The 72,089-nt window shown below is 34.6% G+C and overlaps 6 protein-coding genes across 7 annotated transcripts in view; 3 read left to right on the top strand and 3 right to left on the bottom strand.

The window, feature by feature from the left end:
* Positions 1-31,403: 31,403 nt before the first annotated feature.
* LOC126719789 (uncharacterized) lies at positions 31,404-31,883 on the top strand. Its single transcript, XM_050422305.1, has one exon. It carries the CDS (start codon positions 31,404-31,406, stop codon positions 31,881-31,883), a length of 480 nt encoding a protein of 159 aa, XP_050278262.1.
* A 3,083-nt stretch (positions 31,884-34,966) lies between these two features.
* LOC126719787 (disease resistance protein RGA2-like) lies at positions 34,967-38,415 on the top strand. The gene is made up of 3 exons (XM_050422304.1): positions 34,967-35,141; positions 35,366-37,203; positions 38,296-38,415. The coding sequence occupies exons 1-3, from the start codon at positions 34,967-34,969 to the stop codon at positions 38,413-38,415; spliced, it is 2,133 nt and encodes a 710-aa protein (XP_050278261.1).
* A 445-nt stretch (positions 38,416-38,860) lies between these two features.
* On the bottom strand, positions 38,861-39,271 carry LOC126719786 (S-protein homolog 7-like). The gene has a single exon (XM_050422303.1). The coding sequence runs from the start codon at positions 39,269-39,271 to the stop codon at positions 38,861-38,863; it is 411 nt and encodes a 136-aa protein (XP_050278260.1).
* A 5,872-nt stretch (positions 39,272-45,143) lies between these two features.
* LOC126719785 (S-protein homolog 7-like) lies at positions 45,144-45,554 on the bottom strand. The gene has a single exon (XM_050422302.1). It carries the CDS (start codon positions 45,552-45,554, stop codon positions 45,144-45,146), a length of 411 nt encoding a protein of 136 aa, XP_050278259.1.
* A 1,852-nt stretch (positions 45,555-47,406) lies between these two features.
* On the bottom strand, positions 47,407-55,986 carry LOC126718391 (chloroplast sensor kinase, chloroplastic). Of its 2 annotated transcripts, XM_050420541.1 has the most exons (9): positions 55,451-55,982; positions 55,185-55,355; positions 54,545-54,880; positions 51,396-51,461; positions 51,239-51,307; positions 51,048-51,140; positions 50,233-50,453; positions 49,615-49,888; positions 47,407-48,046 (listed from the first exon to the last, which is right to left on the bottom strand). In XM_050420541.1, the coding sequence occupies exons 1-9, from the start codon at positions 55,907-55,909 to the stop codon at positions 47,792-47,794; spliced, it is 1,944 nt and encodes a 647-aa protein (XP_050276498.1). In that variant the 5' UTR covers positions 55,910-55,982; the 3' UTR covers positions 47,407-47,791. The 2 variants fall into 2 exon arrangements, with proteins under 2 accessions (XP_050276498.1, XP_050276499.1); XM_050420542.1 differs by lacking the exon at positions 47,407-48,046 and having other exon boundaries at positions 49,733-49,892; positions 55,451-55,986.
* Positions 55,987-66,267: 10,281 nt separating this feature from the next.
* The window catches only part of LOC126718390 (uncharacterized), a 6,753-nt gene continuing 931 nt past the window's right edge, over positions 66,268-72,089 (top strand). The window contains exons 1-6 of the mRNA XM_050420539.1: positions 66,268-66,758; positions 67,275-67,445; positions 68,541-68,711; positions 68,800-68,979; positions 69,415-69,879; positions 71,606-72,089. The exon at positions 71,606-72,089 is cut by the window's right edge and continues 931 nt beyond it. Of these exons, the coding sequence (XP_050276496.1) occupies positions 66,459-66,758; positions 67,275-67,445; positions 68,541-68,711; positions 68,800-68,979; positions 69,415-69,879; positions 71,606-72,089 (1,771 nt within the window). The 5' untranslated portion in view covers positions 66,268-66,458. The remainder of the gene's footprint in view (positions 66,759-67,274; positions 67,446-68,540; positions 68,712-68,799; positions 68,980-69,414; positions 69,880-71,605) is intronic.

Genomic DNA, 72,089 nt, shown 5'->3' with positions numbered 1-72,089 from the left:
ATTTCTCATAAATCAAATAATAAATATTTATTGGGTTTTTGTAACATATGCCTTATGGCATTAGTAAACTACTTTAAAAAAAAAATTATGAAAAAAAGAAAGTAATTAACTATTTTGACAACTTTTTCAATTCTTCATAAAAACTTTTTCAAAATTGATGGTTAATGTCATATATTAACCGGACAGTCCAAACCTTATTTATTTATGTCAATATCTTTCCCTACTGAAAGGTCAGAACATTTAAAAGGAAACATTTTATTAGGAAATGTATTTGGTAAGAAAATATTGTTATATGCATTGAGCCATTGAGCCACTAAACGTTTATATAGTCAATAATATTTACAGTCACTCAAATGCTTATAACATTATATACAAAATAACTCACAAATTAATACAAATATAAAGATTTTAAATTTGATAAAGAGAAAACTGATTTCATCAATTCACTTAAATAAGCAAATTAATCAAATTATAATGTTTTTATAAAAAATAATCTAACATAACTTGATGTCAGAATTCCCCACTTGGAAGTGCAAAAGTGGTATGTGTGTGACATGCATGTGTGTAATAGATATTACCCAACAATTGAGATTGCAGCCAATAAAAGGCTCTTACTCCTAATTCGTTACTAAACGGGGTGTTGAGGTTCTTGATGTCTAGGTGCTTTTCTTTAATTGTATTAGCCAGAAGATAAATCAAATTATAGAATATATTTATTCCTTGACTTAATTGTTACTCATCCTGCTTGTTGTCTAGTTTGATTTTATATGATAGTGAATAGAAAGAGATGAAGTGTAAATGGTTGCGTGTTCATAATCTTCTTTCCTTATTAGGGTAATGGAGGCTAACAGTGAGGATGGCTGTGATTAAAGTCTTGGTGTTTCCTTTGTCCTTGTCTTAATGACATTTTAGTTAAAAACAAAAACTTAATTGGAAGTAATAGACTTATATTCTTAACGCGGTTTTGGTGTGTTAATCTGGCCGGCGCTCACCAACGTAGTTTGCTGTAGTCATGTTGGGTGTACCATACTTTAGTCACGAGCAAGTTTATGAAACCTGTCCATATATTGAAAGCGATGGACATAAAAACTACAAAGTTCTTTCTTTTGTTCCATGGTATTTACCCCACATGTTATCTCATTGTAAGGATAATATGTTTGTCGTTGCACTTGTAAAGATTTCCCATTCATTTCAGAAAACTACGCAATTAATAATATTTTGAAAGGATTATACACATCCTTATTAGGATTAGCCAAAATCAATGCAGCACACAAGTTACCACTTAACAGCAAAATGCAAGCTTAGACAAATGGATAATGTATACTATTCCTAATTTAAAATACTTATCGATTTTGCTATTGTTTCTTGCATCAATAGCTTTGAAGCCACATAAATTGTATAAGAAAATATGGAGAGAGAATGTGGAATTAACGTGGTTTGACGATTTTTTTTGATAATATGGTTAAAAGTAATTAAGAGTTTCTCTGTATCATAGTGAGGGCTTTACACGCCAAATCTTGATATTGTAGAATTGCTGTTCCCTTCGTGTAAGGTAGTGAGTACCTCCAGTAACACTGTTGCTGAAGGTTTTTGGGTTGTTTTTTCTGGGGTTCTTGGGAAACACTGTGTGAGTAGGGGAATACAGAGTCTAGGAGGAGTATCATGGAGAATCTGGTCACAAAATGGGGGAATTTATCCTTGGACGATAGGGAAGGTGGAGAGGTCCAACTCAACTACAATGAGAGCTCAAATAACGTAACCATTGCAGCAAAATTCTTGACAAGACGAGCTCTGAACATAGAATCTGTTGTGAGAACTTTCAATCCAATCTGGAGGCCAAAGAACGGGTTCAAGGTACGTAGGGTGGGAGATCACACGATCCTATTTATTTTTGACAATGAAGACAAGGTGGAGAAAATTATAGAAGGCGAACCTTGGAGCTTCGACAAACATCTAGTGATGTTAAAACGATATGACTATAGCATTCCAATACAGGACTTGGTTTTTGATCATGTTTCTTTGTGGGTGCAAGTTCATGACATTCCAGCAAAATATCTAAGTAGAGAAGTGGCTGAGAAACTCTGTGAAGCGGTGGGTGTAGTAAATAAGGAGTCTAGCCTAGGTGAGGTGGATCGTGGTACTATCATGCAGGTTCGAGTAAAGGTTGATGTAACCCTTCCTCTCTGTCGTGGACGAATTTTTAAACTTGGCAATGGATCGAGGGGTTGGGTAACCTTCAAGTATGAGCGGTTGCCAAATGTTTGCTATTGGTGTGGTCGACTGAATCACGTTGATAGAGATTGTGATCGTTGGATACAGAGCAGTGGCACTCTAACGAAGGAAGATCAGGAGAATGGTTCATGGTTGCGTGCATCCACTTTACCGGCACACAACAACTCCGTGCTAGTAGTCCCGGGGTTTTACGAAGAAAAAAAGAAGGAAATAGACAGGAGCAATAAACAGAGGGGGAAATTTTCCATTGGGAATCATGGTGAAGCACATGGAAAGGTAGATACGACGGAGCAAGGAAGAATTCCGGTGGAGGAGGCGTTGGGGAACAGGATGAATGCAGTAAATGCACCGATTATGGCTGAAGACGTTATGAACATTACTTATAAAAAGGGTGCAACGAGTGAAGAGGCAGAATCAATTCAGTTGGGAAAGGGTGCCGGATTTCAAGGGGATTTATTTAATGAGAAATTACGTGAGATTGATTTGGAATTAAATAAGTTTGACTTGGAGAAGGACTCAATTGCTGGCTCAGTGTTAATTGAGGAAACAGATAGTGCTATAAATGGAAAATCCAATTATTGTGCGATTATGACAGATAAATGCTATCAGGAGCAGGTGGTGTGTGGGAAATTGAAGGAAAAAGTTCAGCACGTGGCACTTATTGAAGAAAACCCTAATGGTCTTGAACCTCACATGATAGATGAAAAAAATTAAGGAGCAGGAAAGCATGTCTGGGGTGGCTATGAATGCAAACTCTACGTGGAAGAGGGTAGTGCGAAAGAAAACAAATAGCCTAGCTGTGATTCCTCCCTTGAAATCTCTGAAATGTTCAAGTACTGAATTGGTGAATCTTGAGTTAACCAAAAAGAAGAAGCAGGTTTCTCATGATGATCAAGTTACTACAATTGAATTGGCGGGGTTTGATGTTTAGCCCTGCCAGAAGCAATGAACATCTTATGTTGGAACTGTTGTGGGCTTGGGGAACCCACAGACAAATCAAGAGCTCAGTGACTTAATCCGGGCACAAGGTCCCTTAGTCGTGTTCCTAGCCAAAACATGGCTTAACAAAGCTAGGCTGGAGGAAATAAAAGTTCGATACAAATTTAAAGGGTTAATAGAAGTCTCAAGAATAAGTTGAGGAGGGGGGGTGGCTATTTTTTGGAAAGAGGGGTGTAATCTCTCCCTAGACACATACTCCCCTAATCACATTGATGTGATCATTAATAAAAGGGATGGAAGATGAATGGAAGTTTACTGGGTTTTATGGAGAGCCAGATACAAGAATTCGCAATGAGTCCTAGGAAAAATTGAGGAGATTAAAAAACAAATTCACCCTTCCATGGTTGTGTGCGGGTGACTTTAATGAAATTTTGAAGGTGGATGAAAAATTGGGAGGAAGACTTAGGCCAAATAGACAGATGGAAGCTTTTAGGGAGGTTCTTGATGAATGCGAGTTTAAGGATTTGGGTTATGTGGGAGGGAAGTACACGCGGTATAAAGGCTCTAGAGGGGGTAATACAATATGGGAAAGGCTTGATCATATGGTTGTTATCACTGATTGGATAGAGAAGTTTCCGGCAACAAAGGTTGTGCACTTAAAACGTGGCTCCTCGAATCATAAGCCATTGATCATCCTTCCAAAAGGGGTCCTGATGAAGCACAAAAAACCATGGAGGTTTGAGCACATGTGGCTGGAGGATGAGAGGTGTGGATCTTGCTTGGAGAATAGTTTGTCCAGGTAACCCGATGGTTCAAGTGGAAGGTAAAATAAAGGTGTTTCAGGCAAAGCTTAAATAATGGAGCTGGACCTCCTTTGGGAATATTACCCGTGCACTAAAAGAAAAGAAGCAGCAGCTCCGACAGGCAGAACAGAGAGCAATCAGGGAGGGTACAATGGAAACTGTGAACTGGTTGAAATGGGAGATTAATGGCTTGTTGATAAAGGAGGAAAAGATGTGGAAGCAAAGGTCAAGGGCTTTGTGGTTACAGGAGGGTGATCAAAACACAAAATTTTTTCATAATAAGGCCTCACATAGATATAAGAGAAATAGAATTGAAGAATTGAAGAATGAGGCGGGTATGTACAGATGAGGAAGAGATATCGAGGATTTTGATTGATTACTACCAAAACCTATTTACCTCGGCCTCACCATCAAATTTGGAAGAAGTACTGATGATAGTTCCCACAGTTATTACGGAGGAACAAAATGCAATGTTAGCCGCAGAATTTGTCCAGGCGGAGGTGGAGGAAGCACTTCAACAAATGTCACCACTAAAGGCACCTAAGCCAGATGGCTTACCTGCTTTGTTCTACCAAAAATTTTGGCCATCTGTTGGTGAGGATGTTTCAAAGGCAATTCTCAATTGCCTAAACTCAGGTTCAATCCCTTCTTCCATTAATCGCACTTTTATAACTTTAATCCCTAAAGTCAAAAGCCCATTTGTAGTTTTAGAATTCCACCCTATTTCTCTATGTAATGTCATTTATAAAATTGTATCTAAGGTTGCTGCAAATAGGCTCAAAAAATTCTTGCCTCTTATTATTTCTGACTCACAAAGTGCTTTCCAATCTAATAAACCTATTTCAGATAATATTCTAGTGGCTTTTGAGTTGCTCCACCATATGAAGACTCAGAAGTCTAAGAAAGCAGGTTTTATGACCCTCAAGTTAGACATGAGCAAGGCGTATGACAGGGTGGAGTGGCGTTTTCTGGTGGAAATTATGAGGAAGATGGGGTTTTGTGATAGTTGGCTGAATCTCATTCATGAGTGCATTAGCATGGTGTCCTACTCAATCTTGGTAAATGAGGAACCTAAGGGTGAAATTTTCCCTTATAGGGGAATTCGCCAAGGAGACCCATTGTCACCATACTTATTCTTATTATGCTCGGAAGGGTTGAATAGAATGATTCAGAAGGCTGCAAGGGACGACATTATTAGAGGCTTTTCATTATGCAAAAATGGGCCAAAGATTACTCACCTATTTTTTGCAGATGATAGCTTACTATTTTGCCATGCAAGGAGGGAAGATTTACAAGCCATCCAAAACATCCTAACTAGCTTTGAGCATGCATCCGGTCAGAAAATAAATCGGGAGAAGACAACTCTTTTCTTTAGTAAAGCTGTGTCCAATGATATGAAGAGAGAAATCATGGATTTTTTAGGGGTTGCAGAAATAAAGGAGTATGAGAAGTACCTTGGGCTGCCTGCTATTGTGGGGAAAAATAAAAAGGCGAGCTTAAATTAAATTAAGGAAAGGGTGTGGGCGAAACTTCAAGGCTGGAAGGAGAAACTTTTATCTCAAGCAGGGAGAGAAGTCTTACTAAAAGCAGTGGTTCAAGCGATCCCTACATTCACAATGAGTTGCTTCAAATTGCTGGTGGGTTTGTGCAAAGAGATTGAAATGCAAATAAGAAAATTTTGGTGGGGAGAGCGGGGTGGCCAAAGGAAAATCCATTGGAAAAGTTGGGAAATTCTGTGCAAAGCGAAAGCTGAGGGGGGAATGGGATTCAAAGATTTGGTTAGGTTTAATGAAGCTATGTTGGCTAAACAAATTTGGAGATTACAAACTGAAAAGTAGTCCCTACTATACAAGGTATTCAGCACCAAGTATTTCCCCTCAGGCTTGGTTTTTGAAGCAAAAAGCTCCACGGGTTCGTTTGCTTGGCAAAGCTTGCTTAAAGCTAGGCATGCTATTGAAAAAGGAATGATGTGGAGGGTTGGAGATGGCACACAGATTCGGGTGTTCCATGACAAATGGATTCCTGGATGTTTCCCGAATGGAGCTGTACCATGCATACCAGGCTTTGAGGATGATTCTATCGTTTCTTCACTCATTAATCAGACCACAATGGAATGGGATGGGGAGCTGATTGACTTCAAAATTGTACCATTTATGGCTCAGCAAATAAAAGCTATTCCTCTATGTAGAACGGAGATGAGGGACTGTTTAGTGTGGCCACGAACTAGGGACGGAAACTACTCAGTAAAGACGGGCTATCAGTTGTTGGGAGAGCTAGAAAACAGAGGAGAAGCTTTAGGGTCAAATAGCAACAATCTGAGAAGTTTTTGGAAGGGAATTTGGAATATGAGGATTCCAAATAAAATAAAAAACTTCTGTTGGCGAGCTTGTACCGAGTCCCTACCAACCTTGGTGAACCTACATCAACGCAACGTTGTAAATTCTCCTGTGTGCAACAGTTGCGGTTTGAACAAAGAAACCGTTTTGCATGCACTATGGGAATGTGACCAAATTCAGATTTGCTGGGGTCGTGGATTTAATAAAGTAAGACAAGCTCAGATGCAATTAGGCTCCTTCAATGATCTGGTGTCCGCTGTAAAACAATATGAGGAAGACATAGAACTATTCACAGTGATTGCATGGTTTGTCTGGTGCAGAAGAAATAAATGCCACTTTAAGGAGCAATGTTTACCACCTGAGAAGATAGTAGACGCGGCAGAATCTACTTTAAAAGAATTTCAAGATAGACCCAAGAACATGTCAGTGAGACTACAGCCACAGCCACAACGATGGTCACCATCGAAACTCGATATTTACAAAGTAAACTACGATGGGGCATACTTTGCAGAGGAAGAAGCAACAAGAATCGGTGTCGTAGTGCGGAATGAACTGGGACAGGTGATGGCGTCCTTAGCAGAGAAGCTCGTCATGCCTCAAACGGTGGAAATTCTTAAGGCGATGGTAGCTAGGAGGGCTATGATCTTCATGGAGGAATTGGGAATGCGTAGGGTCATTTTTGAAGAAGATTCAAAGACTGTTGTAAAGGCCCTAACAGGAGGCTGCCTAGACCGGTCTAATATTGGGCACATTGTTAAAGACTGCAAGTCTTTAATGGGTTGTTTTCAAACCTATTCTTTCTCTCATGTGAGGCGGCAGAGCAATGGAGTAGCTCATGCTTTAGCTAGGAAAGCAAGAAACTCTTCCCCTTTGTCCGTTTGGATGGAATTTGTTCCACCAGACATTTCCTATTTAGTGTATGTTGATGTTACGACTTAAATTTGCTTATTATTTTAATAAAAGTGGATTCATTCCTTTCTCAAAAAAAAAAAAAAAAAAAAAAAAAAAAATACTAATCCAAGGAAAGAGTTGTGTCCAATGCATTTAGGACAAGTTGGAATACGGACACGTGTACATATCCTAACGTTTGCAGTGCAACTGATACACTGGACACAATCCCAACCCTTAATATAAATATAAGAATTAATTCAAATAGGTTATTTGATTATTGAAATGAAACATTCTCAAAAAAAGAAAAAAAGACAAGTTCTAATTCTTCATTTTTTTTCATCTTGTAACACAATGGATTTTTTTAATTAGGAGTTACACAATTAAATGGATTAGATGAGAAGTTTCTGAAGAATAAATAGACTCAACGACTAATCCATTAAGTGGACGAATGACTCTTCATTTTCCATAATAAAAAAGGCAATTTACTGACCAATGAATATGGAAATTTATTTCGAATATATCTAGCTTAATATTTGCTCTAATACATATCAACACATTAATCACCACAACTAAAAAGAATAAAAAAGTCTCTCTCATTTTCAATGTGGGATTAAACATTCCACTAACTCCTTATCTTTTATATTAACTCCCACATTTTTACATTTATATTGTCATATAAATTCATTATAATTAATTAATATTAAAATGTTCCAACATAATCCATTTTTCTTATTTTTTTGAGATGCAAAATTCTCAGCTTTTCGTATTTAAGTTTTCCTAACATCAGCTTTTCAATTGATAATATGGCTAATCAACTTTGTAGGGTCACATTTTTCAGTCCAAGCCCAAGATGCATGGGACCTTGGACTAGTGAGCTCGGTAAAATGAATTTGTAGAGGGCGGGCCAAAGAGCTAGGTTTTAGCGTATGGACAACAGTTAACACGGTGTTTTTCACAATCAAGCTGAGATGGACTGAGTTCACCAGAGAGGATTTGTCCTCGGCACAGTCCGGGGGGCTTTTTCTGGTACTTCTGGTGTGTTGGGGGGTCTCAGCCCTGCCATTCTGTCTCCTTCCCTTCCCTTTTTATAGTTGTTTTCTTCACCCTGAATGGGGTCCCTTGAGTAGGTACTTGTCCTATCAACCCTTCCCTCCAGTTGTTGGGAGTGGTTATAAAGGCAAAAAAGCATGGCTATGTCAGGCACAAGGCATCGAATGCAATCATGACAGCTTTCCCTCTGACATTTCCATTTTTCGCTATCCTTTTCTGCTCTAGTCCTTTTACTATTCCGTGGGATGATCTAGAGTATCATTGCCAGTGATGAGTTGCCCCCTTTGTCCTCGGCTACATTAATGCCGGGAAGGGTTCTTCCCATGGTCAAGGAGGGGTTTTTCCTGGGACCCGACCCTTGGCCCAATGTGGATGTTGACATGGACTTTTTTTGATCTTTTACCCCCCCCCCCCCACAAACTTAGTTTTCATATTGTATACATAAAAAAATAAACTTAATTTTCTTATTATATAATCAATTTTAAGAAGGGTTTTATTATCGGTCTTAATTTTGAAAAAAAAAAAAAAACTCTAAACAATTGTAACAAATATTGTTAGAAAAATTCTACAAGCAATGCACGCATTTAGAATAGAATCTAGTTTTTTTTTTTTTTTTTTTTAATATTATAAAGAATTTTTATATTACATGTTTAAAGATATATGGTTATTTTATTGCTTTCTCTTGTATTATTTCATTGTCTTCTAACTCTTTTGATAAATTTTTTATTCATTTGTGAAATTTTATCTAATTTTTTATATTGCTAGTAAATAATTTATCAACAGATCTTATTTGAAATTTAATTAACTTTTCTATTCTCTTTTTCTCCCTCTTCCTTTAATAAATTTTGCTTATTCATATTGATACTTTCTAGTAGACATTTATAACTAAAGAATATATATATATATATATATATATATAAAATACACTAGCTACAATATAAATTTTCAAATGATAAGAATATATAACAACTTAAAATGTAGAAGGATACTTAACTAGTAAAGTCTTTGATGGTTAAATAAGAGATCTAGGGTTCAATCTTCGCCTACACCAAAAACCGATTGATATCTTGTTCTAATGATAAGGAGTTATCATCAGGAGTGGACGCCATAAGTTGAAACTCTCTAAAAAAAAGTGTAGAAGGATACAATTTGATTTATCAAGAGCGCTATTGCAACTTTCAGTTACAATTGGATGACTAATGTTGACAATGTATCGTGTGTGAGAGATTGGTTTTACAAAAAATTTTAGCTTACAAATGTTTAGAGAAATTGATCATCAATGATGAATTGACCCACTCATAGCTTAGGGTATCAATTTGATCATCAAGGATACAATTTGATTTATCAAGAGCGCTATTGCAACTTTCAGTTACAATTGGATGACTAACGTTGACAATGTATCGTGTGTGAGAGATTGGTTTTACCAAAAATTTTAGCTTACAAATGTTTAGAGAAATTGATCATCAATGATGAATTGACCCACTCATAGCTTAGGGTATCAATTGAGCTATTTTTTTATTGGCCTACAATTTGGTTACCTTGTTGAGGGTAGGAGAGAGAGTGCACAACACACCAATATTTAATCTTTTTTATTAAAAAAAAATCGATGAAACCAAATTTTGACCTATAAGTTTGAGAATTTAATGGAGCCTCTAGAAAATGGCCTAGGTCTAGAGGTAGCCCTAGTGGGGAAGGGCCATCTTTAGGTTTAAGATCTCAGGGAGGGAGAGGAGGGGTTTTATTTGACCGTCTTGAGGGGCAAAAATTTATGCCCAGCAATGTAGGGTTATTTGATGGGTGTTAATACCCCATTTGGTCCCCGCCCGACAAATGAGTATTGAGGTCATAAAGAATGAAGCCTAAAATACCAAAGTAGAAGGTTTACTCCATATGCAAGTGCCATGCCAAGTCAAATCTGAAAATGAGGTTTAGAAGAAGAAAACTCATCTTGCATACATTGTATGCGTGGTTGGCTTTTATTGTTGAGTAGTAATTAGTAGAATCCATCATAAATGTAAAAAAAAAAAAACTGCATCATGTCATCGCAATCCGACATTACCTTAAAATTTTTATTTTTTTGTTAACCCAATTCATCCCATAACTGATAAGTGATAACACAGGCATAAAAATCAAGATACAACCGTTACTCTCAACCACTTTGTATTTAAATGCATGAAAGGAAGGAAGCTGCGGCATGCGTGACCACAAAAAATGTAAGCAAAATGCAAATTACCAAAAATAAAATAAAGATGCTAGGGGAAAAACAATAAAAACTAGCTATGTATAAGGAAATGAAAATGACACTGTATGCGGAACCATACAAAGTCTGCAAAGCCTTTAAATAGCCTCACTCCTCATTTAAGATACATTGAAATTTCTCAGAACTTCTATGTAAACTAGAAAAACACAGTGCCATAACCTGAAGTAATAGAATCCCCATGTTTCTCAAAAAAAAAAAAAAAAAAAAAAAAATCCCCATCCTTCAACACAGGAGTAAGCCTAACAATAGACCAAAGGCCTCTTGTATAAATATTGCAAACCCCTTTTAAGAGTAATCAATACAAACATGGGCTTTGCTCCCTTCTAAAACTCAGACCCTAGCTTGACTAAGGCTTAATTTTATCCAATCCAAACAAATTGAACATGCCAATTAATGTCCGAACCAGGATAAGACAAATCCAAAATCCTAACATCCTTAAATAGTAAACCATCTTAGAATAGTTCAAATGATATATTATTGTAGGTAATTGTTATTAATCAGATGTTGCAGGGTGCCTAATATGTTTCTTATGCATAAATGAATCCTCAAATCTATTTCAATTATGTGCAAATATTTTATTACTTGATTTAGGATATGAGATACCACATGCTCCTAATCCTAGGGCAGTAATAAAATCAATTACATATATTAGGTGGTCAATCACACCTTAAAAAGATTATAATTGGTGGCGACTCTGCTCACCTTTCCAAACACAAGGCTTCATCAAGGGTCAGTCCATACTTACTCATTGGCTCCACCCTTGTCTCCTTACAAGAAGCTTGATATATAGAGTAATGATCCTATTACAAAAGTGCGTTATACAACACTCTTCTTACATGTATATAAGATTCAAACGTATAGATTTTACATGCATGTAAATTATATTGCATATACTTGTTACACTGTATAGCACCTAATTTGATCCTAAAGTTCAATCCCCTTTTGTTTATCTTTTTTGGGTTATATATATATTCAATGTTACTATTATTAACATTAACCACACGACAATACTTAGGACATTCCTAATGTCAGATGAAATATGTATATAAATATTTGTTGAAGGCTCTTGGAGCACCTGCGCAATTTAAATTTTAATAATTTTTGTTTCACGTAGATGTTACTTAGGGCTCTTGGAGCACCTAAGCACTTTCTATTTTATTGTTAAAAATATAGAATTATTGATTATCCAGTTCATTCTCTCTCTCCAATTTTTTGGGGTTTATTTACAAATTTTTAAGACTTTACTTTTTCTACGTAGAGTTGTACTTGTGCTTAACTTATTTTTAAAACTACATAAGCAATGAAAATCGTTCTTCCAAACAAACGTACACTTTGAAAATATAAATCTAAGAAACTATAAAAAGAAAACTTTTTTCCCATTGAAATAAAGAAAATATAAGGACAAAATTTGGCTTCAAATATGTTTGGAGCCTTAGGTCTCAATTTAACCTGCAATAAGAAGTTGACATATATCCATATTTTTAACCACACTTAACTCAAACAACCAAATGAGTTATGTGCAATAATAGACACATGTTCTTTTTTTTTCTTTTTTATAATTGAGACTTGAAACCTAAGATTCCAAACATATTTGAAATCAAACTTTTTCCAAAATATAATTGGCACCCGCTCATCCGTATATCTTTAAAAGATAATAACAATCTTCATCACAAGTCTTTCTTTCTTTCTTTTTTTTTGCTAATTATCATTCGCATAGGTCAGACTGACATTATACTGGCCAAACTTCATAAATGAGGCAATTATTAGTTCAATATAATTTTTCACACATCTTATTAATGTTGTTAATTGATCTGAATGTGGTATATCATTCATATCTCACAAGTGTTTCAGCAAAATAAAAATAATTACGGGAAAATATACATAGCACTAGAAAGGAAACATATAGAATACAGGAAAATTCATTTCAAATTTTTTTTTTGAGAAAACAGTAATATTTATTAGAATACATAAACACGAAAGTGATATATAGAGTTTTTTAAACAAGCTTATAATACATTATATAATCAAAGTATTACTACAAAAGCGCTTAGCCTTTGTTGTTCCTCTTTTATTTATTTAAGAAAATAAAGTATGTTTTGGGCTTTTAAATGTAACAATCAAATAAAATTTTGCTTCACGTATACAATCATCTTCATTGTCATTTTCCCCAAGCATGCATGAATTTGTATACATTGGTTTTGCGGTTGAGTACATACGCTCCATCTTCTTGTGCTTTCCAAACACAATGGTTTCCGCCACACTGTCTTTTGGTTGTTCTATCACTGACTGGGAAAACAGCACTTGTGAACCCGTGTCGCAGATCACAGTTGAAAAGCATGGTACGATTTACCATATAACTAAATTCGTACTCCTCATGAGGCAAAAGAATATGAAGGTTCAGGTCAATGTATGGGTTTTGGTTCTTGCAATTGACATTAAGCACTTTGTTGTCAAGCTGGTTGATGAAACGTACATAGTGTTTTCTCAAATGGGGTACCCCAGAAGAGGTACTTAGGCCTAAAGCCAAGGCAAGGAAGAGCAATACACAATGAATCTGGCTATGCTTCATTTTTGTGCAAATTTTTAAATCTTTGGCTGGTTTCTGAATTCTTAACACATTCAATTCCCTACATGCATTTCCTCTGACTTAAATAGTAGTAATTTTGGCTCATCATTCAGTGGCTTGTATCGATTTTAGGAGCTTAATTGAGTCATGAATCTCAACCTGGAATTCAAGGTTTTAAAGCCGTTTTGAATGTGAGGTCATGATCAAGTCATAGGGACATGGGGCCTGCCCAGAATATGAGCCTTAATTTAAGATATGCTTTTGCTTAGATGGTCCTAGGCTCACAATGTAGGGGGTAATTAATTTATTTCTAAATATGAAAACAAATCATGAGCCAAATATGCAATTGTTCCAACCCAAATTTTTTTTTTTAATAAAAAAAATCCAAATTTATGACCTTTAATTGATGAATTGATATTGAGTTTTTGATATTGCTATTTGCAATCATTCCTGGTTGATTCGTAAACTTAACTTTTTTTTTTTTCAATTATAAATTAGTTTTAAAAATGAATATACGGAATTGATACCATATGGTTTAGATAATTCAACTCTTAATTGGAACAATTTGATGAAAAAAAAAAAAAAAGGTTCGCGCATGTGAAAAGGTTAGAAAGGCAAACATGAAAGGTGCATATAATTTGCATATGAATTAGCTTATTCTTGCTTGTATCTCTAATCATATGAGGAACATGTAATAAGAAAAGAAAAAAAGAAAAAGAAAAAAAAACACCCTTACATGTTTTCATGTTTATTCTCATTAGGATGCGTGGCCTGGTATAAAGAATATCATTAGGATGCATGCCACCAATCCAGCTACAAGACAATACACAATTCTCATTAATTGATAAAACTATACAATTTATAGTAAAATGAAACATTAATCAAGAAAATGACAAAACTTAGGTATAGTACTTTAGGTGCTGTAACTTAAGTTCTCCTCTTAAGATTCAGCCATGTGTCTACTTAATTAAAAAATACACTTTCATTCTATGAGGAAAAATCAATATGACAGAATTTTAAAAAAGGAACCTAAAGAACAACATCTAAGTACTGAACTTAAGTTTTGCTCTCAATAAAATATCCTAAGAGAGAAAATAATCAGGTTAATATAAGTGGATATGGCAAGTCTAGCTATTTCACTTTGGGTAGAAAAGGCATAACATGAAAGGCATTCAAAATTTGAATCCAATAGCATGTAAGTACAGCACTTGTCACACCACTTGCTAATATTCTCCGTGATCAACTATGTTCTTTCGGGAATGCTTTGAAGGGGCACCACCGTTCAGAGGTATGACATTTACAACCTGCAGACGGAATTTAAAGACAACTTTATACAAGGCATAATAGGCATTGAATCACAAGATAATAGATGGTTAGTGATGAAATGAACAAGGATTCAAAGAAAACTTTAGTAGCATTTAAATACAAACATTCAGTGGAGATTCAATGCCCCCATCTTTCTTCAATATCCATTATTATAAAAGGTGATTTAAAAAAAAAGATAAGAAGCCATTACTGTAACTGATGGCAAGGGATCAGTTTCAAATTGATCAAATGATGCCAATTCCCTTTTCAACCATCTTCGGAAGAAACAAGTCAAGAATATTATGGAAGGTTCTAATTTCAATTAAGCAAAAGATGGTCTTCTACACGTCAGGCAAACTAAATAGTTTTGACTTCAATTGAGAAAACTCTGAAGATGTTCAATCTTACAGCTTGAGCTGTTGTGCAATGTTTAATTGCATCAGATAGAGATTAATTTACAAACTAGACAGAGAATCATCAGTTATGTGCTTTATCATGTGGCTAATGGTGACTAAGGCAATAAGTTCCATTTTGGTAAGGATTGAGCAAAAAAAAAACATACTGAATCATAAAGCACAAAGAGCTTGATTATACTAAGTGGAAAATTTTAAAATATATTTGACAACTAAATAATCAAATTATTAACTTCCCAAAATGATCTAGATATGAAGTACTATAGAGCATGTGTGCTTGTTGCTGTTAACGGGGACAAAGCAAGTAAAGCAGAAAGCAAAACTCACAGAAAGAACGTTGGAAAAATAGCCTGTAACAATATCAAATGAGAAGCAAGAGCAAACCTTAAGATCACTGAATGAGTTAGTACTTAGTAGCTAAGAACTGCACAGATATGGGAAAAAAATACAGATGACTATGCTGGGGGAACGACAAACTCCGTTGAAGAGATTTTTGGTACCTTCTTCTGATTATTATTTTAAATTGTGATTTTGAGATTCCGAATGTGACAAATTACTAGAGCTCTACAATTAGTTCTAGATATGTTTGTCTACAAAAAATACATGATAAAAGCTTTAGGTGTGGCTTGCAAGTGCAATGAAAAGTTTTACAGAGTAGTGAATGGAACTCCACCGAGTAAGAATACAAACAGTAAAATCTCAAGTCAAAATTATTTCCTAAATATATCTCAATGGGCTACGTATATACTCCTCTTTTGTCTGAATCAAGCTCTATTAGTTCAATCTATAATGAATAAAACAAATAGGACATAAGTATAGATCAAACCCATGCAGTTATAATAAGTATTATAAACCCAATTTGATTTAAAACATTATTATTATTATTTTTGTGTGTGTTTTAATAAGTATTAAGGTTTAATTAAAAAAAATGCAGTTATTTCAAGAGAATTTAGCTAAATTAACCAAATCTAACTAATACAAGCTTTAACAACATGACCCATCAGATGCTCGAGATTTTTGGTTAATTGAGTCTAATTGGGTTTTTAGTTAAATTCCAAATATTATTTAAGTTCACAATTGGGTTAATACTCATTTGACCCAAATTATAATTGAGTAGGTTTGGGTTAGAGTGGGTGAATTTGGGTTAGATAATGCACGCCAATCAATTCCATGTCGGTCTCACAGTCCATGATCTTCCTAGTTAAGCAACGCACAAAATTGGGGGATGAGCATTCCGTCTAATCAGAAAGAGCATATACGACCCGCATGACTATCACATCAATCTTGCCTGTGAAAACTGATTGAATTCCATTACCCTCCTGCCTAAGGAATGTTGCCGACATGGCCTACCACAAAACAAAACGTAAGACTGGTGCTGCAAAACCGAACTTTACTAATTATTTCTTTTAATTGGTTAGGTTAGTTAAATTGACCAAGCTCAAGAAAAGAGTGCACCTAAATTGAAAGTAAAATTTTCAACTTCAAATGAGACTAATATTTAATCTGTTATTCATTCTCTAATATGGTTGTAAGTGGTGTTCGCTTTATGTTATAAGTAATTGATGCGGTCGTCTAAGGTTTCAAGTAAACTAATATTTTTTATAAAATGAAAAACAAACAAAAAAGAAGTGAAATACTGCATCCACAACATTTTTTACAACACTTTTACAATAAATTCTAAATAGCAAGTTATTAGAAGTTGTTATTGATGGCAAAAAAAAAAAAAAAAAAAAAAATAGTGGTAAGTTCAAATTAGAATTAGTAACAACTTAATACTTAGGAATTGTTGTGAAAAATATTGTGAATGCAGTAACACTTCTATTAAAAAATAAAAATAAAAAAGCAATATACAAAAAATTCACTACATTTTTTCACGATAGTTGAATTGACAAACTTTTACTAATTCTTATCTAGGTCCATTACTAACATTATTCTTTTACTTACTACTATTAATTTGCCATATTAATTGGTGTGAAAAGTTTTGTCAAATTTTTTGTGTATATAGACTTTCTAAAAATTAAAGAAAAAAAAATTACGTGCTTCATGTTAATTAATAGTAATTTTGCATTTAAAATAAGATAATCAATCTTTACCTTAGACTCTCAATTTTATCAAGCCGCCCCTAATTATAAAAACCTTAGATGATGAAGGTTCCAGCGCATCCTCCACAACACTCTTCTTTCACGATACATATTGTTTGATAGTCAATCCCAATATATACTAGTCAACATAATTCGCCTAGGTGAAAAACGCTTAATTGTCCCACGCAATAGTATCCGTATAAGGATCAGGAAAGAAGAGTTGACCTGTGTGAATAGGAATATGAGTAATTGAGAAAGGCATGAAGTATTAAAGATCAACATAATGAAAAAAGCTTCAATAAGTAGTGTGAATTGATCAAATAATATTGTCAATCACAACATTATAATAACCAATCAAAGCAACTCAATTGGCAAACAAACTATATTATTGAAAGAAAACGAAGAAGCACCAACCGCCAAGTAGAACAATGGAGGGAAAAACAAATGGCAGAAAACTGCTTTCAATGTTTATCATACTTTCTTTAAAGAAAGTGGCTCTCATGACAGATATACAAGGAAATGTGATCCAAAAATGAAGTACTGAAATAATAACACAATCCATTAAAATAAACAGCTTCAGGCATATCAGAATGAACATCATAATGCCATCCATATATTCATCTACAATGTAGTAGAAATGAACAAGCAATTCATCCACAATGCAAACACCAGGGACATAAATTGCTTTAAGGCCTCTCTTCAGACTCCAATGTTTTACAGTTCCACATGAATTAGCTTTAAGGTATATATTATTCCATTATTTTCCCCAAAGAAAGAATGTAATATTATGTACAACATACAAGTAATAGTTGTGCTCAGGTTATATTAATGATTCAAAACCTTTTTAAATTTCTTCTTTCCACCAATTTAACACATCTATGAATCATGTTGCAAAGTAATCTCAACCCGAAACCCACAAAAATAATATGGTGTTCACAACTCATTCAATACATCAGAACTCTTCCAAGTTACTAGTTTTATTTGCAACTTTTCAAGGTCATGTTATCGCCTTTACAAGTTTAAGTTTAAAATTCACCCCAATAAATAGCTTTGGTACGTAGTATGTGATTTCATTGCCAAAAAATTTTAATTACTCGCGACTTGACAAGTACTAATTCACTTGTTTCTCCAAATTTTGAAAAAAACTTTTTTTTTTTTTGGCAACTAAATGTGCTCCCACATAATATAGCTCTCATCAATTTTCCGAAATAATAATTAGCTTATTTTAGATTTTGCTTGTATCCAAAAGTGTATGAAAGAAACTCAAAATGGATCCTTTTTTTTTTTTTTTTTTTTTTTTTTGCTGAAAAAAATGGATCCATTAATATGAAGCCCATGTGCATAGATCATAGATGGTATACGATTTTTTCACCCCATAATTTGATAGTTGAGAAATGAGATATTTAAACCCATTTGTATTGGAAATATCAAAAAATGTCACTTGAATTAAAAGACTCTTAACGCTAAAATCTGTCTTTAAGATAATATAGTTACCCTACCCAAACTGAGGCAGAGATTGCCTTTATTGCTCTCTTTAGCAATATTTCAAAGGTACAAATCCGTCCATTTTGAAGGTGATGCTAAAATTATCATTGATTCTATTAATGATTCAAGTCTAAGTCCAAAAAAAAAAAAAAAAAAAAAAAAAAGCTCTAAGTCTAGATTAGGAATTCCAATCCATAATTGCAGTCATCAAAACTTTTCAGTGATATATTATTTTTTGTTCGGCCCAAATCTTGCAATGCTCCAATTCACAACTTGGCTTGTTGGGCTTCTTTTTGTAAGACTTAAGAACCCATTCCCTTCACCAACATGGCAACATCCTTTCTAAGGCCCTTGTAGATTGGTGCTGGGCTGGTTCCTCTTACCCCATCCATCTGTCTATAAAATTATTATTATTAACCCAAAAATAAGAGTTTTAATTGAATATTATTCCATTTGATTTGATTGATTATTATTCAACTTTGACAAATGAAAAAAAAATCATAGATTTTCATTAATTGAATCAAAGTAATATTAGTGAGTTCTAGTTAACTTAATTGATAAAAAATTTGTGGTCAAATAATGATATATATATATATATATATATATACTCAAAGAAATATTTATAAATTTATGAATTAAAGAATTCTAGAATCTATTGGGATTCTATTTTCAAAAACTATTCTCAAAAACCTATTTTTGAGTATGAGAACATAAAAGAATTAGGTTGTGTTTATTACACACAAATTGTTTTACATATAGTCCAAAACACAACTAAAACTGTGAGTTGAAGTCACTATTTTTAAGTTGAAAATCATAACTTCAAGTCATGATTTTAGTTGTTTTTTGGGCTGTGTAAAATTGTGTAAAAAAGTTTGTGACAAAAAGCAGAAAACTTGTTTGGATTAAAAATAAATAAATAAATAAGCTACCGCCACTATGAAAATTATCCAAAACAAAAAGAGAAATGATATATCTACAACATTTTTACAACAAATCCTAAGTTGCAGGTTGTTACTGGTTATTATTGTTAGGGTAAAAAAGTAATTTTAGTGTTAGTTTCAAATTTGAACCAATAACAATTAACCACCTGTGATTTGTTGTAAAAATATTGTAGACATAGCATCTCTCAAACAAAAAACAAAAAAAGACTACCACACTATGACAAATCCAAGAACCCACACCCACTTCATTGCCCAAAACGTCATGTACTGTTTGGTGGAAAAATTTTATATTCAAATTACAACCCCTATAAACTTTAAAGCTTAACTAGTGAAAGGCTCGTGCGTTCCATAGTTTTATCATAAACTTATAAAATATATATTTTATCTAATAAAAAATAACGAAATAAATAATTATTATAATAATAAAAGGAATAAATTGTATTGGTATAATAACTATCAACTATAAAATGATAACACCTATTGATATTGTATGTTGTCTAGCCCCGATTCAAGTGTCAAAACAAATACCAAAAAAATCAAAAAATTTTAAAAATGTGCAAAATCATGAATTTCAAAGAAAAAAAGGGTAAAAATAAGCACAACATGTTTGAATGGAGAATCTAAAATACAAAACATTAGAAAAAATCATTTTGCAGCAATTAAGACCAAAACCCTAATCGAGTATGGTCAAAAAGTTGACTTTTTGATCCAATTGTTGTATTGTGTAAATTTTTGGCCGTCATGTAGGGCATAATTTTCCCTTCGAAAAGATAGTTTACGGGTCAAAATTGGAGTTAAAACAGATGAGATATCACAAAAATGCTGAAACCCTAATAAAATCTTCATTGTATTTTTCAAGAAAACTTGCAGTTTTTTACCTGATTTTGTGCAATAAACTGAACTGATTGGGTAAGAATTGGAACAATCGGGATGGACCACCTTGAAGAAAAAGGCCTTAGCTAATTTTCACCAAAAGAGCTTGACAATATCTACTTCGGATTAGAGGATATGAATTTTTTAAGAAAAAAATGTCAAGAATTTTTCAACTTTACGTCACTTTCATTCCAAGTGTGATATCTCAACGACTGTAGCTCCAAATCAAACAAGGCCAGGACCATTGGAAACTAGACATCAAGAGCTTTCCGTGTATATAAAATTTGATGAAAACAAAACTCAGAAAGGCCTCCAAACAGCTGCATGAAGATTGGACCAAAAATCAGGAAAAGAACAAAAAGGGCTGATGACTTGGCAAAAAGAGGAGGCTTTCAAGATACACCAATGCTAGCTGCCTCTTTGAAGGGGCTGCTAGCACTAGTGTATCCTGATACACTAATGCTAGCCCCCCATTTTCCACCTTCCCCTATAAATACCCCCATTTTTGGAAAAAAAAAAAAGAAAAAAGAAGAAGTTTTTTAATGAAGAAAAATAGTGAAAAAGTGAAGTAGAGAGAAAAATTAGAAAAAGTGAAGAAATTTTAGAAAAATAGCCTTAGAAAAAATATATAAAAATTCTCTCTCTATCTCTCTCTCTCATAAACCCAACACCAAAAAGCCTTATCCTTTTCTTTTTGTAATCTTTGTGGGTAGGGTTTTTTGGGATGGGTTAGTTTCTTAATACCTAAACTCATCCCATCCCTTTTACTATTGTAATTATCTTTTCATATATATAAAAATATTTTCTTTACTTTGTTTGTGTATATAGTTGCTTTATCTTTACTATGGTCTTGTACATATTATGTTTATAGCTAACCCTTTATTTCAACGTTTATATTATTTTTGTTAGTTATTATTATTGTGTTGGTTATCCTAAATGTGTATTAGACCATCTCCTAGGCTATGAATGGGAAGTACCCTTAGGGGGAAGAAATCACATCCCACCTAGGCATCTAGGGATTTATTTATTGTTTTTTAATTTCTTGTCATCCCATTTAATTTCTTGCACATCCCTGACGCCCCTTTATTTTATTGCACTTATATATATATATATTATCTAGACACCTAAAAAAAGATTTTCTACTATCTCTCTTAAATGGTTTTTAAACCTCCATTAGAGCACAATATGGGTATGTCTCATAAGAATGGTGATGATTTAGAATTCCCATTTTTTTATGTTAAAGGATCCATAAGGCTTGAAAGAGATTAAAATCTATTTAAGGGAGAAATATTAAAAAAAAAAAAAAAAAACCTTGTAAGGACTCAATTTGTAACAATCCCCAAGGAGTATTGGGTTCGAACGTTGAAGGCCTAAACAATAAAATTTGTAGAGAGTGGGATAAAAGGCTAGGCCTTGGTTATTAGACAGTAGTCTGTCATGGTATTCATGATAATCGCACAGGGGTGAACCGTGCTTGCCCAAGAAGACTCTCTCCACGGCACGGCCTGGGAGGCTCTGGTTCTTGGCCCTGGTCCCCGCCCCCTTTTTTTGGATTGCTTCCTTCTCCTTTTATACTAGCCTTTACCCTCCCTCCAATGTCCACGTGTAGGTTCAGCTTTCTAGGGCTGATACTTGTCCTATCAGCCCATACCCAAAGTGGTTGGGGGTGGTTGTAAAAGCTGAAAAACATTGCTCTGTCAGGCGCAGAGTACTTAATTGCAGTAATGATAGCCTTTCCCTTGTCCTTTGTCGCCACACTGTTCAGGGGTCCTTTCCCCATCAATGCGGAGGTGTTTAGCTTTTCTTTGAACCGCTCCTATACTGTACTCGCCTTTTCTTCTAGGAGCGCTTTGGGATGCCGAGGACAGAATCGTCCTCGGCTATATCTCTAGACCATTTAGACTTCCGTTGCATGTTCTCGGCAACGCCTCTCCTCGACGTGGGCCTTGGGCCTTAATGTAAAGTGGGTCGGGATCACAAATTCTCTGGCCCCACAATAGCCCCTCAAAATCCTGCTGTCCGGTCCCTCGGACGGAGAGGAGGGTTTTGGTGACGTCGGGCTTATGTCACAGCTTGCCAAGTCTTGTCCTTCATCAATGATGGAGCTTCTTCGTTTGCTTGGGACACGCTCCTGATTATGAGACATTCTTTTAGTTTTATCCACGCCGCATTCCTGCCGTTTCAGTGCACGAGGCGCGTCTTTAATAAGGTCTCTTTACAAGGCGATGCAAATCCAACGACTGAAGACGACTTTGGGAATTGAGCGGGGCTTATCTCGTTTGTAGTTTTTCTTGGAGATTTGTACAGATTAAATGCCGTCAGGCTTGCCCTCCATATAAGAAGCACGGTGGGAGGTCATTTCCTTTATGAACAGGCCCTTTAAACTTTTCAAGTCCCTAACCCTTTAGTTGTGCTCAAAGTCCCCACTACAAGTGTGACTAAGCCCTAGGGAGTGATATGGTCAAGCCCAGAATGGGGGCAAAGGGACCACACCCTCTCTAGAAGCATTGGGTTTTTTCGAGACTCAAAATGGCCTGGTCAGGGCAAGGGAGACAAAGACTCAAGACATTTCTTCCCCTTGATAAAGGCAAGAAAGGAGCCTCTTCTTCCTTCAGCCAATATCCGAAGCAGGTGGAGGTCGCATCAGATTTTTGGTGCAACAACACTAAGGTTTCTCATCGTTGGTACCATCCGCTCTCTTTCGATTGTTGCTAATATGATACTTGCTCGATTGCAGTCAGAGTTGGTACGGGAATTAGGCATCTCCGTTTCTTCCTCTCTTCCATCACTGGTGCCACCTAGGTGCCTCCGCTTCTTCTTCTCTTCCATCACTGGGGCCATCCTGACGTGCTTAGTCGCTGCTAGAGCAAAATTTGAAGGATTTATCATTCCCCTGTATCTTTTTCTTTTTGTTTCTGTAGTTAGCTTCTGGTATAGCTTGTTTAAGCCCCTTATTGTACGCTGTACTATTTCTTTGTCTAATAAAAGATGATTTTATCCCATTTTGCGTGTTCTTTCTTTTCTACAATAATTATTTTGTGAATGGATGTGCTGGTGTCCTTTTCTTTTGAACAATACTTAGGGCCGAAACCCTTGTTAATAAAGAGCTATCACTTTGAACTTATTAAAACTGACGGGCACAATAATGCTGACTTGAAGTAGGTTAACCATATAAGACTAACCGAGATAACAGCTGAATGCTTTGTATTGCATATGGGGTGATCATCCGAGGATGGGTAACCTAAAATGAACTATCCGAGAGGGTCGCTGAGCACTAGGGTGCTTTGCCACGTTCCTGACAACATTCATAGCCTTAACCTTTTTTGGCATCCGGTTCGAGGATCGAGGTATGACTGTACTGGGTCTAAACACTCGGTTGTGTTAGTTTCCTTAGAGCTAGGGATCCGAGGACAGCACGGGATTTCCATTTTGTCTAGGACTTAAGCCATTTTCTAGTGACTAGTTTTCCCATAGGTTTGAGCCCGAGGACCATGCAAGACCTTAGTTCTGTCAAAAATTTGTATTTTCTTATAGTAGTTGGTTTCCCCATAGGTTTGAGTTCGAGGACCATGAAAGACCTTGGTTCTATTCAAAACTTAGATTTTTGATGGTCCCTCGGGGATTAGCCCCTTAGCATATGTGTGGGGCATAAACTTTATGTTAGAAGCCCCTAGAACTGCCCGTGCCACTGACACTCCGAAGTGTAGCCCCAAGTAGGAGCTGCGTTAAGGTAACCACCGCGCACTGCTAGAAATGATAGAGGGGCTTTCGCATAGCTTACACTCCTACCAAAGTTATTTCTCTCGAGGGGCCCTCGTTGACAGGGGCTTGATCCTTCCATGACTAACCACCGCCTGCGCCAACGCACAAGCCTTCCCACAGACGGCGCCAATTGTAAGGACTCAATTTGTAACGATCCCCAAGGAGTATTGGGTTCGAATGTTGAAGGCCTAAACAATAAAATTTGTAGAGAGTGGGATAAAAGGTTAGGCCTTGGTTATTTGACAGTAGTCTATCATGGTGTTCATGATAATCGCACAAGGGTGAACCGTGCTTGCCCAAGAAGACTTTCTCCTCGGCACTGCCTGAGAGGCTCTGGTTCTTGGCCCTGGTCCCTGTCCCCTTTTTCTGGATTGTTTCCTTCTTCTTTTATACTAGCCTTTACCCTCCCTCCAACGTCCACGTGTAGGTTCAGCTTTCTAGGGCTGATACTTGTCCTATCAGCCCATACCCAAAGTGGTTGGGGGTGGTTATAAAAACTGAAAAGTATTGCTCTGTCAGGCGTAGAGTACTTAATTGCAGTAATTGTCAGGCGTAGAGTACTTAATTGATAGAGGGGCTTTCGCATAGCTTACACCCCTACCAAAGTTATTTCTCTCGAGGGGCCCTCGTTGACAGGGGCTTGATCCTTCCATGACTAACCACCGCCTGCACCAACGCACAAGCCTTCCCACAGACGGCGCCAATTGTAAGGACTCAATTTGTAACGATCCCCAAGGAGTATTGGGTTCGAATGTTGAAGGTCCAAACAATAAAATTTGTAGAGAGTGGGATAAAAGGCTAGGCCTTGGTTATTAGACAGTAGTCTATCATGGTGTTCATGATAATCGCACAAGGGTGAACCGTGCTTGCCCAAGAAGACTTTCTCCTCGGCACTGCCTGAGAGGCTCTGGTTCTTGGCCCTGGTCCCTGTCCCCTTTTTCTGGATTGTTTCTTTCTTCTTTTATACTAGCATTTACCCTCCCTCCAACGTCCACGTGTAGGTTCAGCTTTCTAGGGCTGATACTTGTCCTATCAGCCCATACCCAAAGTGGTTGGGGGTGGTTATAAAAGCTGAAAAGTATTGCTCTGTCAGGCGTAGAGTACTTAATTGCAGTAATGACAGCCTTTCCCTTGTCCTTTGTCGCCACACTATTTAGGGGTCCTTTCCCCATCAATGCGGAGGTGTTTAGCTTTTCCTTGAACCACTCCTATACTGTACTCGCCCTTTCTTCTAGGAGCGCTTTGGGATGCCGAGGACAGAATCGTCCTTGGCTATATCTCTAGGCCATTTGGACTTCCGTTGCATGTTCTCGGCAACGCCTCTCCTCGGCGTGGGCCTTGGGCCTTAATGTAAAGTGGGCCGGGATCACAAATTCTCTAGCCCCACAAACCTTTTAATCAATCTTTCAATATTTCAAGTTCTTTACTTTTATGTCTTTTAAATTCCAAGTCTTTTTTTTAATGTCATTTAAATTTCAAGTCTTTACATTCTTGTCATTTAAATTTTAAGCTCTTTATTTTTCTGCACTGTATTTTGTTGTTGTCCCTTTACTTTTCTTGTTAATAATGTGCCATAAAATAAATACGCTTGGGTAAAACATTTCCCCTACACCTTACTCCGGGAAAATGCTTTTTTTTTTTAAATCTCTTTTTCATTTCTTTCTCTAAAGAAAAAGTTATCTTCAAAAAAAAATGGGTCTTTTTAAAATGTCTTTTGTTTTCAAAACAAAAACCCTTTCTTTGTGTTCCTTTTTTAAAAAAGAATAAGAAAGTTTTCAAATAAAAAAATCTTTTTAAAAAAAAGGGGGAAACCCGAAATTTTTAAACAAAAAAAAAACTTTTTTTTTTTGGTATAGAACCTTTAAAAAAAAAAAAAAACTGTTTTCAAAAAAAAAAAATATTTTTTTTCATAAAAAAAAAATCTGTTTTATAAAATCTGTTTACATAAAAAAAATGTGTTTTATAAATGTGTTTAAAAAAAAAAAAAAAACTGTTTTCCAAAAACTTTTTTGAAGAATAAAAATCTGCTTTGCTAAAAAACTGTTTTGAAGAATAAAAATCTATTTTTTTTTTCCTGAAATCTATTTTTCCCAAAACTGTTTTTTAAAGAAATATAAAGCTGTTTTCAAAATAATACAAAACTGCTTTCTAAAAACTGTTTTCAAAAATCTGCTTTTCTAAAACTGTTTTAAAAATCTGTTTTTCTGAAATCTGTTTTCAAAACTTAAAAAAAAAAAAAAAATCTGTTTTTTTTTTTTTTAAATTGTTTTCCAAAAACTTTTTTTAAGAAACAACAAAAAATCTGTTTTCAAAAAAAATTATAGATCAAAATCTGTTTTTTAGGAAACCCAAAAAAAAAAAAAAAAAACAAATATTTTCAAAGTCTTTTTTTAGGAAGTGTTTTCAAAAATAAAATGATTTCAAAATGTTTTTTTTTTCTTCTCAAAACCTCACAATAAAATCTTTTTTTTAGAAAAAATGTGTGTTGGTTTTTTTTTTTTTTTTTTTTTTTTTTTTTTTTTTTTTTTTTTTTTTCTAAACTGATAAAGTTAACGTTGTAACTTTTCTTTCCAAGCTTTTCTTAGGAAGGTGTAGTTTGTGGACTTCTATTCAAGGTTCATTCTCTTGTGTTTTTGAACATCCTATAAGCTTACATTGTCCCTAACAATTCTTGGCACTAACAAATTTCTTTTTATCATCTTTTTGCATGGATAAAAGAAAAAAAAAAAAAAAGAAAAAAAAAGAAAATGGTGGATGATAACAAGGTGCTATTCTTCCAACCTTCTCTTTTATTACATTACGTTGTGTTTTTTTTCTTTTTTTGGGTATAGTTTTTAGTATTCACATGCTAGCTATGTAATAAATAGATACTCACATGCTATTGTGTAGTATACTAATATGCCCTGTCACGCCCCAAACCCGATACCCGGATTTGTGACCATGACTGACATGCTAATATCAAGCTTAAACCTGATATTAACAAGAACCAACTTAACTTTTACAAAAATTTTACAAAAGCTTCCCTTTTTCTTTTCATTCTTGTTTCTTTACCTCTTGATATAATTTTTTTCACTTGATAGTCAAAGCATCTACACTGTACTCAAAATATAACATAATCCACTAATCATTTAATTTCCACACTTTCACATAATACATCTCTTAATATTTTAAGGTACACAACTTTCATTAGATCCTAAAATACACAATACTACAAAGCTAAACATCAGATTGCTAATTTAGGATCTATACATATAAAACTAAAACCAGCTCCTTCCAAACTCGACTAAGGCTCCCTCTGCTCTAAAATAAAACCTGCTAACTGAAAGAGTGGAAGGGGTGAGCTACACAGCTCAGTAAAGGTAAGATATATGAGAATTCAATAAGGATGCATGTAAATCAGATCATTTCATTCTATGAATATTCGAATAGGAGAACATCTTTTCATGCATAGTATTTTATATTATTCATAATAATAACTTATACGCTCTTCATAGAAAATAATTGTCCTCCTTTTTCTTATCAGGTTAATATTATCAAAACCTTTCGAATTAAACTTCTTTCATTTCCTACAAAGTCACCATATGTATATTCTCATTACAAAATAATCATTTTAACTTAAATCAAATAATCGGCAACTTTGTATTAAAGTAGAAACATCTTGATTCAATAAGAAAACCTTTCTTTATAAACCTCTTCCCGAAAAATATTATAACTTTCATAGTCATAAAACTTAACATTTCATAAAGAACAGGTATCTAATAACTTTTAAACATAAACTTTTACTTTCATTATAAGCTTTATCTTTAATGAACAACTTTTCTTTTCATCAGAAACTTCTTCTTGCCATGAGAGCTTTTACTTTTCACAATGCATTTAAATAAAATAATTCTCTCATGATTAATAACATAACATAATTATTCATAACATATTGGTTAGTCCATATCTGATAAGTCTATACTTATTTGGGAGGCTTCTACCACCACGGTACTAGGCATCCAGCATTCCCTACAATGCCAGGTATTCTCGGGATCACATTATAATACATATCTTCCAACCTTGGGGCTAGGTTGGCTTCCCCCACAAGTTGGCCGTAACCAACAAGGGGCGGGTACAGCAGAGCCAGTCCCACTTATAATAGCCAATCAGATAACGTTTTCTATGGAAAGCCAGTAATTAACCCCTACTGGCAGAGTTTAGATCACCAGAGGACATAACTCGAAAACATTTCATACTTTACATTATACTGAAATTTCTTATTTTGCATAACATTTCATAATAATAGTATTTCCATTCTTTTCTTTAAACGTCATGTTCATGGAAATTAGTAATGACATCAATATGCTTAAATCATATACATAAGGTTTCGAAAGCTCATGAACATGTCTTTGTCAGAATAATGATTATATGTCATATCTCTAATAAAAAACCTTTTAATGCATAATATACTTTAAAATAATCTCATGACTTACCAAATACCCATATAACTTATCCCTTACCTGAAAGCGGAGGAATTGAGAGCCTACAGTCGATGGAGCTTAAACCTAGGGAACTGGTAACACCTAAACCAAATATCAAAACTTATTACTTACTATCAATTATTCCTTATCATAAACTTACACATTCATCTCAAAGCCTATCTCTTAAAATCAAGGAAGTCCTAATCCCACCTCAAAGAGGTTCCCAAAAATACAAAATACATTCATCAGACAACATGATGTACTAAATCATAGAGAAACCAATTCATAAAATTTATATATGATTCTAACATACCAAAGGATGAGCATATTAAACTATAGCTCAAAACATTCACCCTAACTTGAGAATTAAATCCACAAAGTCAGGTGTAGCATATGTTGTTCACTGCTCATTTCAGCAGCATATGCTCCATTTGTAAAATACAAACGGGCTGTCCAAACACATTCAATTGTCATGAAATTTTACATAACTACTCCCCTGTATGTCCAGTATAAATCATAAAAATTTCGGAGTCAAAGAATAAACCCATGATTTACTAAAAATCACACAAGACAGTATACTCAATTCTGTCCTAACAGAATTTCTTGCAACTTATAAATTAAACCATTATTTTTATGTTCATCCAAATGCTGTGAGACCACTTCCATAACAATCATGTGTGTCTTAGAATTCATAAAAAAATACTCTTAGAATCTTAATTCACAAAATATGATTAAATACATATTTTTCTTGTTGTAAACATCAAATCTGTCACAGAGACAGCTTCGGTACATATTCTTACAAAATCATCAACAAATAGCAATAGGCCTTAATTTCATTTGGGTATTTTTATACCTATAATAAACATACTAAAATATGTTATTAAAAATTAAATAAACCATAATATCATCAAACCTTCAAATCACTAAAACAGAATCATAATTCAGCCTATAAAATCAGGATAGAGGTTAAAGAAGTAGAAATAAACAAATGAAGTTTTGATTACTTGCCCCCAACAATTTGAAGCTGAAATTTTAGTGTTAACCATTTAATTTCTTCTTTAGAGAGGGATATTTTGTTTTGGTGAGAGAGGGAGGGCTGCCATGTAAGAAGGGGAGAAGAAAGAAACAAAGAACAAGGAAAAGAGTAGGGAAAAATAGAGCTGCAAAGGATACGAAGTTGGCAATTTTGTTAAAGTTGGAAACAATCTTAGAGCCGAGGCTGACAATAGCTTTAATTCCAAAAAATAATAATAATAATAATAATAATAATAATTAATTGAATAATCAATGAGGACAAAACAAAACTGCTATCCTAAATGTTTTGTTCTTCAAATTCCAAATGGAGGATTCATTGACCCCTCAAACAATGCCGGCAATATAAATCACAAAAGTGATAAGATATTTTATATTCATTCATCACACAACTAGGTATTTTTGTGATTGGAAAATGTATCAACCCCGAATTATAATGAATGAAAACTATTAACCTTTACAAAAAAGAAAAAGAAAAAAACAGATGTTTAAACTTAAGCATAACAATAACATTACAAATATAAAGATCAAAATGATAAGATATAAGCATTAATAATAAGACATTCTATAATACCATTTTATTGAAAGTAAGCATTAATGACCAAATATGAACTAATGACTGAATTTTATATTGAAATAAAGATCAAAATGAAGTTTTAAATGAAATTGAGAATGAGATAAATTAAGTGGATGCAAATTTTGTAGCAGACCATGTGAAATATATAGTATATTGGTTTTTTTTTTTTTTTTTTTTTTTTTTAACACTAATTCCATACTAAAATTTGATTCTTAAACATCCTCCTTTCTCATATGATAGATAAAAATTATAAAATGTATAGTCGAGAAAAGTTAATTTGGAGTTAAACATATACTTAAACATATGAATAGGAGTTAATGAGTTATAGATAATTTTAGGAGCAAAATTGATTACTTCTTTGACAAGAAATATTCTTTCCTTTTTTATCAAACAAATATCAATAGGAATTATAGAAAATTTCTAATAAATGTGCACCTTCACTTAAAATCTCATCAATTAAGTAATATATATATATATATATATTTTTTTTTTTTTTTGTGAGTTCCAGTTAGCTCAACTGGTAAAGTCTCTGATGAGAGATCTGGGATTCAATCCCCGTCTACACGAAAAACTGATTGGTGTCTCGGTCTGATGATAAATAGTTAATATCAGAAGCGGACGCCATAGGTTGAAACTCTCTCTTAAAAATAAAAAGTAATATTTTTTATTTTAGCAATTGCTTCACTTTAATCTAAGCAAGCTTTTCTCAAATAAATTAATCATGTTTTCCACTTAACGGCCTTTCTTTTTTTGGGAATTCCAAAAAATCGTCACGATAAATACTATATTGTGGTGGAAATTAATCGCCAAATACAGTTATATAAGTGTGACTTTCTTGTAGCAGTTTGAGCCTAATTGTGACTATATTAATAATTTGTGGTGGTGGTTTTTATTGGTTTTTAACTTGTCACAATAACTTCATTAGATTTTCGTTTAAATGTAAAAACCTGTATAAATTATGTCATTTTTTCATTCTTCTTTCTCGATAAAATTATTCTAAAATTTTCATCTTCTTTCTAATACTCCTCTCATCCTAGGGACATCAAGCCTTCCCTTTTTTATTTAATAGTTAACGTGGATTTTCGTATTAAGTACATCCCTACTCACCTCATCATTTGATCTTAACACATACTATCAGTAGCATCAAATACAATTGGCTCAAGGCCATGCCCATTAATGTCATTACACTTGGGCTTAACTTAATAAAGCCCACGCACAAAATAGTTGTAACATGGCTGATCCTCATAATTCCTTAAGTAGCTCATGTAATATTAGAACTAAAATTTCAAGTCGTATCAAGTGTGGCAATAAATTTCAAGTCATATCTTACGGAGTTCCAAGCAAAGCGCCCCAAGGTAGCCCCAAAACCACCTAAGGGTCATGTACGTTGGTGTCCTCCTATGGGTGAAAGGTTCAAGACTAATTATGATGGGGCTGTGTTCTCTGAATCGGGAGAGGTTGGTATAGGGATGGTGGTTCGGAATGCAAAGGGAGAGGTAATCGCTGCTCTTGCCGAGAAGATTCTGTATCCAGGTTCGATGGAAGTGCTGGAAACTTTGGCTGCGAGAAGGGCTGTCAAGTTCATTGTTGAGCTGGGTATTGCAGGTTCGGAATTTGAAGGAGACTCGGAAGTAGTGTGCAGAGCTTTGAAGTCTACTGAGTCAGGGCAATCATCCATCGGACAGATTGTAAAAGACATTATGTCTATTATTGTTTCACTTAGTTTTTTCTCATTCTCTCATATTAGGCGGCAGGATAATTGTGTAGCCCATGCTTTGGCTAGGAGAGCAATTGTTTCATTTCCGTTACTAGTTTGGATGGAGCATGTTCCATCTGATATTGAACCTTTTGTTGTTTCAGATATTCCAGGTAGTCAATAAAAGTGCTCGGTCTTCATTCTCAAAAAAAAAAAAGTGTGGCAATAAATCAAGCATATTATTACCATGTATATCTTTAACATTAGATATTCGAAAAAAAAAAAAAAAAAAAATATATATATATATATATATATATATGAATAAAAAGAGATTAAGATGAAATCAATAAACTGGAAAGAATTAGTCAAAAAAACAGTTTTCCAGTGACTAATTGTATTGGGAATATTCACTTTCATTCATTTTTTTCACTGGGACCAACTTTTAAGATATCAATTAATTTAACCTACATCATTCATCCTATAAAAATAATTTTTTTATAACAAAAAATACCCAAAAATTCAGCTCTTTTTTATATGTTACTTCAAGCACTAATTTTGGTTGTTTATAATCCCATACCACCTATCACAGTGTACATCTGAAATTGTTAACCCAATCTTGAATTCAATTACCTTGGGCCAGCCCAAGCTTATGAAAAGGAAAAGGGCCTCGAATCCTAATAATAGATCTGAGGAGTTTGGGAGAGGGAGGGTCACTCATTGGAAAGCCCAATTACCAAAATGATTTGATATTGGGCTTGTCCTCTAGTTCCACAAAATCTTTTGCCCTTTGCTGCTTGGGTTGGTCCTAGCGTGCCTGATCTTTGTAGCCTAATGATCTTAAATTTTTACTTTGGCATCCATTTTTAGTGGGTCCGACGATCACACAATCATTTTATTTATTTACTTTTATTTTTGAGAAGCAACAAAGCTGTACCTTGAGAGCACCGTGACTCAATGACACTATGCCATTGTCCAAATTTCTACAAGCTAAACTCATGAAACGAACCTGGGTTCAATACTCGAATTATGTTAACGGGTGTTCTTAAGATATTTGTTAATAGATTATCATAGGAAAATTTTGATACAACTTTTATGGAAAATATAAAAAAAATATTAAAAAAAATCAGTTTTTTTTCCTAAAAAGAATAATAAGAAAAGAAAAGAAAAAACAAAACAAAACACTAAACATAAATTCGGGAATAAAAAATCCGCTAATCACAAGCTAAACCCTCAAAACCAAAAGTTTACTAAAATTATAACCTTTGACCCTTTAGATGATGATAACTATTAAACATGTACAAAAAAAAATCTTTATGAACGAAATCACTTACTATCTCTACAAAATCTAGAAAAAATTGATACTGAGTTTGGCCAGAAAAAATTGATACCGAGTTTGGGTTGGAGAAGAAAATGATGGCTTGAAGAGAGAAACAGATGAGACAAAACAGTCTTTTAAAAATCCCCAAAGGTAGGGTTTTATATAGCAATAGGGTTTTGAGTCTTTTGACTTTTGAGAAAACTAGCTTTTAAAAATAAACCTAAAAAAAATTAAAGAAAATATTGTTGATGTTAAAATTGTGAAAGTTTCAAAGTTTTTGTGGTAAGTTCTTGTTAGGTTAACAAAAAGTGAAAAGTTTCAGTTTTATATTATATATAGATATATAGATAATATGATATGATTTGTTGAGAATACAATATAATCTTTTCAATCATTTTTTTTTTTTTCAAAAAACTAAAAAAGTGACCCACTCCTCCAAATCTGCCAAAAATTTTAAAAAATTAAATAAGTAAATAACCAAAATAGCCACACTTGGCCAAAAACACGATCACCCCAAAATCCAATGTTGTCAACACAAAACTGAACACAAAGTACTATGACTATTCGTCTATCCCCATTAAACCCAGCCCATCTAAGCTAACTATAAATCCTCTCTCTAATGGCCCAACAAAAACACCAAATAAACCAAGATCGCGGTCCTAAGCCACTAACCACCCACTTGAAAAGCCCAACTGCCAAATACCACCACCACCCTCAAAGCTCCAGCACACAAAAACCAAACCACCGCCACCTATGGATTGAATCCATTGCCAAATTGACCAAAATCTCCACATGAAATCCACTCTCCCATAAAAAATGATGTTAGAGAACTGGGTAGGGACATAAAATAAAATAAAACTCAATATATAATAGAGTGGTCACACTTTTTTTTTTTTGAGGGTGAATATATAATAGAGGTTCATGTATCATTTGGGTCGCGACTCTTGTATGAATAATGCTAAGAATATTATAATTTTTTTTTAATAAAACTTACAAATTGATGTGTCACCAATAAAAAAAAAAAATCAATTTTTAATTATTAGGTAGTTGAAGTCCACTAATCACATTTATTGGCTCATCAATTTGAAAATTATATTTTTAAAAATTTGTCATTGTTTTAGAATTTTCCTTTCAGTATATGTTTAGGCAGGAAGAGTGTGCTGTTTAGTTGGTGTTTTGCAGCCTGGTTTGCTGCAAGTGATTTTTATTTTGGGATAAAATTTGTTATTATTATTATTTTCAATTATGTTTTATTGCATTTCTTGCTCATTCATAAAATTTCTTTAAAAAAAAGAGGGGGGGTGGGGGGAAGGAAGACGACGTATTAGGCAGCTTAATTATTGCATGATGTGAAAGTTTTATTTATTTTTTAATTTTTTTTTTTTAGGAGAAACAAACACACCTAAAAGAGAGAAAAGAGTGTCAAAAAGATAAAAGAGAGAGAATGGACTCAATGGAGTGTCAAAAAGTTAAAGAGACTTTGACCGAAAAGAAGAAACGTTGCACTTTCCTCAGTTTAGGAACGCTCAGTTTTTTTGATAGCAATAAAATTAAATTTTACTTCATAATTTATTTTATATTTTGTAAATGAATGATTGATTTTATACATTGAAAGAGATGTAACATATAGCATTGATAATAAGACTATTATATAACGATTTTAAAATATAAAAATTTATAAAAATAATTATAAATTTTATGTATTTACATATTTTATTTATTTATTATTATTATTATTATCAATATATGAATTCCTCTTTTTATTAAATTTTATAATTATCACTTTATAAAGCACACATGAGAAAAATTCCTGAAGCGTCTAAGTTTTCCTTAGCAACAAAAGAAATATTCTCATTTCATAAGTTTAACAAAGCTGGGGTCTCTTGCTTACCAAGAGATATCCTTGGCATGGGGCATTTCCAGCGATCTAAAAAAGGCTTCAGCTCACCATGTCCACCATCCAAGCCGTGCTACTAGATGCTGAGGAGAAGCAAGTGAAAAACCGAGGTCTAAGTGTTTGGTTGAGGCAACTCAAAGATGTCTTTTATGATGCGACCGATGTGCTGGATGAGTTCGAGTGTGAAGCTCTAAAGAGACAAGTGGTGAAAACATATGGAAGTACTGGTAGAAAGGTACGTCGTTTCTTTTCATCTTCTAACCCACTTGCCTTTCAATTTAAAATGGCTCATAGAATCAAGGAGATCAGTGTGAGGTTGGAAGAGATAGCTAGCAAAGGATAGAGCTCGATTTCATCTTGAAGAGAGACTTGATGATAAGCATATTTTGCATAGAGAGCGTGATATGACTCACTCCTTTGTTCGTGATTCTGATGTTAAAACTGGCGACAGAGATCCTTAAATCTGCAGGTGGTAAAATTAGTGAGAACATGAGTATGGATGAAGTGCAAGCCAATTTACGAAACACTTTGAAGGAAAAGAGATTTTTTATTGTTTTAGATGATGTTTGGAATGAGGATCGATTTAAGTGGAATGATCTAAAGAATTTGTTAAATGAAGGTGGCCAAAGAAGTAAAAGTGTTGTGACTACACGTAGTCACAAAGTTGCCTCAGTGATAGCTCCTGGACCAATTCACAACATAAAAGGCCTTCCTGAGGATGATTGTTTGTCGTTGTTCTTAAGATGGGCATTCAATGAAGGAGAGGACAAACAATATCCCAAACTTCTGGAGATTGGAAAACAAATTGTGAAAAAATGCAAAGGTGTTCCTTTGGCTGTGAGGACTTTAGGAAGTTTACTTTATTCTAAAACCAATGATTGTGATTGGATCTCTATAAGGGATAGTGAGATATGGAGACTAAAGCAACAAGATGATCACATCTTACCTGTGTTAAGATTGAGTTACAATCACTTGCCATCACACTTAAAACAATGCTTTGCTTATTGCTCTTTGTATCCAAAGAATCATACATATAGGAGTACTGATTTGATTCTATCTTGGATGGCAAATGGACTCCTCCAAAAGTCTAGCCAAAGTATTCAAGAGTTGGAAGATATTGGACTACAATATGCAAAAGAGTTATTGTCAAGATATTTCTTTCAAGAAGTTGAGTACTATGGTGATTTGTTTACATTTAAAATTCACGATCTTCTACATGATCTTTCAATATATGTTGCACAAAATGACTATTGTTTAATTGAAAACACGAATAACACTAACAATTTTGAAACGGCTAGGCATGTGTCAATTTTGGAAAACAATTTGGGTGTTGATGAAGTGACGACATTTTTACACAAGTTAAGCAATAATGTGCGAACTGTTATTTTCCCAACTGGAGATGAACGCCCTTTTAATATTGATAAATCCTTGTTAGAAACATGCATTTCAAGGTTTAAGTATGTGCGGCTACTAGATTTAAGCTTTTCAAGGTTCGAAGTGTTGCCAAGCTCCATTAGTACTTTGAAGCATTTGAGATATCTTAGCCTAAGGGGTAATATGTTGATCGAGAAATTGCCCAACTCCATTTACAGCCTACAAAATTTGGAAACTCTGAAGCTAGCTGGCTGTGAAAGGCTTGAAGAGTTGCCTAAAGATATAAGGAATATGATCAACCTCAGATATTTGTCAATAACCACAAAACAGACATGTCTGCAAGACAATGGAATCGAGTGTCTGCGTTCTCTTCGAACTTTGATCTTTTACAAATGTTCTAGACTAGAGTGTCTACCTGAAGGGATCCAAGGCCTCACTGTCCTTCGTAAGTTGGAATTCAGAAGTTGTGGAAGCCTAATCTCTTTGCCGCATGGTATGAAAAAGCTAACTGTGTTGAAAAGCCTTTTAATCTTCTGTTGTGGAAAGCTTAATTTGATGGAAGAGAAAGACTATCCAACAAGCCTTCGATCACTCCAAATCAGTGCATTGCCACAGCTAGTGGCTCTACCACAATGGCTTGTAGGATCTGCTTGCACTTTACAATACTTATGTATTAATGGTTGTGACAACTTGGTAACATTGCCGGAGTGGCTTCAAGATCTCAATTCACTTCAAAAACTTAAGATTTGGGCCTGCCAAAAACTAACTTCTCCGCCAGAAGGGATGGATCGCCTCACAGCCTTAAGAGAACTGGAAATTATAGGTTGTCCTAAATTGAGTAGAAATTGTGAGCGAGAAGTTGGCGAGGATTGGACTAAGATAGCACATATCCGCAGGTTCATCTTGATTGATTTGGTAAGGGATAGTTCTTCTTTCTCTTCCACTTACACACTATTTTTCTCTTATTGAGTTAACAGTTTTCTCCCCTCCCCTAAGAAAATACACGCAAGCAAGATTATATGCCATTAATCATTAATGACTTTTTCTAATTTTCTCTGCTTCAGAGTTTAAGATAGAAAATAATTTTTTTAAGTTAAGAAATTAACTGAAAATATAATTATATTATTACGTTATTTATTTATTTATAAAGATAGAGTCAAGAGAAAATAAAACAACAGAGAGAAGATTAGTTTATCCAAAAATGATATAACAAAATATGCCTTGAGATTTATTTCCTTTTCTTTCCCTCCCTTTTGACAAATCAAACATGATCAAAAAAAAATTTGTAATCTTTTCATTTCTTCTCTTTGAGGGTGAACCGAACATAGTTTTAAGGAATTTACTTACTCAATGTGGATGTGACCAAAAAAGAAGAAAGAACAAATAAAGTAGAAAGAGAAATAGATTAACCTAAATTTTGCATAACTTTTGGTTATAGTAATATTATCAAAGAAGTATGAAATCTATATATTTCTGAAATTAGAATTATTGTGAATGTTTCTAAACAGACAAGAGCTCCTAATGAGATTGTTGTCTCAAAATGGGATATTCTTTTTGCTTGAAAATTCTGCTGGTGAGTTTTCGTGTCTTAAATTTCAATTTCAGTTGTTATTTGTTCAATGATTCAATCCAACTGCAAAAATTGAAAAATGTCTTCGATAACAATATTAATCCATTCTGAGTATAATGTTTTTGAAATGTTAAAATGTATGGAAACCCCAATTTCTTCACTATCTTTTCAATATAGTGTACCACACCCTCAGGTTTTAAATTGTCTATATGTTTTGTTCTGGCACAAAATCTTGATAAGCAGGCTAATCTCTTCTGTATACCAAATTCTATTAAGTGAAGAAGGAATTGTACATCATACAATCTTGTTGCGGAGTGACATATATTTTTCTTATGTTTTCAAAGTGTAATACCTAAAAAATAAAAAAGTTGAGAGCAACATTTGGATTTTCCTTCAATTTTACTCATTTAACAGTTTGGTGGCTTAAATCATTGCAGATATCAATTCAGAAACAATACGCAGCAGGGAAAGTCTCAATCCAGTTGAATCCAGAGATTTGTGTTTTTCTTATGTTGACAATAAGTCTAGACCCCAAATTCAACTTTTTTGGAGAATAGAGAAAAAAAAATGTTGAATTTGACATATTTTTTAAAAGCTATCAAGGCAGTGAGACATGTATACTACTTTGCAGTTTTTTTTTTTGGGGGGGATAATTGGATAACTGGAGCTAGAAGTGGTTGTTATTGAATCATTATTTTTCACACTTTTTTTTCTATGACTAACCAGAAGTGTAAATCTCTAAATAATAAAAATAACACAACTTCTACTTATAATTGCTTCCATCCATGCATAACAACATAGAAAATATTATAACTTAAACAAGATAAATTAAACATTTTCGTATATAAAAGAAAAGAAAACAACACACAACCAACCAACAAAAAATGTAATAAAGAGAAATCATTACTTATATTTCTCTTTTACACTTCAATTAATTTATAGAATCAATTAAGCATGGTTCGGATTCCACACCATACGTAGGTAGCAAGGAAATCCTCATCTTCACTGTCCCCATTTGTACATGAACTTGTACTGTTTGGTTCTGCGGTTAAGTAGGTAAACTCCATCATCTTGAGATTTCCAAATGCAATGGTTTCCTCCACATGCTCTTTTGGTAGCTTTGTCACCAATGGAGAAAACCGTACTTGTAAACCCATGTCTTAGATCACAGCTGAAGTTCATGGTTCGTGTTATGTCATAGTTGAACTCGTAAACCTCGCCGGGAAGAAGAATGTGAAGGTTCAGATCAATGTATGGGTTAAGGTTTTTGCAGTTGACGTTGAGAACTTTGTTACTAAGGTTGTTGATGAACTTCAAATAGTGCTTTCTCACATGGGGTACCCTTGTAGAGCTACTTAGGCCAAAGGCCAAGACAAGGAAGAGTGCAATGCAGTAAAGCTTGGCAATTCTCATGTTCTTCATTTTTTTTGTTATCAAAAATGTTGAAATGAGTGTGCACTCCTTGAGTCCTTGTGTCTTGACAAGCCAAAGAATTATTGCTCTAGGTGTGAGTACTAGCACAAGACAATAGGCATTTCTAGCTAGAACTTATATAGTAATTTTGTAGAATGAATTGGTGGCTTGTCTCTTTCTTAGGAGATTGGAATCTAAGGTCGAGATTGATCCACTCTGAGCTATTGTTCTAGTAAAGTTTTATGGTAACCTACAACACAGAAGTTATGGAATTCCTGTTTATAGTCTAGGTTAGTCTGAGGCAGCGCAGAATGAGTAATATTGGAAACAGATTATAAAACAAAAAGAGTAACTGATATACCAATTAAGAATAACTGAAATACCAAAAAAGAGTAACTGATATATCTTTGGAGTAACGGAATACAACTAAGTTATAGCTATAACAATTTTTTTTTATAATTATAGTTATTACAAATTTTACTACATAAATTTTACAAACTTATATATCAATTTTTACATCCAAAATAAAAAATGTAATTAAGAAGTTTGAAAAATCTTATTTATACCCCAATCATTTATGTAGTAGATTAATTTAATTAATTCAACAAATTATGTGTTTTTAAAACAAATATTCCAACAAGCAGTAATTCAACCATAGTAATAATCACCAAATCAAAAACAATAATAGCGAAACAATAAAGGGCGCACAAGTTTTGGTGCAAAGTAGAAAACCTACAAAGAATTTCTTCAAAGGGAAAACCGCTATGGGCATCCAATCATATTATTTAGAAAATCCACAATAAAAGAAACAATAATAAAGTCTACTTACAAAATCTAAGCACAAGTAGACACTATTATAATCTCTACAAATCATATGTTTGCTTTCTAACGTAATAGTCTTAGAACTTCTGGAATCCTTTTATATGGATTTTCTCCACAAATGAACTTTGTCTGCAACAATCGAAACTCCAGCACTCTAGGAAACTCTTGAAGATCTATAGCAATGTACTCACTAGTTACAAACTGTGTGGCTTTAAGAATAGTTTTAAAGCGCAAGACATATTTAGAACTAGATTGTTTAACCATATAGTGTCAAAACACAAGGATGGATTTTCTTTGTTTAGCATAGTTGAAAGTTTTCTAGATTGGCTAGGTATAGCTCTAAGTAAGACATTCTCTCTCTCTAGAAAATCATGTTGGGTATCTTAATATAGGTAAATGTAGATTGAGAGTGATTCCTCTTCTAATAGAACTTGAATTGCAAATCTTGATATTTTCACTCTAGTGAGAGTCGGATGAGTGTCTTGCGAAGTTCGGTTGTCTTTAATGTTTCATTCGAGCAAGTTTGAGTGAAATTCTTTGAGATGCCATAAAACCCAATCCCTAAACTTTGGAATAACATATTTAACTTACTATGTACTAAACATGTTAATAAACATATTAGTAACAATATTTGTTTAGGGTAAACCCTATTTTCAAACTAAATTTTGATTCTCAAACTACCCCATTTCCCATATGATAGATAAAAATTATAAGGAGTAGATTTGAGATAAATTAATTTAGCATATGTTTAAACATAAGCATAACAATACAATTACAAATATAATTTTAAGCACTACATTTATTGAAAGTAAGTATTAATGACCAAATTTGAAGTTATGACCTAATTTTATAGGAGTAATGCTACAGTTATAAACTATTTTACAATATTTTTTTCCAAATTATTGTTGTGGCCAACTTCTTACTGATTTTCATCTAGGCCCACCAATAACATCACTTTTTATTTACCAATAATTATTCACCACATTAGCAATTTGTAAAAGTTTTTGTAAAAAAGTTTGTATCTCTAGCATTGAGAATGAGATAAAGATCAAAAAGTTTGAAATAAAGATCAAAATGAAGTTTGAAATGAAATTGAGAATGAGATAAGTTAATTTCCATCACATCTAGTTTGTGTCTTGACAAATAAAAAGCATAGACTAACGCTCGTAATTCAATGCATACTATGGTCAGTGAATACATAATTAAAATCTTCAGAACAAAACTTCGCACTAGAAACATGGCTAGAACAAGCTATAGGATTCATGATTAGATATAAGAACGTTATAGAAAGTATGGACACCTACCCAACATCCCTGAAGAATGGAATAACATAATGTAAAAGGCAAGGCGGCTAACGTATGGAGTAAAATCAAATTTGTTAAAGTTGGAAACAACCTTAGAGCTGAGAGAAAAAAAAAAAAAAAAAAACAAAAAAACAAAAAAAAAAAAAAAAACAAAAAAAAAAAAACAAAAACAAAAACAAAAACCAAAACCAAAAAAACAAAAAACAAAACAAAACAAAACAAAAAAAAAATTGTTAATTGAACAATCAATGAGGACAAAAGTGCTATCCTAAATATTTTGTTTTTCAGATTCCAAATGGAGGATTCATTGACCCTCTCAAATAATGGCTGCAATATAAATCATAGAAGTGATAAGATATTTTATATTCATTCATCACACACTAGGTATTTTTGTGATTAGAAAATGCATCAACCCCGAATCATGATGAATGAAAACTATTAACCTTTACCAAAAATAAAAAAAAAATAAAAAAAAATAAAAAAAAAGGGAGTAGATGTTTAAACTTAAGCATAACAATAACATTACAAATATAAAGATCAAAATGATAAGATATAGGCATTAATAATAAGACATTCTATAATACCATTTTATTGAAAGTAAGCATTAATGACCAAATATGAACCAATGACTAAATTTTATATTGAAGTAAAGATCAGCATGAATTTTGAAATGAAATTGAGAATGAGATAAATTAATTGGATGCAAATTTCCTAGCAGACCATGTGAAATATATAGTACACTTTTTTTTATACTATATTTGGTGTTGCTTGGCACATTCCACAAAACAAACTACCACCCTTAATAAAATTGGATTTTAGGTGCTAAAACAAATCAATACACAAGTCTCAAATTTGAATCAAGATAATCTCTCAACAAGTCTTAATATAAGGTGTGGGGGTAAAGGCCCAAAATCATATATTGGGCTTTGGGTTTCACTCATGACAATTGACAAGTCCGAGAAGAGGAAAAAGGTTGTTAAAGGGACTCTCAATTAGAGTTTCATAAACAGGGAGTACATGAAAGATGATCCGAGGAGGAATACCTCCTCGGATGCGATGGATGTAGCTCAAATGCGTAACTCTAGCAATTAGAGGGCCCCTCCAAAAGGCCCTAGTGATAGGAATGTGCCACATAAACATACGGGAAAGAAGGAAATACAAAATATCTAAGGAAAAACTACTACCACCGCATTAAATGCATTATAGTTACTTTTCTGACCACATTTATGTGGAGTGGACCTTTAAACAGTGCTGCCTTAGCTACCACAACTCATAGAAGGCTAAAAGGGAGTGTTTGATGGGACGAACACTCAAGTGGGAACTCAGATGATCGACAAGTGTATGATCAAGATGACTCAAAGAGGACTATATAATGTGAGAGATCCCCATGAGATGAGGATCGGAAAAAGAGAGAGAGAACACTGTAGCAACCTAAGTTGTCTCAATATCCAACTGTAATCAGCATACACAAATTGTAACCTCCTCGGACTTAAAGTCCGTTGACACCAATATCTTTTATTTGTGCTTAACTGTCATTTAATTCAAGACTTGCCGCTGTACAACTCATTAGGCCCTAGTTCTTTAACTCATTCTATAAAAATTCATTGTATGGGGCCTCTTGGACCAAGACTTTATACATTTTTGGGCTTGGGCCCCAAATTGTGTCCCTACATAAGGAATTTCACATCTAGCTATTGTATTATTTCTTAAGAATTCTTCCACAAAACACGAACTCAAAATGTGATCAATTACTGCTTGCTTGACATACTAGGAGCAGGTTTGATTCCTCCGATAAGCATTTAAGAGAATATCACATTAAGCACAACTACAATCACAGATTTGGATTAGTAAAATATATATATGTAATATCGTTGTTGGTAAATCATTCTATATTAGACTTGGCTTATCTATTAACTTTCCTACTATGGTGAATCTTCGCAGTTTACTCGGTTCTCTGTACTAACACAAAACTTTACAAAAATTTTCAAATTTATTATATAAAAAGGTAAATTTGACAATGGATTCAAACATATTAACTTTGTTTTGGACATAGTCTTCTTAATGGGCTTCATTAGTGATGCATGCCGCATTTACTTCATAGTGGGCACTTTTATGTTGGGAATTATGATTCCAAATGGAAGGCTTAAAGGTTTTTTTTTTTTTTTTTTTGGTATAAAGGAAACTTCATTCAACAAACTAAGAAACTGAAACAGCTACATCATTGTCAGTACACAGCCTAACATTACCAAGACCATAGAGATCTGAAAGATAAAAATTCAAAAGCAAAGGGGGAGGGGAGTTATAAAAAAGCAAATCTAAATCCTGGTGGGTTCCTAATCTAGCCAATGCATCAGCACAATAGTTTGCTTCCCTAAAACAGTGAACCACCTTGACCTGTGGAATCTGGAAAGCAGGAGCTTGCAATCAGCCACAAGGGAGCGTTAGACAAACTGTCATTGTTAAGTAAGTCTACAACTACTTTAGCATCAAACTCAACTATTAATGCATTAATCCTAAGATCAAGACACATGCTTAGCCCATCTCTTATTGCCTATAATTCTGTTAATAGGCTAGTAATGTGGCCAATGTTTCTTGAGAAAGCTTTGATCCAAGCCTCATTATCAGCGCGCAGGATAACTCCACCTGCATTTCCAGGATTTCCTATTGAAGAGTCATCCGTGTTGATCTTGAACCAACCCCTCTCCGGCCTCACCCATCAAAAAACTTTTTCTAGACGAGGTCTAATCGCTGCCTGATTATGAGGACAGAAAAAATATTCTGCTGTTCTTATATGACTACAGAATGAATAGCTTGGTTGGGAGTTTTACTTTGGAACACCACTCAATTTCGATGCTGCCAAAGAGTCCATAAGACAAAAGAAAAAAATAAAAAATTATATTCCAGGGAATCAATAGCAAGCCAGCTTTGTACTCCTTTCTACCATATTCCCCCAACCAATCTCTGCTATCTAAGGAAAAGAAATCTGGACCAAGGTTTACTCTGAGATTCTGCCAACAAGAAGAGGTCAAGGGACAGTTTCTTAACACGTGAATGATTGTTTCAGGGGCTTGAAGGCAGATAGGGCATACGGTATTAACTTGTATACCTCTGGCAGCTAAGAACACTCGAGTAGCTAAGCAATTGTGAAAACACATCCAAATAATGGTTTGGATTCTCGGAAAAATTTTTAACTTCCAAATCCAGTTGCCATCGAAGGGTTGGAATATATGAATCCTGGGTTTGGGATGCAAGAAGATATGCACTGGCTAGATTAGAGAAAAATTGTTAAATTTTACATATTTTTTAAAAGTTATCAAGGCAGTGAGACATGTATACTCCTTTGCTTTTTTTTTTTTTTTTTTTTTGATAATTGGAGCTAGAAGTGGTTATTAGTGAATCATTATATTTCAAACTTTTTTTTTTCTATAACTAACCAGAAGTGATATCTCTAAATAATAAAAATAACACAATTTCTACTTATAAATGCTTCCAGCTGTGCATAACATAGAAGATATTATAACCTAAACAAGATATATTAAACATTTTCGTATATGCAATCAAAAAAAAAAAAAAAAATCATTTTCGTATATAAAAGAAAAGAAAACAACACACAACCAACCAACAAAAAATGTAATAAAGAGAAATCATTACTTATATTTCTCTTTTACACTTCAATTAATTTATAAAACCAATTAAGCATGGTTCGGATTCCACACCATACGTAGGTAGCAAGGAAATCTTCATCTTCACTGTCCCCATTTGTACATGAACTTGTACTGTTCGGTTCTGCGGTTAAGAAGGTAAACTCCATCATCTTGTGATTTCCAAATGCAATGGTTTCCTCCGCATGCTCTTTTGGTAGCTTTGTCACCAATGGAGAAAACCGTACTTGTAAACCCATGCCTTAGATCACAGCTGAAGTTCATGGTTCGTGTTATGTCATAGTTGAACTCGTAAACCTCGCCGGGAAGAAGAATGTGAAGGTTCAGATCAATGTATGGGTTAAGGTTTTTGCAGTTGACGTTGAGAACTTTGTTGCTAAGGTTGTTGATGAACTTCAAATAGTGCTTTCTCACATGGGGTACCCTTGTAGAGCTACTTAGGCCAAAGGCCAAGACAAGGAAGAGTGCAATGCAGTAAAGCTTGGCAATTCTCATGTTCTTCATTTTTTTGTTATCAAAAATGTTGAAATGAGTGTGCACTCCTTGAGTCCTTGTGTCTTGACAAGCCAAAGAATTATTGCTCTAGGTGTGAGTACTAGCACAAGACAATAGGCATTTCTAGCTAGAACTTATATAGTAATTTTGTAGAATGAATTGGTGGCTTGTCTCTTTTTTAGGAGATTGGAATCTAAGGTCGACCTTGATCCACTCTGAGCTATTGTTCTAGTAAAGTTTTATGGCAACCTACAACACAGGCGTTAAAGAATTCCTGTTTATGGTCAAGGTTAGTCTGAGGCAGCGTGGAATGAGTAATATTGGAAACAAATTATAAAACAAAAAGAGTAACTGATATACCAATTTAGAATAACTGGCATACCAAAAAAAAAAAAACTGATGGTCCTCCACAAGTAGAAAGTTTTTGTGTGTTTTAATTTAACTAGTTCAACAAATTGTGTATTTTTCAAAAAAAAAAAAAAAACCCAACAAGTAATTCAACCATGGTAATAATCACCAAATCAAAAACAATAATATTGAAAACAATAAAAGGCACACAAGTTTAGGTGACAGAGTAGAAAACCAACAAAGAATCTCTTCAACGGGATCCAATTATGTTATTTTGAAAATCCACAATAAAAGAAACAATAACAAATGGTTTACTTAACAAATCTAAGCACAAGTAAGACATTGTTATAACCTCTACAAACCATCTGTTTGGCTTTCAAACACAGTAGCCCCAAGGGACTACTGTTCCGGCACTCTAAGGGACTCCTAAAGATCTATAGCAATAAACTCACTAGTTATAAATTGTGTGGCTTTAAGAATAGTTTAAGGCTCAAGACATATCAAGAACACAATTGTTTAACCATTATAGTCAAAGAACAAGGGCGGATTTTCTTTGTTTAGCTTAAGTTGAAAGTCTTATAGATGGCTTGGTATAGCTCTAAGTAAGACATTCTCTCTCTTTAGAAAATTGTGCTTTAGGGTGTCTTGATATAAGTAAATGTAGAGTTAGAGCAATCCCTCTTCAAGTAGAACTCGAATTGCAGATCTTGAGATTTTTGCTCAAGTGAGAGCTGGATAAGTGCCTTGCAAAGTTCGGTTTTCTTTAATGTTTGCTTGAGCGAGTTTGAGTTATGTTTTAGTGAAATTCTATGAAATCGAAATCGTCAATCAACAGTTTGACAGAATTCTAATAATACCTCATTTATTTTGTAATAAGGAATTATTAGCCAGCATCTAAATCTTAACAAACTCTCAATTTGAGAATTCTGTGACAAGACATCACATTACAAGACTAAAGTAATACAAGTAAATCCCAAAAACAACATACCAAACTAGACCTACTTGAAACTACATGTGCAATGTCTGGATGGTAAAACCTGTCTTTCTGAAAACATGCATAAACACATTAAATGATATAAACCGAAATAACAAAAGTCCATAAAACAATCTATTTCATAAATCTTGAAGTGCAAATTTAGACTATAATATGTAAATCATCAAGTTCACACAGAATTAAAACTGAAAGAACACAAAGTTGGCAATAGCTCATTAAAGAAATAAATATAAAATAATTCAACTTCCCCTGAATCTACAATGAATCAATGATACCCCCCACCCCCCCCCCCCAAACTCAAAAAAAAAAAAAAAGGAACAGAGCTGTTGGATAGTCTCTGATGTCAGCAATAGAGTTGGAATTTGAAACAAAGTGTCAAAGACCAACAGTAGAAAAAATGTTCAGCAAATTCTGAATTTATGAAATCGTTAACTTTCTTAAATAAGCCAATTCAAAATTTACCTAAATATATTTAAAGCCAGACTTCAAATTCTAACACTGCAATTCTAATGTCATTGTCATAATGAAAACGAATTCAATTATACCTTTGATATGGTACGACTAGAGAGTATTACAAGCTTGAGTATTCTGTGATTCTGTCCTTTCTTAATGACCTTCCACATACAACTGAGAAAAATATCTAACCTCATTTTATGAATTTATGAGGTTTCCCTAAACCTTAAAACCTTTTAGCTATTTACAATTTTTTCAATGTGTAAGAGGACAACCTAATCAACTTAGAAACTATACAGCATCCCCTCAAATCACATACATTATATGCACCAATGCGGGCAAGAATTCTGAATTCTGTACCACCTAATTCTCATCAACTTAAGACGGGATTCATTCCTTCTGTTCCATGAAAGATCTCTTCCATGGACAGTTCCAATCCTTGCTATACCTCTTGAGTGTGGCCATTAAAGTCAGATAATTCCGTTAAAGATGGAAACCAGAGTTCTACACGAGTTCCACCTGCTCCAAGGGCAGCATCTGTGGTCCGGGGAGAGATAACACGGACTACACAGCCATAACTCTCAAGTATTTCACGAGCAACAGCTAACCCAGCAACAAAGTTCCATGTCATGTTATCTCCAACCATGTCTTCTGAAAAGAGATCTGCTCCAAATGGCGTGAGGGAATGCATCTGTGTCTGCAAGCCAATCCAACAATAAAACATATCTAATCAACAATATGGGCAAAAATCAGATTAGATGGGAAAGAATTGTCACTAAGGGTTATTTAATTTTCAATGGGATGAATATGATAGATGACATTGAGTAGTCCAAGTAGACCATATATACAATATAATAATAATAAATTATGGGTTTATTATTCAAGCCTATATCAATAATAATATATTATGGGTTTATTATTCAAGCCTATATCAATAATAATATATTATGGGTTTATTATTCAAGCCTATATCAAGCTTCTTAGCAAGCCCATAAATAAGCTTAAGCACGGCTTGTTTTGTATGGAGCCCTAATGTCAACCAGTCTGTTCATGACCTTTTTTTTTTCCTTGGGTTCGGCTCGTTTATCAAACAAGCCTAAAACTAAGGCTCAAACTTGGTTTTTTTTATAAACAAACAAACATGAACAAGCTTTTCTCAAGCCAAGCGCAAGCCGTTCATGAACAGCTTGGTTCATTTACAACCATTGCATGTATTTGAAAGTTATATTAGATGGATCATAACTAATTCCATTTATGTTTATAGTAATGACTAAAAACCAACCACCATTTTCAGTTTTAAAGTGTACACTCTAAATTGGTATTAGAACTCGAGAATTCTTGTTTTTTTCCCCCTTCTTTTAAATTTTTGGTACAGTAAATTAAGGGGACCTTGCCCGAGATGCCACTGAGCCAAGAGACTCTTGACCTAAAATTCAATATAACCATATACAGGGACGAATCTAGAAAATTATTAATTGGGATGGGAGAAGTGGGGGAGTGTATGACCTATTCATTAGCAAGTACATGGATAATATCTAAAAAGTAAGGAGGGGCCAAAACATAAATCTTAAAAGGGCAGCCATGGTTGTGCTCAGCCTACTGACAACCATCCTAATGTATGTGTGTTTATGCCAAGGTTTCTATCTTAAAGCAACCTCTTTTTAATGATGAGGAACCCAAGATACCTTTTATAGCCTGATAGCCACAAATCAGTTAAGTCCAGGACTCATGCACAAGATCCTGAGGTATAACACTGCTAAGGCTTCCATTCAAGCCATACCCATGTAGGCTTCTATCTTAAACCTTATGTACTTAACAAAAGCCCCCCACCCCCTTGCCCCCAAAAAAAAAAAAAAAAAAAATCATGCCATAAACTTACATAACAATACCCAGAATGAATTGGTTCATATGCTTAATTGGGTTTAGAGTTTAGAAAACTTGTTTAAGAATATACTTTTAATAAAGGTGTACAGTTATTGCTGTATTCTTTTGTAAAGACAGGTGGATTTTTTTTCCTACTGAAGTTTCTTATGAAGGCAGGAGGTTTTTGCCGCCACCATGTCAATGTATAACATTTCCAACCAAGATTTTGTCCAATAATGCGGTGATATGTATAATTTTTTTTTAGAAGTATTGACATATATGTATAGATTTTTCTAGGCATACAAATGTATGTTATTATGTATAACACAAAGAAGAGGCTTCACAATGTCTATTTTCATTGCTTGAAACAAGTCAGTAGGGTGGAGAATTCAATATTTTTACCATATAGTGCATATCAGGCCCATCATCATCAATAACTACAAGAGTACCACCTGCTGGAGCTTCAGTTGACACTATTTCAACCTTTCCCCCAACATTTGTACGCAACATTGCACCCTCAATCAAATTGCTAAGAGCCTGCCGCAAAGCAGGTTCTTCCACAGCAACTTGCAAGGGATCTGAGACTTCACTTAGTTTTACCATGCGTTGCTGCTTATGGGCAAGAGGTCTCACAGCCTCAACCAGATCTGTCAACACATCAGAAACATTGCATGGTCTTCCTGACATAAAGAAAGAACATAAGCAAAAGGAATATTTCAAATTTAAGACTAATGAATGAAATCAGATTTAAAGTATAAAAACAACCAGGTGTGTGGCTTTTATTAAGGTAATCCCTAGATGTGCCAAAAGAAGAAAAAGTAAGATACCTAATAAATTACAATTTGTCCCAAAAGCTTAAACTATTAGGAAATGATGAATTTAATCATTAAATCATTATTCTAACTATGTCTTAAAAACACACACACACACACACACTACTTTGAGTCACAATTTATTTTATACAGTTGATGGGAGAGGGTGTTGGATCCCTATTCACCCACAACATTGATCCCAACTTACCTAATTCCATGTTGTAGAGGAGCAAGAGCCAGAGGTGGGAGGGGCATCTCTAAATCCCTGGCTCCAGCATTTAGACAGAGTTGCTCACTGGACTTTTGCATCTCATTTCTGGAACCATCCCTTGAGAAGTTATTTGGTAACTGAGACCTCTCTGACTCATGGGCATCAGTCGAATTATGCATATTCTTCAATGTTTCTTCATTATAGTGCACTATATTAGCCTAGGAAACAAAAAATTCACAAAATAACAATGTCAGAAACATAGTTGCTTTATTTTACATAATAAATTATACTAACAAGATGACATTTTGGAGTGAAATTAAAACAAGAGAACTCTAAAAAATTCCAACTTTTTTCTCTTTAAAAGTTGGTGCCAAGGGGACACCTGGTAGACAAGAAGGATATAAGATAGGTTCAACTTGATCATAACTAAAATAAAAGGGAATCAATAATCTAGAAAACTAAGATGTGGAAAGAAATAGGTAGAACCAGGCATCTTATTCCAATAATTTCAAAAATCCAGCACACTTCTAAAAGCTTGAGATTCATAACACAGAGAGGGTGAATGACTGAGAATGTTACTTGAAAATGAGTGACCAGATTCTAATATAATGTGCTAGCCAGGAAATTGATAGTTGAGCAAAATGGAAATATAAAATATAAACAAATGAAAAAGAAAAGGCTAAAATTTATTTTCACATACAACTACATCTAAACAAAACAATGACACCTTAAGGAATATCATAAAAGAAGCCAAGCCAACATGACTACAGATATGTGTATTAATGCATGAGAGAGAGAGAGAGAGAGTGAACCTTTGTCAAGTAAACTGCATCTTGGAGTTGTTGAAGGGTATCTCTCATACGATCACCTTGCACCAGTATGTCCTTGACAATGTCATAAGAAATCTGCCAGATCATTTCTTTCAGGCATATATAAGTTAATAAATAATAATAATAAAAGGATTAGTAAATTCCAGGTTTCAAAATCACTGTAGCAGACAAACCTCACTCCTCTTCAACTGAATAGACAGCATTTTACTTAAAGTCCGAATGCTAGAAAGAGGACCACGAATCTGATAGAGATTTTACGAAAGGACAATCACCAATAAGTTTAATGAACAACTGTAGCCAATCAGAACAACTGTCAGCAAGACATCTTACTTGCTCAACAAGATTGCTCAGCCTGACATCATTTTGCCATGATGATTGCTGGAGTAACATTGCTTTCTGGGGATGAAGTAAGCAGGTTAGCAACAGAATTTAAAGAACAAAGGCCATCAAAACACATATAAGGTAAAGTGTCAAATACGCCAAACACTATCCAGTCTTCTTCAGGGGAAAAAAATGCAAAGTATAGAGAGTGACATGCAAGGTAATACGAACAATAAAAACTGTGGGAGTGCAATCAAGGACCATAGCCAAGGTGATTATAAACTCAAACCCAAGTGAACTCGACCTTTATCCCAACTGATAGCAAACGATTAGAAACATACAAGACAAATAACAACCACAAAACTTTGAGAGATGGATTCTCAACAAACTAATAAGGCGTTGGGCACATGTAGTCTATTTTTTTCATTATATCATTATCCAAAACCATACTCTCTGTAACCTCTTTAATTGAATTGTCCTTTTTTACTACTTCTACTAATGATATTTTAGGTCTTCCTACTTTGCTTGTTCCCTTGACCTGAAATCCTTCCTCACTAGTGCTTAATCGCTCTCCTTTGCATATAACCAAACCATCTCAAATGAATCTCCCTCATATTTTCCTTGGGCCACACCTATCTTTAAGCAAATTTCTAATTTTGAATTATATCTTCCCTTGTATTTCCACTTATCCATCTTAACATTCTCATTTTAGCCACACTCATTTCATGAACATGTTGCTTTTTAATAGTTTGACATTCAATTGCATAAAGCATAACTAGTCTTGTATTAGTCTTCTGAAATTTTCCTTTAACTTAATAGGTATTCTATGATCACACAATACTCTTGATGCAATTTCCTACTTCATTCACATGTTTTCATCCTATAATTCACATACTCTTCAATCTCTCTATATGAAATATCAATCCAAGTCACTCTTGGGTAGCTCATGACCAGTAAGTCTTAGATTTAAGAAATCGGGTTTAGGGTTAGGATAACCTTGGGGGTGTTTGGTATTGTGGTTTAAACAATAGTTTTCAATGTTTAAACAACATTACACGTATTTCTACATACTTTTTCACTTACACATATTTCCACAAAACAACAACAACATTACTAGAAATCTCTTACCAAACGGACCCCTTGCTATTTAAATGGATTCTTGGGTTAGGAAGGACAAAGTTTAGCTCCAAACTGATTTACAGCTATCTCCTCCAATCCATTACATGGTGGTTTATAAGACTATCTGTGTGTATTATTTAAACAAGTCACAAGATTCATTTAAAAAATCATTTGACTAAAACTACCCATGGATGGTCTCTTCAATTACCACATAATGGGTTCGAAGAAGATAGCTCCAAACTAGTTTGGAGCTAAACTTTTTTCCAGTTAGAAAATGTTAGTGTTTGATTTTTAGGGATTTCTACCGTTTCAATTATATAGGGTTTAAAGTGGTTCTTAATGATGGAAGTGTAAGGATTGGTGTTTGGAAAGCTTTAAGGTTTCAATTGGCTACGCTTTGTGTGGAAGAATATGAGGTAAAATTGATAAGTGACTACTTCAAGGGAGTCACAACCTCCATAAGAGAGAGAGAGAGGGACTACTTCAAGGGGATCACCATACCAATCATAAGGAACCCAATTTAGGGTTAGGATAACCTTACTATTTAAATGGGTTCTTGGGTTAGAAATGTTAGGGTTTTGTGTTTAGGGATTTCTAGTGTTTCGGTTATATGGTGTTTCAACTGGTTCTTAATGATGGAAGTGTAAGGATTGGTGTTTGGAAAGCTCTAGGGTTTCAAATTAACTAGGATTTGTGTGGAAGAATATGAGATGAAATTAATTAAGTAACTACTTCAAGGGAGTCCACCTCCATGAGAGAGAGAGAGAGAGTACTTCAAGGGAGTCACCACCTCCACGAGAAATGAGAAAGACTAGAGAGTATTAAGAAAGAGAAAGCAAGAAACAATGCAACAAACTTGATTATTCGATTATTCTTCCATATATCCCTAGTGATTATTATATTTCCCTATTTATACACTTCATGTCTCATTCCCATTGGCTACACATGCTTCATCCCTATTGGACCAAACTAATTAGGCATGTACTTGAATGAATATCCCCATGAGTTCAATATGTTACATGTGCACTTGTGCAACCAACTATAACTTCTAACTAACCATTTGGACATGTACATTGTATAAATCAATTAAAACATGAGTTATAACTCCAATGTAAGCTCATGACTGATTGTTTGGTGTTTCCCATTTGCAAGAGGGTCTTGGTCTTGGCTTGACATGATTTTGGTATTTTTACATGTCAGAGACAAAGTACTGATTGGAGCTCTTTATTTCCCAATAGGCAGTTAGACTGGCGGACTTGTTTTGGCTTCCTTTCAGGCTGGTCTGACTTTTTTTTTTACCGGGGGGGGGGGGGGGTGGGACCTAACATCACAACCCCTTTATCTTTGTAACTTGACAATAACTGCATGGCGTTTCATCCACTAAAACTATATCATCTACAAAAAGCATACATCATGGGAGTTTATTTATGAATCTATCAAGTGAGCTCATCCCTAATCAATGCAAAGAGACATATATTTAATGTCGAACCTTGATGCAAACCTATAATGATAGAAAACTTGCTTGTGATGTCTCCACTTGTTCTTACATCTATTACAATTTCATTATACATACATCCTTAATCAACTTATATACTTTAAAGAAACTCATTTCTTTTCCATAACACAATAAAAACCATATGGAGATTTTTATCAGTTTCTTCCCCTATATTTTTGTATTAGCCGTTTGAGCAAGAAAACAGCTTCCCCAAGTAAAATAAAATAGATACTGATAGATGACAAATTTTCCCAGGAAACCATTAAAGCTTTTTAAGGACTTGAAATCCTTGCTTATACAGTCAATACTATTAATTCTGAAGCTTTTGTAAATGCATTAAGCTTAAGTAGCATAGTTAGAATTATTAACACATATTCAATTAACCAGTTGCAAGTGACAAGCACCCATCAGTACCCAAAAGGAAAGGCAACTTCAATCACAAGTGTGAACAACATTGAATAAGGATCTAATCAGTAAAGCCACACTGCCACAACTCTCTGTTAAAAAAAAATAACACCATAGAAACTATGTACATGTCATCTACCTGATCCATAACATACGCCATGGCTAGAGACTGTGCAATGTTGATAGCATTTGCTTTCTGATCCGCACTAAACCTGCACATTCTCATCGGCTCGTCCTTGACACACTCAATTTTCCACGATTTCACACCTGATCCAAATCCTGAAGACAATGCATACGCTTCCTCAGGAGAAGGATAATGAACCAAACCATTCCCTTCACTCTCACTCACACTCTCCCTATTCCCAGACGTTTCGGGCTCCACCATCATTGGAAGCTCGGCAACCAAGAACCCCACCACAAATGGGTGTTTCACCATTGGAAAAACCACAGCCCCATTCTCATCCACAACTTCTACCTACAAAGTTTTAATTTAAAACCCAAAATTCAATCAATAACAATGCTACAAAGTACAAACACAACTATCTTCGTAACAAATTTCAAAATTGCTGAAGTGGTAGGTGAGTGTTAGTTGAGTCCTCCACTTCAACAATTGTGAAATTTGCATGAAAATAAGAGTGATGTACGTCTTACAAACCAATGTGTCATCAATCACAAAACAATAAATCTGACATTCATTTATTATGATTTTGAAATTCACCAATGCCATTCATTGCCACTTCAGTTGCTAAAATTAGCAATTTTGGAGAAAATGAACATACTTGTTGATTGGAGAGAGCAGATTCAGCAACACGCAAACCCGTGGGAACGCTAAAATTACCGACTAATATCACAATGTCGGTGACATCGTCATCGTCTACTCCAGGATATAGAGTAATACGACGTAGTTCTAGACGGTCCATTACATAGCTACCAGCTGGTCTTACATAAACCTAAACGCAAACCGATAATTAATTAGTTTCTTTAACCAAAAAAAAAAAAAAAACAGAAGAGAAATTCAGAAAAAGCTCATGAAAGTAGGGATCACCGAGAGAAGAGCGTGGGGATGAACGTTTCGGCGGAAGAGATGAAGCTGCTCGATACAGAGGCGTTGAAAATCGGGGCTAGGGAGGACGAGGCGGCGGGTTGTTCTACTAGCGTTGTCCTTTTCGATTCTCTGGACGAAGTCTACGGGGGACGTGGAAGCTCTGCGAATGGCGGAGGCGACGGCGGAGGCGGAGGAAGCCATGGATTCATCTTCAGCTCCTTTGCCGTCTTGATCGTCGTCGTCGTGGTGGGACACGTGGCGGAGAGTATAGGGGCTGTTAGGGTTTTCGACGGAAGAGGAAGAGGAAGAGGAAGCGGAAGCGTGAGAGAAGAGAATGAAGGAGCGTCTGTGAGAGTGAGAGTGAGTGTTTGGTTTGAGAGAGTAGAGAGGAGTAGTGTTGTTAGAGAAGAAGAAGAAGAGAGGTGGTAGAGAAGGAGGAGTTATTGCAGAGAGTGGCATTGTTGTTTGAGTTTGCAGAGAGAGAGACAGTCTCAGTTATCATGGGAAGAGGAGTTATTATTACTTATTAGTTATTAGACTCAAGAGGATTGAAAGGAAAGGAAAGGAAAGTGATTTCATAATTTCATTTGGCCGTTGAAAGCTATGGGGATTATGGAAGGTGGGGCCCACACTATTAGAAGCAAAACAAATGGACGGTATTCTTTTAATTTTTTTCAAACTTCCAACGACGCCGTTTGAAGAGAAATATTTAATGCAATCAACACCTTAGTTTGAAATCGAAATTAATTGCCCCAGGAGGGTGGCCCAGCGATGTGGAATCTCGCTTGCATGCTCATGGTCCCATGTTTGAGTCGTTGCGGGTACCATGTGGGGGGATTTTCATGGCATGCATTGCGCCTCACAATCTGACTCTCTTGGGGTGTTAGGGTGAGGTCTGTGGCGCTTCAGTCACAGTAGTTATGATTCAATCCAACATTTTTTAGCGGTGGGTGCCTCTATTAGGTCATATCCTGGAGGGTAAGTCACATATGGTCACCCCCGCCTCCTCTTTATTCATCAAAAAAAAAAAAATCGAAATTAATTTCATCCAAAAAAAAATTTTGAAATTAATTTATAATGTTCACTTGTCCAAATACAAGCACATCATAAGTCATAACGTGCAGTTTCTTTTTTTCAGAAATACTATAGACACAAACTATTTTACAATATTTTTACAAACTATTGGTGTGGTTTTAGTATTTTCCAAATAATTATTGTAAGTAAAAATGTGATGTTAGTGATGGGCCCATATTAGAACTAGTAAGAATTTGTCACATTAGGAGTTTGTAAAAATGTTGTAAAATAGTTTGTGTTTGTAGCATTACTCTTCTTTTTTATAATAACTGGTTGATAATCTGTGCTATGCATGAGAACCTACCTATTTGTGAGGTAGACTAAAAATAATTTTATAAATCTTAAATTAATTAAAAAACTACATCATTGCATGATTTGCTCTTATATGACTTTAATTTGTGTTACAATTTGATGAAGAAGTCATTGCTGGAAAGACCAAAAAATATTAAAAAAATCAGATTATTCACTGCTTAGAAATTATTGAAACAAAACAATATATATATATATATATATATATATGACTAAAAAATAAAGAAAGATTGATTACATTCAAAAGATTAATTTTAATTATTGCAAGCTTTTTTATCTTGTAAAAAATGACCAAAGAGAGTTTGATGGTTCATGTACAAAAATTACTTTTTAAAAAATACATGAAAAACCATAAAATAATTTTTTTTTTTTTTAAAAAAACAAAGTAGAGGAGAAAAAAAAAACATAAGAAGAGCTCACACCTCTACTTAGCTTAAAAAAAAAAAAAATAAAAAAAATAAATGGGTTTGCATTACTTTTATAGTGTTCATGATTAACCTTGCAAAGTTTGAATTTAAGTTTGACTTGTTAGAGAGATAAATTTTCACTTCTTGTTAAGTTTGAACTATACAAAAATAATTTTGTTTTAAAAAAATGATAGTGATGCCTACCAAGCATCTTAATTACTACGTTGTTGTATAAGAAGTTGCGGTAGAATTCTTCTATTATCCTAAGAAGTTGAACTTTATCAATAGTTGATGACTTTTATATTTATCCAAATAAAGTCACGTTTAGGATACTCTTAATATAGGATTTATTCAAGGTTTTTTTTTTTTTTTTTTAATTTTATTTTATCAACGTTTGAGTTTGAGTTCAAGTTAGACTTGTTTAAGAGATTAAGTTTCACTCCTTATTAAGTTTAGACTAAACAAAAATAATTTTGTTTAAAAAAAATGATAATGATGAGTTTGAGTTTAAGTTGGACTTGTTAGAGATATAGAGTTTCATTCCTTATTAAGTTTGGACTAAAAAAATAATAATTTTAAAAAAATGATAAAAAAAAATGATGAATTTAAGTTTAAGTTGAACTTATTAAGAGAGATAGAGTTTCACTTCTTGTTAAGTTTGGACTAAACAAAAATAATTTTATTTAAATATTGTGCTGACGTGGAAAATTGTGAGAGTTTCAAAGGTTTTGGTTATATATATATATATATAGATTAGTCGCTAACCTGTGCAATGCATGTGATAGTTAAATTTAAAATCACATATAAAAGAAAAAAAAAAAACAAAAAAGCAAAAAAACAAATAGAGAGTCTTGTATGGAAAAAACTATTAATTAAAAGTTAATAGAAAATTATTTTATAATTTAAAATAATTTCCCATAGGTATTGTATAGGTATCAACCAAGTAGGATGCATATTTTAAATTTTAAAAAAGACTGCAATGGTGGGCAATGGTTGCTTTTGTTTTATACTTTTATTATTTATCCAAAAAAAAAAAAAATTGATAGGATATGAACAAATAAATTGTAGTAGAATTTGAATAGTTTCCCATAGGTATTGTATAGGTATCAACAAAGTAGGATGCATATTTTAAATAAATTAAAAAAAAAAAAAAAAAAAAAAAAACTTTGTCTTCTAACTCTCACATGCACCAACGCTACACCACCACCATATGTATAGAGGTTATTACACGCTCTTGTTTAGTTTCTTATCAATGTGAATTGCCACTTTTAATATGAATAATACACCTCCTCACTCCATATTATTCTACTAATCAATCTGAGATTCCAAAATCAAGTAAGAAACATCTAAACCATTCCCATATGGACTATACTTCTCCTTAAAAAAAAAAAATACCTATGGACTATATCACAACATTAATATAAAATTGATTATTGATGACAGGAAATTTGTGGTTTTGATGGTCAGGAATAAGCTCTTCTTCTTGTTATTGATGATTTTTTTTTTTTTTTTTTTATAGAGTGGTTTTTCCAAGATCATATGAGGGTTCTATATATAACATACATAGTAGTACAAATTACACCAACGTTAGAGAAAATTTGATTGATGAAATTGTTAATTATTAAATCAAAATTACGATTAAATCTAATGTTTTAATCATAAAAATAAATTTTTACAATTAAAATTTTCACATGTAAATTTTTCATACTAATAAACTCACTCACAAGTCAAACAATAACAATATTATAAAGTAGTAATCATAGAAAGTTAGAGCATGAAAGATGGCAACATGTCCTTACCTCTGCATTTACTTTGAGCAACTCCATGGATACAATGTTACAAAGTGGTCTCATGAAGTCCTGTACCCTCTTTGCAAAATCTTCAATTTGCTGTGTGTGTTTTCTTTGTGAAAATTTGAGTGAGTATGAAAGGTTTCGACCTTGATAGGGGTTTATATTTGTCGAAATTTTTGTTATAAAATTTTAGTTAAAGTAGAATTTTCAAGCTTTTGAAACATATATCTAATAAAGTTTTAGTTAAACTAAACTATTGTAACACTTGATAAGATAATTACACATTGAAGATAAATAATAAATATATAAGATATAAAACCTAAAATAAAAAGAATCTAAAATAAAAAGAAAAATAAAATAGTGATGATGTGGAAAATTGTGGGAGCTCCAAATGTTTCAGTTATATATATATATATATATATATATATTGATTTAATAGTAGGGGAGTAGTGATTTAAACCTAAATGTCTTTATTAGAAACACCATAAGCTATAAACTGGTTGAGTTACAAGTTTACAAGGCTCTTGATCATATATATACCATTCATATTACAAATTTTTTGCAATATGAACATAATCATTTAATATTTGTCAACCAACTAATCTAACATTTTGGATACTTATTGGATGGTGAGTAGAGCTTGCAAATTAGCATCAAATCAAAATTTTATAGTTTATAGTACATATTGTAAACATCCCCAAATTTAGGATAGATAACTACAATTTTTTTTTTTTTTTTATTCTCAACTTAAAATTCATTAAACTGAAAAGGACTTCATACATATTACATCATGCTGCACTTGTGCAGAAACTATAAGTGGGATATCTTCCACCCAAATGACCCTATCTATTACAGACTTGGCATTTCTTGCCAAAATATGAGCTGCAGAGTTTGATTCCCTACAAATGTGAGACACATTCCACACTTCAAAACATCGAAGATCCACTCCAATGCCTTCTATTACATGTTGGATGCTACTCGGTACCAAGCTTTGATCACGAATCGAGCTGACCACAGTTTGCGAATCACTTTCAATAATAATCCGTTTGAGGCCGAGGTCCCACGCAAGTTGTACCCCATCTTCCACTGCCTTTGCTTCTATCTCTAGTGCATCCAGAGGCAGGTCCCATCTTTTGCTCATTGCTCCCATAATTTGTCCCTCTTCATTCCTAATCACCACCCCACTTCCGCAACAACCAATCTCCCTGAAAACTACATCGTCTGTGTTGATTTTATACCAGTCCTGACTAGGAGGAGACCAAGGGCATGTCGTCTTAGGAGGATGCCTCAAATGTGGTTTTTCTCCTGCTTGATTTCATCAACATAGTCAGCCATAGATCGGAACAAAACCCCGTTATCTTTGCATTTCCCCTCATGAATTACCGAGTTTTTATTGCTCCATAAGCTCCACGCCGTCACAGCAAACATAATCCAATCAACCTGCAGATGTGAATTCAATGTCTCCCATACTATATCTATGAATTCATTTAGTGGATCTTGCAACCATGGTAGCTTAATTTTAGTTCCACTCCAAATTGCCTTTGCATAGTGGCACCCCCACAAGATATAACCCGATGTCTCACTTTGTCCACACAATGCACAGCAATCTTCGCTTCCTACGCCTTGAGTCATAAGCCGATTCTTGGTAGGGAGGATGTTTTTATTTGGGCAATTCAGTTGCCAAATTAGCTTCCAGATGGACCTCGTCTTTGAACTATCTGAGCTGCCTCTTGTTTCAGATTGAGTATTCCTTTCTTTCAGCCATTTTTGTGCAACCATATAAGCACTCTTAACTATAAACTTTCTGTGGGTGGTCCATGCCCATATAAATGAATCTTTAGGCAAACGAAAGCTAATTGGAATTCCTAAAACAACCTCAGCTTCATGAGGGAGAAAAGTGCTTTTAACCTTAGTTATATCCCAGCTTCTTCTATCAACATCAATCAGGTCCGAGACATGCATTGCTTCATGTTGGGGCTGTCTTGGGCTGAAAACTTTGAAGGATTTTGGTCTTGGGATCCACTGATCAATCTAGATATTAACCCTTTGTCCATTACCTATGTTCCATCGAGACCCTTTCACAATAACCTCTTTTGTTGCCATAATACTCCGCCAAGCAAAAGAGGGTCTTCAGCCCAACTGAGCATGGAGGAAAGAGTCCTTAGCAAAGTATTTCGCTTTATACACTCTATGCACCAAAGAATTCTGATTTTTCAGTATTCTCCATCCTTGCTTGGCTAAAAGGGCTAAGTTGAAAGCCTTAAGGTCCCTAAACCCCATACCCCCCTCTACCTTTGGTGTACATAATTTCTCCCACGATATCCAAGCCATTTTTCTTTCCTTTTCCTTCTGCCCCCACTAAAAATTACCCATCAAAGAGTTCGGGTCCTTACACAACAAATGTAGCTTGAACACACTCATTGTGTATGTAGGTGTGGCTTGTGCAACGGCTTTGATGAGGACTTCTTGGCCTGCATTGGATAACAGTTTACCTTTCCACCCTGCGATTTTTCTTCCCACTTGGTCTATAATCCAGTTAAAGGCTTTCCTTTTCCCCCTTCCAACTAGTGGTGGCAGCCTAAGATACTTTTCATGATGCCTAACAATCTCCGCCCCGAACTTTCGCTTCACTTGATCCTGAATATCTCCACCCATGTTCTTGCTGAAATATAAGGAGGTTTTGTCCTTGTTAAGCTTCTGGCCCGAAACACGCTCATAATCCTCCAACACCTTCAGCACCCTGTCACACTCCAACACCGAGCTCTATAGAAGATTATACTGTCATCTACGAATAACAAATGTGAAATACTCGGCACCCCTATACTCACTGCCACCCCTTTAATATTCCCATCTCTCACCTCTTTTTTCAACATTGCCGACAGCCCCTCAGCACACAATAAGAATAAATACGGTGAAATAGGATCCCCTTGCCTCAATCCTTTTGATGGAACAATTTTTCCTTTTGGTTCCCCATTTATCAAGACTGAATACGACACCGTGCTAACACACATCATCATTAACTCAATCCACTTCTCATGGAACCCCAATCTCCTCATTATGGCTTCAAGATACGACCATTCAACCCTATCATAGGCCTTACTCATATCAAGCTTCGCTGCCATTAGCGCTTCCTTGCCTTTTCTTCTCTGATCAATGCAATGCATCGTCTCGAATGCGACAAGCACATTATCTGTTATAGATCTACCAGGTACGAAAGCGCTTTGAGATTCATCAATCACCTCCCTTAGGATTCTTTTCAACCTATTCACTAGAACTTTAGAGATAGTTTTATACACCACGTTACATAAACTTATAGGTTTGAACTCAGTGATTTTTTTGGAGGAAGCAACCTTCGGAATGAGACAAATATAGGTTTCATTAAGCTCACAGGGCAACACACCGGAATTTAAGACATCCAACACACAACTGATAACGTCAGCACCAACAACATCCCAATACTGATGAAAGAATAAGGGTGACATACCGTCGGGGCCTAAAGCCTTTGTTGGGTGCATCTGCTTCAACGCTTTCCAAACCTCCTCTGCCTTAAACTTTACCAATAGCTCATTGTTTATGTCTGAAGTGACCCTCGGGGATATTGCACCCAGACTTTCTGGAAAGTTGGAAGGAAAGTTCGACTTGAAGATATTAGCAAAATATTCTAGAATTATGGCCTCAATACCCTCTTGATCATCTGTCCACTCCCCATTCTGGTTTTGTAGCCCCTCAATTCGGTTTTTTCTTCTCCATTGGCTAGCTGTGGCGTGAAAAATTTTTGTGTTTCGGTCTCCCCACTTCAGCCACAACGCTCTAGACCTTTGCTTCCACATAATTTCCTCTCTTAACAGGACCTCATTGATTTCCTTTTTCAAATGCTTGATATCCTCGGCTTTGTCCAACAAACCATCAATGGCTTCAAGTTGTTGGAGTTGGTTCCTTTTCATCTTCAAGGTGTTATTAACATTCTCGAAGACCCTCCAATTCCAACGTCGAAGTTGTTCTTGGCAACTTTTCAGTCTATCCGAGATTTTATACTCCGGATCCCTTATCAAAGGATCCCATGCTTCCTCAATCACCTCTCTGCACCTAGATTCCCTAGTCCACATCGCCTCAGAGAAAAACCTCTTTCTTACCGGTTTGTGGGGTTGTCTCCGATGTAAAAACAGTGTTAACAAGCAGTGATCAGAAATGGACATTGAAAAGTGATGTAAACTTGCCTCAGGAAAAAGTTTGATCCAGCTCTCACTTGCCACCATCCTATCCAGTTGGAGTTTTGTTCTTTGCTCCACCACCCTTCCATTGCACCACGTGAATCTCTGCCCCACAAACCCCAAATCAAAGAGGCCACATCTGCTCAAGCACTCCCTGAAATCCTCCATTTGTCCTGCATCTCTTTTTGGTCCTCCGAGCTTTTCATCAGACTGGGATATTTCGTTGAAATCCCCAAACACCACCCATGACAAATGACTTTGTTTTTTCAGAACTTCCATCAGTTGCCAGGAAATAAATCGTTTGGCTACATCGGGTTGCCCTTAAAAACCGGTAGCACGCCAAGGAGCTAATGAAGAGCTTTCGTGGATCTCAACGTCGATGTGTGAATTAATTGTTCTTTTCACCTTTTTTGGGGGGGGGGGGGGGTGGCTTCATTGTAAGTATCATCCCTAAATTAAAATATCATTTGCAACATCCTAGTTTTAGATTAATTTGCAATGTCTATCCCACCATTCAAAATTGATGGCGTTACACATCTCAATGGACCACTCATGCAAACTAGGGTTTTGGAAGGTTTGCAAAACAAAAAAAAAAAAAAAAAAAATCACTCAGTCGAAGTAGTATTGATGCGGTGCCAATCTAAACTTCCTTGATACTTAAGTTTCCTTGATACTTAAGTCATACTTCAATAAAGCCCAACTTACAAAAACGAATAGAGTTTTCTAGGGTTCTTTCTCATACATTTGGAGTGGTGTGGCCTAGGCGTTATATAGGAGCAAATCTGACCATTAATTTCTTTTTTTTTTTTTTTTTTTTTTTTTTTTTTTTTTTTTTATTTACAAGAGTCATAGCATAAAAGGTGTAATGGTATAATGGATGTATTGGCATCGATGGAAGACGATGATCTCGATATCCATGCTTATTTAAAAGAGATTACGGGTTGGTGGAGCACCCTCTAATTTTAGAATTGTGCCTTTCAGTGTGTTGGGATGTCATTGTCCTTTAGTCCACTCCACTATTTTTAATGGAATTAGATTATTATATTTTGGAATAGGGAGACATATTCACTATTCAGGCCTAAATGCAACAACCAAAAAAAAAAAACTCCTATGGTTTGGTACAGTTACAAAAACACCCCCTTGAGGTTTATGTTCTTCCTTATAATTCTTTGAGATTTCCAACTTTTTATATTCACCAAATTGACCCTTGTGACTAAATTTCCTTTAACTTTTATAAATGGAAAAACCACATGACCATCACGTAATCAGTGATGTGAATAAGTTGGTGAGTTTTCTTAATGTGGTCACATATTTTTTTTTCTATACATAAGAATTAACAGAAATTAGTTCCATGAGTCAATTTAATGGATATGAAAATCTCAAGGAATTATAAAAATAAATAAATAAATAAAATCTTAGGGGATGTTTTTTGGAACTGTCCCAAATCCTAGTGGTGTTTTTTTACATTTTGGCCATATAGTAACTCCAAATTTGTATACGCTATGTGTGCGTAATTACTAAAAATCTACATTTTTTTTTTCATACACAAGAATAATATTACTAAGAAAGAGAAGAGAATGACCCACAAACATTTCTAGAACCTAGTGAGGAAACCCAAATAAAAAGAAAAGAGATGTTTATAAACTCATTCCACGTGCAAAAAGTAACCCAAGAAGCTAAATTATGGGCTAAAAAATTTAAGTCACTAGGTACATAACAAAAATCCCAACAGGCAAGAGAATTTAACGAGGGTGGGATGGAAGGAAGTGCTGAAAAGCTTCCATTACCATCTTGAAACTGCACAAAAGAAAGGCTATGGAGGTTTACATTTTGAGAGCTTGTAAGGCAGCCTGAGCTTCACCAAGACTAGGATCTAGAGGCGGCATTGTCATTCCTTCCTGCTAAAAAAATCTACATGCTCTGTACACATGCGTGCACGTTAAATTAAACCATGTGAACATTTTGATGACTCTTTGAAATTCGCTGCACTTAACAGATCACATGAAAGTTAATTTCATAAGCACTTGCTTGGCTGGACTGATACAATGAAAAATTGAAAACATTGAATGTAGAATTCTATGAAAAATTGAACACATTAAAGGTATATTTATTTAGTAAAATGCTATTCAATCAATTATTTTAAGAAAAATAAAGTGAGAAGAAAATGGAAATATATATATATATATATATATAGAGAGAGAGAGAGAGAGAGAGAGAGAGAGAGAGAGAGAGAGAGAGAGAGAGAGAGAGGGAAAAGTTAATAAATGCTCTAAGAGCATGAGCATTGGTTTACCAATTATTTTTAGAAACATTTTATGGGAAAAGAAAATTTTGGGTCCGATTTAGGATGTTCTTAGAACATTTATTAATAGACCATTTTAATACAATTTTCATGGAAAGTATTAAAAAAAAATTGTAAAAAAATAAAAGGTCAGTTGTTTTTTTCATTTTTTATAAAAATTTTCTAAAAATATTCCCTAAACCAATGCCCTTAGACATCAGTTAATATTTCCAAAAAGTGATATTAAAATTTTCTTAAAATTGTCTATTAAAAAATGCCCTAAGGGCAACCCTGTTATCCACACACACACGTTTTTGACCAATTTAGTGAACATGAATCATGGCTCATAAGACTCACAAGCCACAACTACAATATAAAGCTTTAGTCATGCATACCATACAAAATTTAGTGGTCATACATTTCTGACCAAGTTAGTCATACATACCAATTTAGACATCCGTTAATATTTCCCAAAAAATAATATTAAAATTGTCTACTAAAAAATGACCTAAAGACAACCTATACATTTCTGACCAATTTAGTGGTCATGAGTGACTCATACGAATCACAAGCCACAACTACAATATAAAGTTTTAAGTCATACATACCATACAAAATTGTAACTTCTCTTTCGTCTTATCTCTGACCTTATCTACTACTAGTATTAATCTGTTCAAAGAATGACCCTAATTTTTTGGTTTCACCTATATATTGAACCCATATTTGGGAAACCTTCTCTCCAACTAATGTCCTAACATACATTCAAACTTTTGACCAAATTACCAATTATCCCCAACGGCTCCAAACCCAAAATTCCGTTCTTTTTTTTCTTACTCTTGACTCCCTCTCTTCACTCCACGCGCACAATTATAAATTACTCTCTTTCTTTATAGCCGTTACAACCTCTCTCTCTCTCTCTCTCTCTTTGTAACAATGGCGAGTGACTCAGGCTCTTCACTTGTAAAAGACACAAACACAATGCCCTCTGTTTCTTCTTCTTCTTCTTGCTTTTCACTGAAGCGGAAGAGGCCCCCCAAGATTGAGATCCCAAATGTGTTGCAAGAAATGCCAACAGAGAAGTTCACGTCCCAAGACTCCACGACCCAACAAGACCCCGTTTGCGTTTTCTCTGAGATTGGCTTTGTTGGGGTTTCCTCCGTTAAAGGCAAGAAGAAGTTCATGGAAGACACCCACAAGATCCTTCCTTGCATAAATGGCAACAACTCAAACAAAGTAGTACTTCTAATTCAAAATGAGTTCTATTTATTTATTTATTGGGTGTTGTAACTTGTAATTAATGAGGCTTAGTTTGTAGTTTGGTACTTGCCATTGATAAGAAAAATGTCATTTTTTGAAGTGGGGTTGGCTAATTGTTAGGTTTTGTTGGTTAGTATGTAGGGTTCTTTGGTGTGAGAAGTTGGGTACTTGGCATTGATAAGAAAATGGGATTTTTTTGAAGTGGGGTTGGCTAATTGTCAGGTTTTGTTGGTTATTATGTAGGGGTTCTTTGGTTTGAGAAGTTTGGTACTTGGCATTGATAAGAAAATGTGATTTTTTTGTAGTGGGGTTGGCTAATTGTTAGGTTTTGTTGTTTAGTATGTAGGGGGTCCTTTGGTGTGAGAAGTTGGATACTTGGCATTGATAAGAAAATGGGATTTTTTGAAGTGGGGGTGGTTGATTGTTCAGTTTTGTGAGTTAATATTTGAAATGGAAATGGCTAATTGTTGAGTTTTTTTGGTTAATGTGTAGGGGTTCTTTGGTGTATATGATGGACATGGAGGTAAGAAAGCTGCAGAGTTTGTTGCTGAGAATTTACATACTAACATTCTTCAAATGATGGAGAATTGTGAAGAACCCATGTCAAAGGAAGAGGCAGTTAAAGCTGGTTATCTGAAAACGGATCAGGAGTTCTTGAAGCAGGTTATTGCAATTTGGATTTCTACTGTTTCCAAAATGCTTGTGTTTCTTGATTCATAATTTTGTTTCTTATAGTCACTTAATGACAAAGGAACCAATTTGATGTCTCCCGATAACCAACTATGAATTTGATTTTATGTTGATAACTAGTAAAGTTTCTTTGATGGTAGCACTTAGTGAATGGCTTTGAATTTGAAATCATGCATCAAGTCAGGATACTTTGTTTACATGATCGTGAAATTATTCATTGTTAACAAATCTTTTCTACTTGGGTTTGTGTTACTATTGGTAAATAAAAGCTAATGCTATTCATAGCTTGTAGAGAATGAGGGAGTATATGTAATTTTCCGCCAAATCTTATTTAGAAGTTTTGTTTCTCTGTTTATACTGGTTGAATGGGATGCATATTGGTATGCAGACTATAGTTTTAAACTTTTTGGCTGAAGCAAACTTTTGTTATTTTATTGACATGTCATCTTGGCTATGCTAAGTTTTGACTTTTTGGGGTTGGTTCACAAATTCTAATTTGCAATTTTTATCTATGCCAACCATTCTTTGTGCTGTGTGCTAAGAATTACACTTACTACTCCTTCATCATATGTGTGTTGGGGTGTCCCCTACTAGCGATGCATGGGTGAAAAGGAATACATGTGGCCAATTTTGATTAATATGTTAAGAATGCATAGCCAATCCCAAGGGACTAAGGTTTGGTTGCTGCTGCTGTTATTGTTTTTGTATAATGTGTGTGTGTGTTTAGACTAAATCTAAATTGGAAATAATATAGAATACTGAGTGATGTGGCTGATTTGGCTATTGGTGGCTATTCTAAAAACTAAATGTGTGATACCCTGGATTGTCTAGATCGATATTGGATTGAATATGAGTACAAGTCACACAGGAATGTGCTAAGTCCCACATTGAGCTTGTACTAGGTCTACCTAGGCTATATAAGCTATTACGAAGAGCTTTAATTGTAACTTGACTAGTATTTAAGGGTATAGTGCATATGTAACTAGTGCTTCCTTTGGTTTTTGATAAGTCATCATTATATCTTTTGTTTTGGGGATATGCTAAATTCTTTATTCTGAAAAAATACAGGGTTTAGGCAGCGGTGCTTGTTGTGTCACAGCCTTGATTGAAGGGCAGGAGGTTCTTATTTCAAACTTGGGAGATTGCAGGGCTGTTCTTTGTAGAGGTGGAGTTGCAGAAGCTCTTACAAGAGATCATAGAGTGGAACAAGAGGATGAACAGAAAAGAATAGAGGATAAGGTATTTATTGTTGTATTGTCAAACTTAGCTGTTTTAAAGGGTGGAGCAGTAATTGTTATTGATGGTATCTCTTCATACTCTGTTAAAGGGAGGATATGTCGAGTTTCATCGAGGAGCATGGAGAGTTCATGGGATACTTTGTGTTTCTAGAAGCATAGGAGATGCTCATCTAAAAGACTGGGTACTAGCTGAGCCTGATACAAAGATCTTAAAGCTGACGCCGGACATGGAATTCCTTGTCTTGGCTTCTGATGGACTATGGGAAGAGGTGAGAAATCAATGTTTTTGGAAGTCCTATACCCTTGCCTTTTTGTGTTCTTAATTTTTATGCTCATGTTTGGTTTATCATCTAATAGTTAACTTCATTTTGCATGCCTTGCATTATGCCATTCATAAAGTTTGTCATCTAGCTAAAATGCTGGGTTAAGTTATCAGTGATGGCATAAGTTTATTGCTGCTTAATAGAGTTCAAAATACATGGCACATGACATGAAGGATATGTGCTGGAATAAATTGTTACACAGATCATTGGTGTGGAAATGAACAAATTTAAATAATTGTTTATGTGTTAAGATGTGCCGTTCCCCTGTATTTATGCATTGGATTTATTTTGAGTTGGATACCATTTTCTTAGCTGCTGCAATATTGACATACCCTAACTCTTATTTGATTGTTAACTTTGATGTTGACTATTTTTGCCTAGGTTGGCAACCAAGAAACCGTCGATACAATCAAACAATTTTGTACTGTTGAAAAGCAATTGGGCCCATCAAGTGATCTTCAGAAAGATTATGATGATGACAATTTCGGCTGTGTGAATGTGAGTCCATCATCAAAGTTACGTAGGATTTCACTGGTTAAGCAACCTAAAGGGATGATGGGTCAGTCTCCAAGCTATAAGAAAACCATAAATAGAAGGAAAGCTAACAAAGATGATTTTGCTAATGAAAATGAAAGTCCTCCATCAAAGTCACGAAGAATATCATTGGTCAAGCGAGTAAATATGAAAACCATGTCTCCAACTAAAGAGAGCATTAGCTATAAGATGAGTAAAACTACCTCAAATGGACTTGTTGCTGCTTGTGAGGAGCTTGTGAACCTTGCTGTGAGTAGGGGTAGCTTAGATGATATCACTGTTATGATAATTGATCTGAACCACTTCAGATGTAACAGCTGAAGTTCATGGATTACTCTTGACCTGTTGATTTCACTCATGCTCCAAAAGTTTCTTTTCTCCTGTATATATCTGATAATTGAAGTTGTGTAGTCCATGTCTAATTCTTGAATTTTTTTAAATTCCTACACATAGGGCTAGCTAAACGTTAGATTCTTTTATTCTGCTTATTATAGCAGGAAATAACTTTTTCTCTTTCTTTTATTTGTGCTTTCTAGATCAAGCATTGTGCTAGTGACTGTTGCATGCAACTGACTTTGATGCAACTCTGGACCACCAGTCCACCACTATTCTTTAATAATTCTTCTCCCTTGCCTCTTCACTTTTTATGTACATGCTGATTTTTAATCTATATAGGAATTGACAAGTATATCTATAACTTAAAATATGTAAAATCAAATACACTGTTTGAGATTCTGGTTTGCTGCTTAATAATCCTGGAGACAAAGCACTCAATTATTGACTAGTCAATAGAAGTCTTCAAATTCCATTGTCATTAAGATTCTATAGAGTTCTTAAAATCCTATCAATTTATTTTGAAATGAGGGGATTAGATTTCACCACATCATCAATATTTTAAAAAAGATTGACGATCACCATTTTGGTATCTTTATAAATATTGATGATGTGGCAAAATCCAATCAACTCATTTCAAAATTATGGAAGAATATGATTGTATCTTTACATGGGAAAATAACTCATTGGTAGTACAAGATGTAGGTAAGGGAGTGATTCAACACCCACAATATTCTAAGAACAAGGATACAAAATTTAGCCCCATAATCCTCCAGCTTTATCTTTTACTCCAATTGATTGTCATGTTATCAATCACGATCTGTAACTTTGTTTTTTGCTATGTGAGTTTATATTTGTAACTTAATCACCTTTCTGAAGCTCTTTTGTTCTTCTCTTTTGTTCTTCTCTGCGTGTTCTTTTGTTTTTTTATGTTCAAACTTTAGAAAAGTGTTTTTACTGTTTACTTATATTCTAAATTTTCTAATTACCCGAACTCAAGTGCAATACTGAGAGTTGGACTAGATCTGCCACAGAAACTGCAGATTCCTCACGTTATAAAGCATCTCACCCCCTAGATTCCTTGCCTATTCACTTTTTTTACAACAGCTCCACTGAAAAGTTAAGGAAACCCCCATGTAAACATACAAATCATAAATACATAAAATAATTATAGTTGTGACAAACCACATCGTAAGTCCAAATTCTGTCTAATGTGTACATCTTTTTCATCACTAGCCTCCTTTTTAAATTCTAACCACCCACATGCTCATGAACTTTTGGTTGGTACACTTATCACATGAACTTCAAGACCAATGAAAAGGTGTTCCTTTGCTTTTTACCACTTATGAGAAAGATAATTTTTGGAGATAAAACCTACATTGAATCCAAATCACTTTGGAGAAGGAAAAAGTTGGGAAAACAGAAAAAGGGAACAGAACACTGATAGAAAAGCTTACACGGCTTTGCACATAATTGAATATAAAATGTGTTGCTCCTTCCACCCTTATCCTCACTCCTCCTAACTTCAAACTTCCTGTTTAGAAATTGAGCTGTGTTCTCTTCTTGATCCAATTCATTCATCCTTCTCAGCTTGCCAAGTGCTTTATCCTTTAGTTTTAAGTCCAAAGTTGTACTCTTTTCTATATTCAAAAATTTGATCAATTCTCTTATACCTTAATAGAGTATCATGCATGATTCAATTGGAATTCCTGCTTGCTTTTCATCTGGTGAGAGGCCAGCTGATGATCCAGCAACTGTAATCAGGTCAGGCCAAAGTTTAGTTATGTCAGTGTACCAAACAAAGATTGCCGGTAAGTGTCGTCTGATCACCATTACATGGTGCAAGAATATGTTACTACATGGCCTATCTGTTTCAGTTGAAGGACTAGATGGGGATGAGCATCATAGTTGCAAGGTTGAACTCAAGCCGTGGTACTTTTGGAGGAAACAAGGCTCCAAGAAATTTATGGTTGATGGTAAGACAGTCTATGTGGTTTGGGACCTTAAAGCTGCAATATTTAATGGCAAGATTGAGCCACAATCAGGTTACTATGTTGCCATTGTTTGCGAAGAAGAGGTGGTGTTAATTGTTGGTGATCTAAAGAAAGATGCCTTTCGAAAAACAGGTTGTAGGCCGGCTCTCATCGAGCCAATGTTGGTTACAAGGAAGGAACATGTGTTTGGAAGAA

This window comes from Quercus robur, chromosome 3, assembly GCF_932294415.1.
Source record: "Quercus robur chromosome 3, dhQueRobu3.1, whole genome shotgun sequence".
In the NCBI taxonomy this organism is placed as follows: Eukaryota; Viridiplantae; Streptophyta; class Magnoliopsida; order Fagales; family Fagaceae; genus Quercus; species Quercus robur.
The sequence above is the reverse complement of the archived record's forward strand: the minus strand, read 5'-3'. Positions and strand labels throughout refer to the sequence as shown.

Excerpts from the sequence above, each read along its gene's own strand:
- LOC126719785 (XM_050422302.1), bottom strand. The coding sequence starts at position 45,554 with ATGAGAATTGCCAAGCTTTACTGCATTGCACTCTTCCTTGTCTTGGCC.
- LOC126719787 (XM_050422304.1), top strand. The coding sequence starts at position 34,967 with ATGTCCACCATCCAAGCCGTGCTACTAGATGCTGAGGAGAAGCAAGTG. Across the intron at positions 35,142-35,365 it reads GAAAACATATGGAAGTACTG|AGATCCTTAAATCTGCAGGT; the intron begins GTAGAAAGGTAC and ends AACTGGCGACAG. Across the intron at positions 37,204-38,295 it reads GGTTCATCTTGATTGATTTG|ATATCAATTCAGAAACAATA; the intron begins GTAAGGGATAGT and ends AAATCATTGCAG.
- LOC126718391 (XM_050420541.1), bottom strand. The coding sequence starts at position 55,909 with ATGCCACTCTCTGCAATAACTCCTCCTTCTCTACCACCTCTCTTCTTC. Across the intron at positions 51,462-54,544 it reads TGGCGTATGTTATGGATCAG|AAAGCAATGTTACTCCAGCA; the intron begins GTAGATGACATG and ends CTTCATCCCCAG. Across the intron at positions 51,308-51,395 it reads TGAGCAATCTTGTTGAGCAA|ATTCGTGGTCCTCTTTCTAG; the intron begins GTAAGATGTCTT and ends AATCTCTATCAG.
- LOC126719789 (XM_050422305.1), top strand. The coding sequence starts at position 31,404 with ATGGGTGAAAGGTTCAAGACTAATTATGATGGGGCTGTGTTCTCTGAA.
- LOC126719786 (XM_050422303.1), bottom strand. The coding sequence starts at position 39,271 with ATGAGAATTGCCAAGCTTTACTGCATTGCACTCTTCCTTGTCTTGGCC.